The sequence below is a fragment of the Pistacia vera genome, unplaced genomic scaffold (genome assembly GCF_008641045.1).
Source record: "Pistacia vera cultivar Batoury unplaced genomic scaffold, PisVer_v2 Contig110, whole genome shotgun sequence".
NCBI classification, from domain to species: Eukaryota; Viridiplantae; Streptophyta; class Magnoliopsida; order Sapindales; family Anacardiaceae; genus Pistacia; species Pistacia vera.
Window position 1 is genome coordinate 307,706 of NW_022195138.1, and position 72,089 is coordinate 379,794.

Here is a 72,089-nt window from a genome sequence, read left to right on the forward strand (position 1 = left end):
CACTCTCACGGCTACACCACTTCTCTATCTCATACTCATGCCGCTCTCTCAAGTGCGGCGCACATGCGGGAATACTCTACCCATTACTCACGGGTTCCCCATCGCATAACCACTCTCTATCTCGTATCTCTCTCTATTTCTTTCTCATGTTTGCTCATCTTTCTCAAACTAGTAGTCATAATATAGCTTAACTCTTAGCTTGTCGCTCTCTATTCTTTCTCATTCTTATTCATTGGAATGTCCACCCTCATCTGACTGGAGGCACTACTGGGCACTACCACTCTACGTGACTTCCGCTCATCTCGCTACCGATCGGATTTAGTTATGCATGGATTCGGAACCTTTGGCCATGTGAGTGTACAATCTCTCTCTCTTTGAATGTCACGGCCCCATCTGACCGGAGCACGGCTGGAACCTCATGTTCCACTCTGCGTGACGGTCATGGCCTCATCTAACCGGAGGCACGGCTGGAACCTCGTGTTCCACTCTACGTGACTCTACTCGTCACTCACAGTTTCCCCATCGCACAACTTACTCTATTCTCCTCTTTAACTCTTGTGCACAAGATCTCTATTCTTTCTCTGCTACTCTCATATGTAGCTTAACTCTTAGAGTAATTCTCTACACTTTCCCAACTTTTCTCTTTGCTATCAGAGTATTCTCATTCTCTTTACTCTTAAGAGTTGCTATTCTCAACATTTCTACTCTTTCTTACTCAAGCTATTCCTTATAGTATAGCTTATCTTCAAAATTCTTTACTCTTAAGCTAGTACTCACAAGGTAGCTCATACTCAACATTCTATATTCTTTCTCAATACTTCTTAATGCAAAAATTATGCATATGGATGGTTCATACTTATTAATGCACTTTTGAAATGCCAAATGCAAGATTTCCTCAAAACAGTCATTTTGCACAGGCCACACTAAAAAGACCATAACTTGCGTTATACACCTCGGATTACAACGACTTGTCTCGTTTTAAAGCTTAGAAACAGAGCTATAACTTCTATTGTTTCGGTCTCAGCCCGTTCATCCGTAACAGGCCCAAAAATCACTTAGAAAGTTACAGCAGTGACAGGGCAGATTTCACTTAGGCATTTCATCAAACAACTTATGTGCATACAACACTCTATTAAAATTACTACTATACTTCATTCTCTAACCATCCAAAATGGGAGAAAACTCCCTCAAATCCTCATAATCCCTGTCAGAAAACACTCCCAAAAGCTTCACGCAACACTCTCAAACTTCATCTTAAATTCCATTCTCAATACACATTAAAACACTTCTCATACATGGAATCTATCCAAACTACAAAAAGCTACTCATCTCAATTCAATTTCTCATAATCATACTCCATACTGATCATGCATACCTCTGCACAAAAAGCTTGTTTAAAACTCAAGTTGGTTGGATTTACTTACCTCATACTTGAGTGTCTCCACTAAGCTCTCTACTCTGTGTGTATCATAACTTTCCCTTATTTCCTAAGCATAAACTTAGTAAGAACTTAACCCTTACATGAATAAAATTCACTCTAAGTAGGGATTCTACCTCTTCTGATTAGGATCACTTCTTTGTCAAATTCCAACTCAAAACTCTCAAAAATCCCTTAGAAAATTGAGTGAGAATTGGAGAGAAATGGAGATGAAGAGGCGGTGGAAATGGTAAAATGATGGGTTTAGAGAACTCAACCCTTATTAACTCATATAATATCCACTCTTTCCCATTTTGCCCTTACTCTTTCTTGAAATTTCCACCTTTATCCTTAATTCTTTACAAACTCACCTCCATTTTACATTATTCTCCATGAAATTTCCTTACATTTTACTCCCCACTTTTCCTACTAATTAGGGGTAGAATGGTCATTGTGTCCCAAAAAAGAATTATCTAGAAACCTCAAGGAACTTTTCTGCCGTATCGTCGCCGCGGCGAAGAACTTTCTGTCGCCGGGGCGAAATAATCTAGACCGACACCGCCTACATAGAATCGTCGCCGCGGCGAACTTCTCTCCCTCGCCCCGGCGAAGACTGAAACTCCAAAATTTGCTAAGTCTTGATCAATTCCAGGGTACACACTCAACCAACCTAAAACATAAACTCAACCGAAAACCAACCAACAACATGAACAATATATAACTCATTTAGGGCAATTCAATAATTCTTTAGGCCATACCGTAAACAGTGGCTACGTATTTCAAGTGGGGTGTTACAATTCTCCCCCTCTTAAAAGAATTTCGTCCCCGAAATTCTGATACAACTCCGAGTAACGATTCTGGATACCTTACTTTCCCCTCCTACTTTCACTGTAGGAAATTCTTGTTTTGGGAGCTCCTTGATCTCTCTGTCCAATATTAGACTGGACACTCCTCAAACATAGAACTCTCAATCTCCATCCTCAATGCTCAAAACATGGGAGGGTCACTTGTATACTTTCGAAGCATTGAAATATAACCACATTATAACACCGTCCATACTAGTGGGTAGTATCAACACCTTTCCCACTCATTAATATCTCCACATGGACTTTTGTACCTCGATGCAACTTTTCTCTACTATTAACCACGTTACCCGGTCGTAGGGGAAAAAGTCTTAAAATAAGCACTCTAACACTCCCTCTGATTCAATAACTTTTCTCTTCAAATCTGTCAAACGTTTCTATTTCACTTGGGCTTGATCAATTCTACTTCTGATAACTTTATCTCTTCGATCAATTCCTGGTCATTTCTAGCCAAGAATTGTCTTTAACCATCTTTCTTACCCACACATCCCAGTACAGTGAGTTCAACATAGTCTACCATGCCATTCTCGTAAAGAGCCATCTTATTTGTAGACTGACTCTTAACATGGCAAATCCTGGCTGAAATGATCTCAATCTTCATACTTTTGTCTAGCTCTAACCATCTTTTCTGCCTCATACTCAATTCCCTCTAAGTAAGGAGATTCATTAAACTCTTAGGGTTGGTGTAAATCTTACTCTGGGCACCATACAAGTAATGCCTTCAAACTTCAGGGTAAGACTACTACAAACTGACAAGACAATTAAGAAAACCCCTGATGATCCCCCGACCTCCAATCACTCTTGGAAATACTATTGTACTCCTTAACTGTTCTAAGATCATCCATCCATGTAACGGGCATTTATTCTTCATTATCTGTATTCACATTCGTAATGACCCTTCCTTCTTCCCTACAAACAAGATCGGAGTTCCCTAGGGAGAATGCCTCGATCGATAGGACCTTAAGAACTCTTGAAGATGCTTCTTAATTCTTGAAGCTTGGCTGGGCCATTGGATAAGGATTTTAGACATCGGTGCTGTCTCCAGTGCCAGTTCAACACTAAATCAACTACTCTTATCAGAGGTAAGCCCGATAACTCATTCAGAAATACCTCTAAAAATTCTCAGTACGGCACACTCTGCATCTCTGGTTATGGGACATCACTCTCAGCACCACATGAACTATCTGTCGAAATACCCTTTTCTAACGTCTTTCTTACTTTCACACTACTGCTCAACATACTGAACAAATGGCCCGCTGCAATTTTGGAAATGATATTATGAGTGACTCTCATTCTTCCCTCGTAATCAATCCCTACTCCATCTCTACTTTGGGAACTCGTGCTCAAAAACATCCAAGTAGGGCAAAGGACACTATCTAATCAATTGTTAACTCTTTAACTCTCTTTCATGGATCACTACGAACTTTACTGAATAAGTCTTCCCTTCTCTCAACTTCACTCTAAGCTCGAGGGGTTCTATTTCCTCTGATTTTAGCCCACGGACCACTTGTCTTTTCTCACTTCCGAAGTACTCATTACTCCAATACAAACCTTACAAGGGTTAACTCTCACTGTCTACTCTTCACTGTACTCATTCCTTATTAAAACTAATAAACTTTTATACCACCTTATGAACTTTGCCAACTGATCTCCACTTCAACCACTTCTAAACTCTTCTCAAATCTGACCAAACCATCGTGGGTATCCTCCATAATGCCCACAAAACTCGGCATCCCTCTAAGACAAGAGAATGGTATACCGGATCTTCACCCGGTCTATTAACCACTCAACGGCTAAACTATTCTTTTACTACCAACGGGTCTGTTATACTTTTAAACTCTAACGGCTAATATAACTTAGAAACCCATGAATCGACTCAATCCGATTCTATACCATCTAGGTATCGACCTTTCTCTTCTCTTCTAGTAGGTCGCACTTGGATGGTTTTCAATCCTTTCTAATTCAACTCGGGGAAGTAGTTTCCCTACACTCACTGCTTTTTATTCTCAACTCATACTCGGGTCTTGTATCTCATTGACAGACAACCCATTAAACAACTCAAATAGCACTTTAAGCAAGGAAAAACTTAACTGACAGCGGTCGGCTACAGAACGTCACGGCCGAGAATGGCACACTGTCAAATCCCAAAATCTTTGCTCTGATACCAAAAATGTAACAACTCCTCTTTAGTACTATTCTTATAAACGTACTATGTAAAATATAGATATGTATATAATATGAAAGATAGTGGGCTCAAATTTTTCTTTACTCATAAAAATATACTTCTTTACAAATACAAATACCATGTATTAAAAAATTTTTAATTAATACAAAATCATAGCTGGTGGACAGTAGTGCCAATACTCTTCGCTCCTCGACGTCCATCCGATCGCTGCTCCTAAATCCTGCAAACAGAGAAGAATAACGGGGTGAGCACAACAATGCTCAGTAAGTAAATCCTCTACTACCTGTCCCTGCAACTCACTCTTTGGCTCTCTCCTTACTCTACTGTTCTTCTATTTCTATTTCTCCCTGTTCATATTTCTTTCTATACTATTCTTCCCTTTAACTCTGTTCTGCTCTTATTTCTTTCTTTCTCTTTGTTCTTTTTCTGTTATTCTTACTTACCATGAAGAACAATCATGGTTCTCTCTTATTCTCATCATACTTACCATGAAGGAAATCACGGTTCTCGCCTGTATAAGCTCTACATGCAAATAATACAAAACTGCATGTTTCTTTCTTCTAACTCTCTATTCTATTAGCACACTTTGCATTCTTTCTCACTCTCTCTCTTTTTCTATCTCATTCTTTCTCAGCTTTCTCATTCTTAATTCTTTCTATTATATCATTCTCATTTCTGTTTCTCTTTCTCATAACTCTTTTCTGTTAACTCTCTTTAGTAATTACGGCCTCATCTTACCAAGGCACGGCCGGACTCGCTCCCGCTCTACGTGATCTACTCATTCTAACCGATCGAACGTGTTATGCATGGATTCGGAACCCTTGGCCACGTGAGTTTATAATCTCTCTCTCGGGTACTCGGGTACTCGAGTATAGCCCTCATCCCATGCACTCTCACGGCTACACACACTTCTCTATCTCATACTCATGCACTCTCTCAATGCGGCGCACATAGGATACTCTACCCATTACTCACGGGTTCCCCATCGCATAACCTACTCTCTATGCTCGTATCTCTCTCTTATTCTTTCTCATGTTTGCTCATCTCTTTCTCAACTAGTAGTCATAATATAGCTTAACTCTTACTTGTCGCATCTCTATTCTTTCTCATCTTATTCATTGGAATGTCCCGACCTCATCTGACCGAGGCACGGCTGGGCGCTACCACTCTACGTGACTTCCGCTCATCTCGCTACCGATCGGATTTAGTTATGCATGGTTCGGAACCTTTGGCCATGTGAGTGTACAATCTCTCTCTCTTTGAATGTCACGGCCCAATCTGACCGGAGGCACGGCTGGAACCTCATGTTCCACTCTGCGTGACGGTCATGGCCTCATCTAACCAGAGGCATGGCTGGAACCTCGTGTTCCACTCTACGTGACTCTACTCGTCACTCACAGGTTCCCCATCGCACAACTTACTCTATTCTCCTCTTTAACTCTTGTGCACAGATCTCTATTCTTTCTCTAGCTACTCATCATAATGTAGCTTACACCTTAGAGTAATTCTCTACACTTTCCCACTTTTCTCTTTGCTATCAGAGTATTCTCATCCTCTTTACTCTTAAGGTTGCTATTCTCACATTCTCTACTCTTTCTTACTCACTATTACTTATAGTATAGCTTTACTTCAAAATCTTTACTCTTAAGCTAGTACTCCACAGGTAGCTCATACTCAACATTCTATATCTTTCTCAAACTACTTCTAAATGCAAAATTATGCATATGATGTTCATACTTATATTGCACTTTTGAAATGCCAAATGCAAGATTTCCTCAATAGTCATTTTGCACAGGTCCACACTAAAAAGACCATAACTTGCGTTTACACCTCGGATTGCTACGTTTTGGTCTATTTTAAAGCTTAGAAACAGGGCTATAACTTCTATGTTTCGGTCTCAGCCCGTTCAATTCGTAACATGCCAAAAATCACTTAGAAAGTTACGGCATGACAGGCAGATTTCACTTAGGCATTTCATCAAACAACTTATGTGCATACCAACACTCTATAAAATTACTACTATACTTCATTCTCTAACCATCCAAAATGGGAGAAAACTCCCTCAAATACTCATAATCCCTGTCAAGAAAAACACTCCCAAGCTTCACACAACATCTCTCAACTTCATCTCAATTCCATTCTCAATACACATTAAACACCTTCTCATCCATGGAATCTATCCAACACTACAAATATACTCATCTCAATTCAATTTCTCATTAATCATACTACATCTGATCATCCATACAACCTACACAAAAACTTGTTTAAAACTCAAGTTGGTTGGATTTACTTACCTCATACTTGAGTAGTCTCCACTAAAGCTCTCTACTCTTCTTGGATCATAACTTTCCCTTATTTCCTAAGCATAAACTTAGTAGAACTTAACCCTTACATGAATAAAATTCATCTCTAACGTAGGGATTCTTACCTCTTCTTGATTAGGATCACTTCTTTGTCAAATTCCAACTCAAAACTACCAAATCCCTTAGAAATGAGTGAGAAATTGAGAGAAAATGGAGAGTAAAAGCGGTGGAAATGGGTAAAATGAATGGGTTTAGAGAACTCAACCCTTATTAACTCATATAATATCCACTCTTTCCCATTTTGCCCTTACTCTTTCTTGAAATTTCACCTTTATCCTTTATTCTTTACAAACTCACCCCCATTTTACATTATTCTCCATGAAATTTCCTTACATTTTACTCCCCACTTTTCCTACTAATTGGGGTAGAATGGTCATTGTGTCCCAAAGAGAGATTCTCTAGAAACCTCAGAGAACTTTTCTGCCGTATCGTCGCCGCGGCAAAGAACTTTCTGTCGCCCCGGCGAAATAGTCCAGAACCGACACCGCCTACATAGAATCAACGTCGCCGTGGCGAAGCTTCTCCCTCGCCCGGCGAAGACTGAAACTCCAAAATTTGCTAAGTCTTGTCAATTCCAGGGTACACACTCAACCAAACCTAAAACATAAACTCAACCGAAAACCAACCAAACAACATGAACAATAATAACTCATTTAGGGGCAATTCATAATTCTTTAGGCCATACCGTAAACGTGGCTACATATTTCATGGGGTTTACAAGCCTGATGGTACTCACCATGCTCCCCATTGACTATAGCCCCTTGGTCTTGGGTTCAAATGGGGTGGGGGGCGAAAGAAAGAAATCCCTTAAGGGGGGGGGGGGGGAGACAGTATGTAACAACTGCTGAAGCTAGTACAATGCATGCATATTACAATAGAAAATTGGGCCCAAACTTTTCTTTCATTATAATCATATGTCTTTTATACACAAAGAGTATTGTTTACAAAATTCATTTTAAAAGACAAAACAGGGGAAACAGTTACCTATTGCTCCTCGCTTGCCGACCCCCTCCGACTGCATCAACACCTAGATCCTGCATCCACAAAGAAAATAACGGGGTGAGCACAAAACAATGCTCGTGAGTAAAACCCTCTATCTGTCTGTCCCCTATGTATAAGAACTCTTAATTCTTTCCTTATACTATTTCTGTTTCTATTTCTGTTCTCTACTAAACATCATGGCCTCATCTTACGGAGGTATGCCGGATGGCGTTCACACACACCATCTCACTCTCCAATGACTATCAGGTGGAATTCACACAGTCCCAACCCGTTCTTGTGACTACCGAGTGGGATCACAAAGCACCAACTCGGTTTTCCTAACTTCGGTGGAGACCACCTAGCACCTACCCGTTTCTCATGACTTTTGGGTAACGTCACCAAGCATTAACCCGTCTCTAGTCACTGTCGGGTGATGGACACAAAGCATCAACCCACCTCAATAAATGTCGGATGATGACACAAAGCATCAACCCTTTTTCTAATGACTAACCGGTGGGGATCACAAAGCATCCACCCGTTTCTACTACTTATCGGGTGACGATCACAAGCATCGACCCATCTCTAAGGGCTTTTTCGGGTGGTGATCACAAAGCATCAACCCGAATCCGATAACGTGTCGGGTGATGATCACAAAGCATAACCCATCTTACTACTCTTCTAATTCACTCTATTCTAGCATTTTTCATTCTCTCTACCCTTAGAGTATTTGCATCCACCAGCTCTCTCTCATAGGGTAATTGCATACACAGTTTCCCACACTTTCTTAGGTCACTTTTCAATGCACAATTGTGCGTATGGATGGTTCATCTCCACCAATGCACTTATGAATGCCAACATGCAATGTTGCAAGAATTAAGGTTCACTACTCATATCAAACCTCTATTAGGCATTTCATCAAACCTCAAGTGCACTATAAAACTCTACTATAGCAATGATTCTAAAACTTTTTCTAACCATCCAAAATGGGGAGAAACCCCTTCACATAACCCAAAACCTGCCAAAATAAAACACTTCCAAAAAGGGATCCACGTACCCCTTCAATTCCATCTCAAACTACCTTTCCACCCCACAACTCATTTCTTATGTTTGCAAGGTATAACAATCACAAGCATAGAAATCTCTATTTAAGCCTCCATACATGGCATACCACATGTATATCACATACAACATCATTTCTATCAAAACCCTAATCAAGAAAATTCTTAAATCTCAACTGGGTTGGGATTTACTTACCTTGTTATGGAGAGACTTCACCAACTCTTCCTTTCACTTGGTTTGCTTGACTTTTTCTCTACTCTTAACCAAAGAACAAAAACCCTCAAACTTCATATAAGCTAAAACTCACAAAGTTTCACACCCAAGTAAGAATCCTTACCTTAGGAAGCCTTAGGTTGATTTTCTACCACCAAATCACTTCAAAAACCCCTTGGAACTCCTGATCAAAAGAAAGAGAAGTTGAGAGGAACAAGAATGGAGAGTTGCGTTTTTGAGAAGAAAATGAGGGTTTGCTAACTCTTAATTCCTTTTATGAAATTATACCCAAGCATTCCCATTTGCCCTTACTCTTCTTTGGAATTCCATCTATATCCTTTGGTTCATTACAAACAACACCCCCATAACAACATATTCTCCATGAAAAATCCTTACAATTAACTCCCCACTTTTCCTGCTAATTAGGGGTAGAATGGTCAAATTGCCCTTAGGGAAGAAAATATCTAAAACTTAACAAACATTTTAATCGGCCTGTCGCCGCGGCGAAGAAGCTTCTGTCGCCGCGGCGAAACTATCCAGAGAGTTTCCTGTGGTTTCAACACATCTTCGCCGCGGCGAAGATTCTTCTTCGCCCCGGCGAAGCTTGGCACACTAAACTTCTTCTATTTTCAACCAATTTCAGGGCAAGCATTCAACACAACACTTAATCAAACAATATTACCAAAAACCAACTCAAAAGAGAGCGAAAGAAGAAACAATAACTACGTACCTCAGGTGGGGCGTTACACAGTACCTGCCCAGGTGAGCTGGGCCGGACAGTACTGGGTCAGAGCCAAGCGGTCCGTTAAATAAAAAGGTGCCTTTTTATTGTGAGGACCCGGATTCAGCTCATGGGCTATCCCAATCTTGGGCTCTTTCCCTCATGGGCTTTCCCAATCTTGCTCCGACGGCCCCACTCACTAGGACTATCTCCCCCCCCCCCTAAGGGATTTCTTTCGCCTCCCCCACCACTTGAACCCAAGACCAAGGGGCTATAGTCAATTGGGGAGCATGGTGAGTACCATCAGGCCACCAATTGACTATAGCCCCTTGGTCTTGGGTTCGAGTGGTGGGGGAGGCGAAAGAAATCCCTTAAGGGGGGGGAGATAGTCCTAGTGAGTGGGGCCGCCGGGGCAAGATTGGGAAAGCCCATGAGGGAAAGAGCCCAAGATTGGGATAGCCCATGAGCCGAATCTGGGTCCTCACATTTATACAATAATGAATTGTTATTCTTGGAAGTTAATCCCCAAAAATGATGAAACAATTAACTCTAATTTACAGCTGATTGATTATAGTCTCGATGATTACTGCTATCCCTATAATTACTTCCTATGATTACTGTTATCCCTATAATTACTCCCTATGATTACATCTATCCCTATAAATATTGCTAAATACAAGAATCCTAGGATTTCAATTAAATTTGAATTACCAACACTCCTCCTCAAGCTGGGGAGTAGATATTTTCCATCCCTAGCTTGCTTGTAATCCTCTAAAATGCAAAACTTGTCAATCCTTTAGTTAAGACGTCTACTAATTGACCCTCTATAGAAATGTAGGGAGTGCAAATTAATCTGCTCTCAAGCTTCTGCGTTATGAAATGTCTGTCAACTTTCACATGTTTAGTTCTGTCATGCTGAACTGGGTTGTGAGCTATGTTTATTGCAAACATATTGTCACAATAAAGCTTTATTGGGTTCTTCCATTTAATCTTCAAGTCCCCTAGGATAATCTTGAGCCATAATAACTCACAAAGACCTTGTGCCATCAAACAAAACTCTGCCTCTGCACTAGATCTTGCTGCCACCAGTTGTTTCTTACTCCTCTAAGTTACCAAAATTCCACCAAGAAAGATAAAAAACCCAGATGTTGATCTTTTGTCAGTAACAGAGCCAGCATAATCAGCATCTATGTAGGCTTCTAATTCCAGGCTTGTGCTTTTTCTAAAGAGAATCCCTTTTCTTGGACTGCCTTTCAAATATTGCAATATCTGGTATATTGCATAGAGATGGACATCCATAGGGTTTTACATGAACTGACTTACCACACTCACCACATATGCAATGTCAGGCCGTGTGTGTGACAGGTAAATTAACCTCCCAACAAATCGTTGGTACATGCCTTGGTCAGCTGGTTTTCCTTCCAGTGACTCTCATAGTCTATGATTTGGCTCAATAAGCGTGTCTAATTGTCTACAACCGAGTTTACCTATTTCTTCTAGCAAAACAAGAATATATTTCTGCTATGAATAAAGATTCCTTCCTTGGACCAAGCTACTTCTATTCCTAAGGAGTACTTTAACTTCCCAAGATCCTTGATTTTGAATTCTTTTACTAAATATTTCTAAAGAGCTTCCTTTTCATTTGGTCATTTCTAGTCACTATAATATCATCCACATAAACTATCACCACAATGACTCTCATTGAAGCAGAATGCTTGATAAACAATGTATGATCACTCTGACTCTGTTTGTACTTCATATTTAACATTGCTTTAGTAAATCTTTCAAACCATGCCCAAGGAGATTGTTTGAGCCCATACAATGCCTTTTTCAATCTACACACTCTGTTTTTGACTAGATTTATGCCAAATCAAGGCAAAACTTTCATATAAATTTCCTCCTTAAGATCTCCATGTAAAAAGACATTTTTCACATCAAACTGCTGTAAAGTCCAATCATAATTTTTTGCAAGAGATAACAACACCCTTACTGTATTCATCTTCGCCACAATGCAAATGTCTCCTGATAATCCACTCCCTAGGTTTGTGTATACCCCTTGGCTACTAGTCTCACTTTATACCTCTTAATGGATCCATCTAACTTATATTTCACTGTGAAGACCCATTTGCTTCTTATTGGTCTCTTACTAGTTGGTAATTCCACTAATTCCCATGTTTTGTTCTTCTCCAAGGCCTCAATTTCTACTCTCATTGCATGTTTCCATTCCTTTTTACCAAGTGCCTCAGATAAGGTTTGTGGGGTGGCTATAGTGTTTAGATGAGTAAGGAAGCTTTTATGTGGGCTGATAATTTTTTTAAAGGACACAAACTAGGATAAAAGGGTGTTTTGTGAACTTTCTAACACCATTTTATGGCTATGGGCAAATCCAAATCAAGAACAACAGGTTCGATCACAGGCTTTATTCTTCTTGAGTAAACTTGTACTAGTTGTGTGAGTGTAGGGTTTGATGGTTCTTTAGAAGGATTAGGAGATGTATTAATAGATGACTCAATAGGCTAAACTTCAGAAATGGATGCAAATATGTGTTAAGTTTCAGTTTTAGGATTGGGTTCAATTTGCAGTGGAGATGTTTTGACTAACATGGATGGTTCTCTAAAAAACAAATCCTTATCTTCCATAGAAGATGTCTCCTCCTGAAGATAAGGACTAGAAAAATAACTTTCTACTTCAGCAAATGTGACATCAATAGACACATAAGTTTTTCTAATGGTAGGATTGAAGCATTTGTACCCTTTCTGAGTAAGGGAATATCCTATAAAGACACACTAGATGGCTCTAGGATCTAGCTTGTTCTAACCATGAGAGTGAATATGAACAAAACAAACACATTCGAAAACTTTAAGAGATAACTTAGTTGACATATTGAAAACTAGTAATGAGATAACACTTTCGTTGGACTTTTAAAGTCAAGGACTCTAGATAGGATATAATTTATTATTATGAGTTGCAGTGATGGTAGCTTCTCCCCCAAAAAGTTTTTGGAACATTCTTTTGAAACAAAAGAGCACGAACAGAAGCTAAAAGATTACCATTTTTTTCTTTCGGCAACCCCATTTTGTTGGGGTATGTCCACACATGAAGATTCATGAATAATTCCCTCTTTTTGAATATATGGAGATAAAGTTTGATTGAAATAGTCTCCAACATTATCTGTTCTCAACCTTTTTAATTCCAACATTGAATTGAGTTTTGACCATTTTATGAAAAATAGGAAAGATGGTGCTTACATCAGATTTTTTTTTTTGGCAAATAAACCCATGAAACCCGAGTGCAATCATCAATGAATGAGACAAACCAACAAGCCCAAAAGATGTTGGGAACTCGAGATGGACCCCAAATATCATTGTGGATTAAGCAAAATGTATCTTTTTTTTTTTTTTTTTTTTATGTAATTTTTTTTTTTTGTTTTTTTTTAATTTTTTAATTTTTTTTTTAAATTTTTTTTTTTTTTTTTTTTTTAATTATGTTTGTAATTTTATTTTAATTATTTTATTTTTTTTATTCTTTTTTTGTTTTTTTTTGTATTTTTGTTTTTTGTTTATTAATTTTAATGTTGTTTATTCCTATCGTTCACTTGGCTGTAGGGTAACTCAAGATAATAAAGACATTGTCTCACCTTAGCATGTCCAATTATCCTCTTCGTAACTTGGTCTTGAAATATACAAGAAATAAGAAAAAACACCACACTACAGTTTAAATCTGTTATAAGTTGATGAATAGACACAAGATTTGTAGATAAGTTAGGTACATGTAGTACATTTTTAAGAGTTATGGATTGACTTAGAATAATGTCTCCCTAGCTGGCAACAGCAACCAGAGATCCATTAGCGATAGATACTTTTCGGTTGCTAGGACTTGGAATAATGTGTCCCTGCTTTCCTTTTCTATGATCGATTGCAGTGACAAATTATTGGTAGTCATAATGTAAATCTACAAGTACAAATAAAACATAGTTAATAATCTTTGATTAATTAATGAGGCCTTTTATCAATTAATATGCTCCCACTATTTTTATTCAAATTAATAGCCCTCACTATTACACTTAGGAAGGTCTATCATTCTTCCTAATGGGCTGAAATCCCATCATTCCTAATTTGACCTCTCACAGGAGCAAGTAGACCAAAGTAGGATGAGTAGATAGGCCACAAGCTCTAGCTTACACCATTTAATAGCACCAAACTTATTAAATTCAAATGTAAGCATCACAAACAAACCAATTACACAATCCAATGGCAGCAACCATTGGCCTCAAGTGTAAATTTCATATCGGTAAGTTTGGACACTACATGCCCACGTGCATTTTAAATATGCACTACTCTACTAGGCTCTAGTTGTACTTATCAACCCCTTGTAGAGGTGAATCCAGCAAAGTACGCCTACTTAAATAATAACCCATCACCATTAAGGAAAAACTCCAATGACAATTAACCTTCCAAAGGTAGAAGTGGTTCCCTACAGGAGCAAGTGAGATCATGACGAATGATGGCCAAGGGGATTTAGATGAGAAAAGAATTTACATTGAAGAAAGGGAGGTAAGGTAGGACATGTAGGTCTTTTTTAAAACAAACAAATCCAAAAAAATAAAACCTAAGGTCTATGGTCGAGTACCAAACACCATACATAATAGACACTAGTCATACAATGCATAAATTCAAATTTACCATGTTTGAATTGTCGAATAAATTTCACTTTACCCTCTTTAATTTTGTAGAGTTTCAAATTGATCCCTAAACTTCATCAAATTATAGTTTAGTCCCTATCTAGTTTGAAAAATGACTAAACAGTCTAGAAAAGCAACAACTTATTCTTCTATTGACTACTAAGCGTAAAAGTTCAAAACGCTTTTCTCCATTCCCTAAATACCCTTATCCCATGCCAACGGGACAATTCCTTTTCAACCCCTTAATTCCCACATGAAAGATCGTAAGATTTACCCTCATCGACGGCAACAACCATTAAACCCTAGTAGCCCTAAACGGGCCATTCCCACTCGGCCCACACAAGTAATGCGAGGCCCATAAGTCCCAGACGACTAGGCACGCTAATGCCTAGCCTTATCTTGTTGTGGCAAGGCATTGCCGCGAACTCGCATGCGTGGCAAGGGCTGTCACCTTGCACTTGTGCACCTGGCATTGGGGCAACACAGCGTGCAAGCTCACGGCATTGGGGTAGTGTAGCACATGCAATAGGCGCCATGTGCCAAGGGTAATGCACTATGAGGCACATACCCTTTGACTAAGGGCTAACCATGCATGAAGGCACGACCAAGGGCCCTTGGGGCTGCTTGGTGGCGTGTGGCAACGTGCAACAGGAGGGGCTACTACATGCGCCAACACACAGCAAGTTGCAAGGTTGTCATGCACAGTAGCACACAACTCACTCACAGCCCTGTTGGAGTGGCTATGCGCAGCCATGCACAACCATGGTCAAGGTGGTTGTGCGCGCAACCACAATTCAACCACCTAAATTTAGGGTTTTTGTAAACCCTATCAAAATTAAATTTAAAATACAATAGGTTTAATATAATAAAATTAAACCCTAAACATGCCAATATAGCACCCAATCACATATATGCAATTAATAGCCGAATCGAAGCTCTGATACCACTTGTAGGAACCATGTCATAGCACGCATGAAATAACAACAAAAAATTTCTTGCCATGGCACAGTCCTGTTACCCAAGATCACAATTTAGAGTAAATTAATCAACAAAAAACTAACCATACAAGGTTATGTGATTTTACCTCCGTTGGTGGTTCCTCCTCTGGCTCCATAAATTAATCAATGTCAACCCAGCGTAGGATTGAGCCCGTCGGTATCCACATGAACGTAGGCTTAGGATCACCCTAGGATTGACTGCTAGATCAAACGGAGGGCTTAAGAGAGGTGGCGGATTAGAGAAAGAGAATTTCTCTATCTAAGGTTGGCTGCTAGGGTTTTGGGAGAGTTAATTTTTTGCTCTTTAATTCAAAAATTAACTTTATGAATATTGCTCTCTTAAAATAAACCCAATGCCCCTTTATATAGACAATCCCAAATAAGAGTTCAATAAGGATTGTTTATCTGTAATTCATATTTGGATTGGATTACAATCCTTATTTGAATTGGATTGTAATCCTTGATATAAGGGAATATAATATCTCCTAAAGATATTATACTAAATATGAATCCTAATTAAATAAATATTCCTATTTATTTAATTCCTATATAAATACATATTCTAATTAAATAAATGTTACTATTTATTTAATCCATATATATTTATCATATTTACTATATGGGTTTTAATATATATTTAATTTAATTAAATATATATTCTCCATATTAATTAAAATTAATATGATTCCAATTTTGCAAAAATTCTCCCAATAAATTGGATATGGTGTCAACCCTTAGCAAAGTTACCAAAGTGCCATTTTTGCCTATAATGATGAAAATGCCCCTGGAATAGGGTTGTAGTCGAACCGAGCAGCTCATGAGCTACTCGGGCTCGACTCGTCATTAGCTTAGGCTGGATTCGTGAAGAGGCAAGTTGTTCGCGAGTTCGAGCTCGCGAAAGGTGTCGAGCTTTTCTAGGCTCGACTCGAACAGCTCGCGATCTTCAAGTTGCTCATGACATCATTCAAGTAAGTGGAGCTCGTTGGCTCATTCGATCAATTAAGCTCGCATATATTAGATTTTCCCTAAAATCTGCCGTAACTTCACTCAGCCGCAAAATCACTAAAAGCTAAAATAGAGACATTTTCGCTGATTTCATCTCCCCCACCATCCTCTTCACACCGCAAATCTGAGACACCATCGTTGTCTAGCCTTCATCCAAGCTTTACCCAGCTACCACCATCCAGCGACCAACCTTCATTTACCCTTCAGTCGGAATTGTTGCAAGTTTGAATCCGACAAGGAAGCTGCTGCAAACTCATATTCTCACGCCTACCGTCATCCACCATTCATTGAGCTTGGGTTCTTGAATCTTGACACTGCAAACTCAGGTCAGCTTCTGTTTCTTAATTACTTGCTTTGTTTGTGATATTTTGTTTGTTGTAATCAATTCTAGTGCAGATCTAAGTTTTGTTTCTATTGTTATGAGTGCTATAATGTTTTAAGATCTAAACATGAAAATGATTAGTGTAGATTCCATGGTCCAACTCTCTATCTGAGACTTCAAGCACTATATATATTTTATGCACAACTTGGATCCACTACCATAGTCAAACCATTAAATGTATTCTGTATACAGGAAGACGTTCGTCTAACTATAGATCTATGGAGGCATGATTACAATATCGAGCAACATAATACATAGATGAAAATATTATTTAATAAATGTGAAGCAATACAATATACAACACTGAAGGTGAACATTGCAAGCATAAAAAAATATTTAGGTGGTTGCAAAATATGCTTACGAGCAGATATGTTAAGATCAATTATCCCTATATTTTATGCACAACCTGGATCCACTACCATAGTCAAACCATTAAATGTATTATGTATACAGGAAGACGTTTGTCTAACTATAGATCTATGGAGGCAAGATTACAATATTGAGCAACATAATACATACATGAAAATATTATTTAATATATGTGAAGCAATACAATATATAATACTGAAGATGAACATTGCAAGCATAAACAAATATTTAGGTGGTTGCAAAATATGCTTACGAGTAGATATGTTAAGATCAATTATCCCACGACTTAGTGAATCTGCCCAAATTCATGTGAGGTCATTAATACCATAGTATTAATTGATTCTAGTGCAGATCAAGTTTTGTTTCTATTATTATGAGTGCTATACATGTTTTAAGATGCAACCAACTTAGTGAATATGCTTTGGCTTGCTTTTTCTTATAATATCTATATATATAAATGTCCATGTGAGATCATTAATGCCATAGTTTATATTATTTTTGTAGAGGGATTTCTTAATTTACATGGAGCTGTTATCCACCCCCAATCGAACACACCCATCCACCTCAAGAAAGCTTCTAGTAGATGAAATATTTGATACCTGGTCTAATGACGATGCCACACCCACAAACACACCTATTTCTCATACCATAACTGATGCTGATACTCCTACCCCTGGTAATGAAGAGGAGCAAATTAATCCTTTTCAGAGGAAAAAGAGACCAAAGACATTAACAGTTTGGAATGAATTTAAAGAGGCAGTCCTACCAGATGGTTCTACAAAAGGAGAGTGTATTCATTGTAAGGCAAAGCTTGCAATAACGAAGACCAAGAGCACAACTCAGTTTGCAAGACACTTGAAATCTTGTTTGAAAAGAATAGCTAGTCAAAGGCAAACACAATTGTTTTTTCGGCCAGCCAGTTCAACAGATGAAGTCTCAATACAATCTGCACTTGCACTTTCAGATGCCAAGTTTGATATGAGCAAGATGCGAGAACTAGCTACTAATTGGGTGCTTATGCATGAGCATCCATTTACGATTGTGGAGGAAGAGGGTTTAACATGATGCAAAGATGCGGTATGCCACAATGGGAGAAGATAACGCATACTGCATTGAAACAACATTGTGTGACTGTGTATAAGATACAAAAGAAGAAGTTGTTTGATTTTCTTACGAGTATTGAGAAGATTAGTTTGACAACAGATCTATGGAATTCTTCTAATCAGAATCTTGAGTACATGGTTCTCACTAGACATTTTATAGATAATAATTGGAAGTTGCAGAACCGTGTTCTCAATTTTGTTTGTATACCTCCTCCTCGACCTGGTGTTGAGATTACTGCTACTATTCATAAGTGTCTAATAGAATGGGGAATTGAGAACAAGGTGTTTAGTATCTCAGTTAACAATGCTTCAAGTAATGACGTGACAATCAAGATCTTGAGAGAGAATTTATGAAGAAACAAGAAGCTATTGTGCATGGGAAGTTGTTTCATGTGTGGTGTACGACACACATACTAAATCTTATGGTTCAGGATGGGCTTTCCCAAATTAAGCCCATCATTCAAGACATACATCAGTCTATTGCATATGTCAAGCAATCAAAGGTCAAAGCAATTATGTTTTATGAGATCACTTAGATGTTACAGTTGCCACAGCAAAAATTGCAAATTGATTGTAAAACGAGGTGGAATTCTACTTATGAGATGTTGGTGCTTGCAATTAAGTACAAGGAGGTGTTTCCAGTGTTAGTTACAATGGATAATAACTTTACTTGTGCCCCATTAGATGAAGATTGGAGAAACTTGAGAAAGTGTGTGAGATTTTGAAAACCTTCAACTCTACAACTAATGTCATATTAAGGAGTGAGAACCCCATTTCTAACTTATTTTTGCAAGAAGTTTGTGACATAAAAGAGTTGTTAGATGAAAAGTGTTCTGATGATGATGATTTCATTCGATCAATGGAGGGAAAGATAAAAGAAAAATTCGATAAATATTGGGGGGAATGCAATTTCTTAATGGCAATTGTAGTTGTATTGGATCTAAGGATGAAAATAAGGCTACTGGAATTTGCCTACCCACAATTGTTTCCTGATGAAGAAGCACAAGAAAAAATTAATGAAGTGTAGGCAGACGAATATGCAGCGGAAAGTCAATCTTCCAACGATGAACCACTTGTAGAAATCAGTAAGGTTGTGCAAGTGAATGTAGAACACCCTAAACGTACTAGTTCACGGTTCAACCAGTTTGTTAGGACAACTCAAACAGTGCAACGTGAGAAATCTAAGTTAGATTGTTATTTGGAAGAGAGGTGTTTGATATGGGACAAGGATGATAGTTCTTTTGATGCATTAGAGTGGTGGAAATTTAATCAAATGAATTATCATATCTTATCCATCATGGCTCATGAAATACTTGTCATTCCAATCACCACAATCGCTTCAGAGGCAACTTTCAGTGCTGGAAGTCGAGTTATTGACACTTATCGATCATCGTTGTCTCCCCATGCCATGTAAGTGCTACTTTGTGGTGGTAATTGGTGTTGCAGTCTCTGAGTAAAGAAAAGTTACAAAGTAAGTTTCATACTTCCATTATGCAATTTATTAAAATTTTGTATTTATTTGGTCATTTATTAACATTATTCATACTAAAACAATTTGTTTTCCTTGTTGTTGTTTAGAGGGATAAGACAAATGAGCAGTTTCGGCTTCCAATCCTATAAAGTTGCGTGGAATCTTAACAAGTTAGTGATAGTAAATGTTGTACTGTTTATGAGAAATTACTTAGTATTAATATTAATCCATTAGTTAACAAGCATGCAATTGTGTAAATTCTATAGTTTCAGTTTCTAAAAACTAATATCTCTTTGTTTATGGTAATTGTAATTTTGTAGTTTGGTTGTGGCTCAATTAGATGGATGGATGGTAATTATATAACCTTGGCTTTTTGGGAATTATTGGCAGTAAATGCTTCTGATGTTTTCAGATGTAATTATTTCTTTTTTTTATTTGTTAGCCAAATGGAACTGCAATATGTTTAGGTGCTTGCTGCGTGGGTCAAGTGGTTGCGGAAGAAGTTGTTGGTTTTATAGGCTGGATTTTTTGTTTCATATGGACTCAATTCCATATGCACGTTTCCTTGTATTTTGCTTTGAATGTTGTTATTGGGCCCTTTTTTATATTGATTTTAGTGAATGCTTAATGGTTTTGCTTTGAATGATGTTTTTTGGTTTTTTGAGATTGGGTTGATTGTGCCCAAATTGCTTCCTCTTTGGTTTGTTTGCCGCCATGTTTTGTGTGCAGGTAGTTGGAGAGGGACAATAGGCTGGGACGCTAGGTGGGTGCTTGGTGTTGCTTTCTTTGGTTGGAGAGGTGGGTTGTTTGAAAGTCTAGCCTTCAAGTGCCCTAAAATGAAAGTAACAACAAATTTCCTACAATGAACATCTAAATTCTTTGAAAATTAATCTTTGCATGCTATTTTGGAGTTGTGTAGGAAAAGACTACGAGGAGCTTAATACCGAAAAAGTGTAGACTTATATCAAGTTTTTTGTTGGATAGAGATTTTAATTGAATGATTGAATTCTGTATAATTTTTCGTTTTATCATATCATCAGCATTTTTGAATTTCAATTTTGGTTTGTTATGAGAATACCAACTGTTATTTTTAATGGGTTGGTTTTTTTGCACCTAAAGTGTTTGATTTTTTGCTTGAAAAAACAGTAGAACTGTAGAAGACAATAGCAGTTTTCATTTTTTTCAGCAGATTTAACCGAGCTTGGCTCAGCTCGGCTCGGCTTGGTCTTATGTCGAGCCGAGCTGAGCCGAGCTCTAGCCGCCCCATAACACCTACTAGCCGAGCTCAAGCCAACCACTACTCAGCTCAGCTCGGCTCAGCTCGTATGCACCCCTACCCTAGACTCCCAAATTACCGAAAAACCCTTTTCAGCCCAAGGACAAGATTGTCATTGGCGTGCTGTCGCAGGCACCCAGAATTAAAACCTTCCGAACCTAACTACTGAACTGTAAATAGGGTAAGCAAGAGTCGATCCCACGAAGAGTGCCTAGCCGAATTTCTTTGATGTAAAAAGGCTGGGGGTTTGTGTAAAAACAAAAAACAATCTCAGCAAAAACAAAAACAATTTAATTCGAATTCAATCAAATGACGAACTTGGTCTCTGTCAACATCCACCATCGGAATCTTACAACTGATCATTGATGCAAAGATAATCAATTCACACATTGAATATTCCCGTTGGAACTAATTTCCTATCTCTCCTTAATTGTAATTAATCAGAAACAAGCGATCCTAATTAATCTTACCCCTAAACAACCCAGACAAGCGGTCAAGATTAATCTAGTGGCAGCCTTAAAATTAGAGAGATCGATGAAGCTAAACAACACAACACAAGCTGTTGTATTAATATAGTTGAATGTTCTTCGTAAGGTTCTATTCCTGACGCCAGCAAATTACTAACCCTAATTGCTTCACAAGTTGGAGGGATCCAATTACGGATTTGATATCAAACTTAGCAGTAGATTTCACAAATAATACACTAGTAGGCCTCCTAGTAATTAAATGCATCAATCATGAAAATATGCAGAAATACATTCAATACTCAACATGAATTTAACACTAAAACAGAAAGATCTCACAGTTTATTTGATTCCGGGTTTCCGTTTCCTTCGACCAAGTTACAAAAGTTCTAGCCGCTCATGGCCATAACAAAAACTCAAGAGAAAGAAAAATTCCAGAGCAAGAAAAAAGAGACGTGTCCCCCCTCCAAACCCTAATCTGATTCCTTTAGCAAAAATCCAGATTCAAGTGTTGAATCCCACTCATCTCCTAAGAAAATTCTAATATCCTAAATTAACCTAATTTGATTCTAATTAATTAAAAAAAATAGATAAAGTCCAAAATAAAATAGGAAAGTGTGATTCTGAGCTGTACTGTGTGTCACAGTCCTCAAATCTTCCATAATACCTGCCCAATTGATTTGCATGACAAGGCAATGCTCTAGGACGTCCAGTGCAGATGCGTCATTTCAAGCACGATTACAACCTTGATGCAGTGAGTATCTCTCAAAATCAAAACATTAAGAGTGTAGATATATTTCTTAGCCTTACACATCATTTTGAATCATCTCAATCGGAGCTCGGATGAGAGAGTTATTCCCAGATTACAACAACGTCGAAACTGTCCGAATTCACTTATATTTCCGTTTTGCAATTAACGCCTCTATTTGCATCCTAATCAAAAGAATAATAATGAGTATTTAGGCAGCAAATAAGTATAAAAGACTAGACATTAAGGGGTAAATATGACATTTTGCATTCCCATCAAATTCCCCCACACTTAGCTTTGGCACGTCCTCGGGCAAACTAATTCAACAAACATTACACACCAGTCATATCAAGAACACCATCATCTCAAGTCATCTCAAGAACATCAGCATGATGCATAAGCAACAATATTAATCCATGCATATTCATACCTAACTTAGGAAGCAGCAAAATAAAATAAAACAGAGTTAATGACATTCATCTCTCTTTATCATCTTCCACAATTACTCTTAATCAGTCAATGCAAACAGGGCCTATCAACAACCAATTCATGTACAACTCCCCTCTCAACTTTTCTTTTACTGTTTCTCTTACTCTACTAAACTGGGTAGCAAACTAAGGAAACAATTTTTTTTCTCTCTTTTTTTTTTTTTTTTTCTGTTTTGAAAAAGAATGATTGCATTTTATGCTCCATCTCATTTCATGGTTGTGTTTATGAGTGAGTCGTTGAGTGCGTTTTACGCTCCATCTCGACCCACCACATATGTTTCTTTTCTTTTTCCTATTTGCTTAAACCCAATTTAGGACTAGCTTAAGAGAAGCAATTTTTTTTTTTTTTTTAAGGGTTGTATACACTCCTCAATCATGCTTCGTCACCAAGTCTCACAACTTCTCAAGACATATTATTTCAAACTAAAAGATTCAAATATGATTACTTTATTTTATGAAAGATTGCTAACATCCTAAGTCAAGGAATATGCTCAACAACAAAGTCTTACTATTTCATCATCACTAGACGTTCAAAGACATAACTAAAGCATAAACCTTCCTAAAAACAAATGCGGGGGAATTTCGTTTAAGGCGTATGTGGCGTTGTTAAACCAGAGGTTGCCAATTACGCTAGGCAGTTTTTAAGACGGGTTCTGGTTTTCAGCTGGTATACCCTTAAACTAGGCAGAATTCGTTTTTCTTTTTTTCTTTTTTTTTTTTTAACGTAACTTAAAACACAACCTAAACAAAACCTAAATCCCCTCCCCCACACTTAAAAAGCTTACATTGTCCCCAATGTAAGATGAACTGCAAAAGAAAAGGCAAAAATAACCAAAATTTAAAATGCGAGAAAAAAAAAAAAACAAACTCCCTTGGGTTGCCTCCCAGCAGCCGCCTTTGTTTATTGTCGTTGGCTCGACTCAAGGCTTTTCTTCTGCGATGCACTAAGTAACATTCTTCTGTCTCCAAGGAACACATTCTTGAGGTAACTAGGGAGAGGCTTCAATCTGAATGGGGTCCTAGCATGCTTAGGAACGCCATCATCGTTGGGAACGTTACTGTCTACAATGACGTCTTTTCCCAGCTTCCTTCCTTAACCTGCACAAAGTGCTCTCAATTTCTGATCGAATGTTAAATCACCAAGGTGAGAGGACCTGGTCATACAGCAAAGCCTCATAAAAAATTAGATAAATGACAAAAATGAAAACTAACTAGAAAATTAAAAATAAATAAAATAAATGGCTAGAAACACGAAAATGCCAAAAACCCATCAAAACATCGAATTTGGCCTCAAGAGGGTGGGTCAGAAAACTTCTAGTGTTGCTCAGAATTTCGTTTCTTTGAACAGGTACTTGCAACACTCCTACTCAACCAAACTTTTCCTTATGAACAGTACACTGTTCATCCGGAACAGTACCACTGTTCACATTTTTTTTTTTTCTTCTTTCTTCTTTTTCTGCAAAATAAAAAAAATATAACAAAAAATGCAATAAAAAAAATCACAAAAACAAAATAATCAACTAGAATCACTCCCCGGCAACGGCGCCAAAATCTGCGTGCTGTCGTAGGCACCCAGAATTAAAACCTCCAACCTAACTACTGAACTGTAAATAGGGTAAGCAAGAGTCGATCCACGAAGAGTGCCTAGCCGAATTTTCTCTGATGTGAAAAAGGCTGGGGGTTTGTGTAAAAACAGAAAACAATCTCAGCAAAAACAAAACACAATAATTCGAATTCAATCAAAATGACGAACTTGGTCTCTATCAACATCCACCATCGGAATCTTACAATGATCATTGATGCAAAGATAATCATTCACACATTGAATATTCACCGTTGGAACTAATTTCATATCTCTCCTTATTGTATAATCGGAAACAAGCGATCCTAATTAATCTTACCCCTAAACAACTCTAGACAAGCACTCAAGATTTAATCTAGTGGCGCCTTAAGAATTAGAGAGATCGATGAAGCTAAACAACACAAACACAAGCGGTTGTATTTATTTAGTTGAATGTTCTTCGTAAGGTTACAATTCCTGACGCAGCAAATTACTAACCCATTGCTTCACAAGTTAGAGGGATCAAACAATTACGGATTTGATATCAAACTTAGCAGTAGATTTCAACAAATAATACACTATTAGGCCTCCTAGTAATTAAATGCTCAATCATGAAAATATGCACAGAATAACTTCAATACTCAAACATGAATTTAACACTAAAAACAGAAAGATCTCACAGTTTATTTGATTCCGAGGTTTCCGTTTCCTTCGACCGTTACAAAAGTTCTAGCCGCTCATGGCCATAACAAAAACTCAAGAGAAGAAAAAATTCCAGAGCAGAGAACAAAGAGACGTGGTCCCCCCCAAAACCCTAATCTGATCCCTTTAGCAAAAATCCATATTCAAGTGTTTGAATCCCACTCATCTCCTAAAAGAATATCTAATATCCAAATTAATTCCAATTTGATTCTATTAATTAAAAAATAAGATAAAGTCCTAAAATAATGGAAAGTGGTGATTCTGAGCTGTAACTTGTGTGCCACGTGTCCTCAAATCTTCCAATAATAACCCTGCCCAATTGATTTGCATGACGAGGCAGAATGCTCCAGGACGTCCAGTGCAGATGCGTCAACTTCAAGTGCGATTACATCCTTGATGCAGTGAGTATCTCTCAAAACGCAAAACATGAAAGTTGTAGATATTTTCTTAGAGTTACACATAATTTGAATCATCTCAATCGGAGCTCGGATGGAGAGTTTGCCCAGATTATGAAACAAGTCGAAACTGTCCGAATTCACTTAATTAGTTCCGTTTTGCAATTAACGCCTCCATTTGCATCCTAAATCAAAATAGAATAATAATGAGTATTTTTAGGCATCAAATATGTATAAAATACTATACATTAAGGGGGGTAAATATGACATTTTGCATTCCCATCAGTCATTCTATTTCTGTTTCTCACTTAACAACCTTCTATGTGTGTGACCCAAAGGTTCTTCACTTTGCCAGCAGTGTCTCGCTAACTAATTAAGCATCAAGCAATTAGTGTTTTCATACACCAATCAAGATTGGCCTCTAACAAGGCATCATGATTCCCCGGTAAGTAAAGAACCACCAATTTAGGCTTACTTTGTCTTCGGTATGGTAACCATGCAATTCGATTTGTTTCATCATCTTTTATCTCATCAAGGTTTGAGGTACAAAAAAGTGTCTACCTCAAAAGCACACTTGACATATTCTATATTTGGTTCCTAAATCTAACGAGTATTGGACTCTAGCACCGACTCGATTTCACCATGGCGACAGATTTGAGGTCATAGTACTTTAACCAAATATCTCGCCGAGATAAGATCTCCTGTAACTAGGAGTGATGAATCCTTTGTTGATCCACCATAGTCATAGTGTACTTCTCGATGTGACCAATCACCATCGTTTTGGTAATCCCTAAAAAAGGACGACATTAGGCTAGTGTCAAATCACATCGATATTTACACACGATGTTCTAATGATCTCAAGTCAAAGCACCACATGCACCACCATCTGTAAAAGGATATATTCCACAGACACTAGGTTTATCATCTCGTGTGGAATCCTCTGATGGGTCAGTCCAGTGTATGTGCACAATCAAGCACCCATGCATGACACCAAATTTATGCCTACAACTTTGACATGTGAGATCTGTCACTACCTTTCAATAGGGTCGTTCAACACGATGATTGTCTCTCCTTATAATTTATGTCCTTGGTTAGATTTATACTATGACTACAGACGATTTAAGAAGGGTCACCTTGTGCTCATAGGGTTCTCACAATTAAGGTTTATAACACTTAATTCTCTTGTCACTAGTTCCAACCTTTCTAAGGACATATACTATTTTCTTTATGCGCGTAAATAGATGCTACAGTGTATGCTCATAAATAAGCGATGCCTTTTATTCATTAATTTGAAATGAGTTTACAAGAGCTAAATCGTTGGCTCTAGTGCACTTACTCTAACAGTTAATCCCTAGAAATCATGAAACAATTAACTACTAATTTGCAGCTGACTGATTATAATCCCTATGATTACTGGTATCCCTATAATTACTCCTTATGATTACTGTTATCCCTATAATTATTGCTAAATAAAAGATCCTGGGATTTCAATTAAATATGAATTTCCAACAATTCGCACTCATCTTCGCTAATCCCCTGGGATCATGCAACCATCCTACTCGGTTCCTCTCGTAATCAACTGAATATCTCTGGTTGATGCATGTTCATGTCTCAACATTCTAGTCGATACAGAATTTTGCATCAACATTTATAAATGAAATCCTATAGACCTATATTATGTTTGACATAGTTAGTTGTTTCTTGCCTCTATTTCCTTCTTTTTGTACATCTATTTCCAATTCTCAAACTTCTCCAAAGTTTTGCATTATATTACTAAGAAACTAGTGAAAATAATACAAAAAGGCATCAACTTTTTTTTTTTAAAGTAAATAAATTTATAAAAAAAACAAAAAGAGGGGAAAGAATATACATAGGCCTAATAAAAGGCAGCCAGCATATATCGGGACATGCCCTGAGATAGGGATCAAAAGAAAGAAGGCTGATTCATGACCAAAAAAAATCCTCTTGTGGTCCTATCTTAATCTCACCAAGAAAGATAAGGATACAAGATGAGCATACAAAACTTTTTCCAAAGGAACTCAGCCTACCGCAGGACACCCCCTGGGTTAGGTGAACAAACAAAAAATAGTAATAAATGGGAAAAACAAAGAAAATACTGCCAATAAACAAGAACAAGTCTTCACCCATCAAAGAGGAAACCAATCACATCCAAACTTTAAGAAGCATCATTTGTCCTTGTCAAATCACCAATGGGGATAGAATCATGGTAAATGGCTTTGAAAATGGTTCTAGGGAGGCCCCAAGAATCCGCCAATTTCCTATTGCTATAAGACGCTTTGAAGTTCTTGATGTCCATTACTTTATCTCTCACCACACCTTTGATAGTATCGATGATAGTTCGGGCATCCTTACACTCATCTCCAAACATTCTACTATTTCTCTCCCTCCCAACCCAATAGACTATAACCTCTATACAAAGTTTGCCAATCATGTATTTGAGTTTTTTACCTTTCCATCTTGTTGTCAAGTGGTGTATATAATCATGCCAAGTTTTAGTAGAATAACCTACATCAACGAGCTTGATAATACTATACCAAATGGTTTTAGTGAAATAGCAATTAAAGAATAGATGATCAAGATTTCTCATACCCAAATTACAAAAGCAACAATTAGCATTAGAAATAATCTCATACCTTAATAGTTTTTCCTTCGTAGGGAGTCTTCCTTTTATTGTCATCCATAAGATCATAAAGTGTTTAGGAATGGCTTTTTGAAACCACACCAAATCCCACCAATCAACCATTAGTCTTCTCCCTCTAATTTCCTTCAAGGCCAGTTTGATAGAGAACATACCCGAGGGCAAAGGAGTCCAAACCACCATATCATCATCATGGAAGGAGAAAGGTTTATCGAATTCCTCATATCCATAAGATCCCAATAATTTGCAACAAAACACAGCCAATTACAACCATCAATCACAACACTCACCATGGCATCTTTGGAAATCCCTACATCAGACATAATTCTATTTCCATACTTACAAATCAAAGGGCCCTTGGGGTGTCAATTATCTAACCAAAGAGAAGTAGCTTTACCATCCCAATCATCTTTTAATTTTCACCCTAGCAAAGTCCCTAAGATTGAGAATATGTCTCCTTGACCAAGTGCAATCATTGGGTGTTTTGGTTTCCCATAAACTCTTATTCCTTAAGAGATAAACCCGAACCCATTCTGTTGGAGTAAGTGCCCTAGAGCCAATCAATTACTGTAGAATTGACTCTCTGTAATAATGTTCATTAATCAATAAAAGGCATTTTATTCTATATCGCGTAAATCATTATTATTGCAATATGTATTGATATATGTCCTTAGAATGGTAGAACCATGATGAGGGTATCAAGTGTTTCAAATCTTGATAGTGAGAACCCTATGAGCACATATGATGGCCATTCTAGAAACGTCCGTACCCCAGTATTATTCTGAAGTAAGGGCACAGATAATACGGTAAGACTATCACAGTGTTGAACGACCCTGTCGAAAGCCAGTGACTGATCTCACTTGTCAAGGTTGTTTGGTGACAACCTGGTGCAACACATGGGTGCTTGCTGTAGGCGATTACACCGCAGCAAGTTCACTGGACTGACCCACCAGAGGATTGCATGTGGATGGTAACCCTAGTGTCTATGGAACAAATCCTCTAAAGAATGGTGGTGCATGTGATCCTTAGACTTGAGATCACCGGAGTGCCTTGTGCACCGATTGGTGTAGTTTGACACTAGCCTAACGTAGTTCTTTTCAGAGCTGTCAATACAGTGGTGATTGGCTGCATCAAGACTATGGTGGATTGACAGAGGATTCATCACTCCCGGGTATAGGAGAAAGTTATCTCACGGCGTAATTCAGTAAATGGCAATGACACTAAAACTGTGGCCACAATGGGATTGAGTTGTTGCTCTATCCAGTTTATAATACGGGTCATTGGTCCAGAAACTGAATAAATAATATCGAGAGTAACCGAAGGTTGACACTATTTCTATGCCTTCGTCTTGTCGAGATAAAGTATGATGAAAGGATCGAATTGTACAGTAACCATATCGTTGACAGGTAGCTACTTTGCTGAATCCGAATCTATCGGGTGGCCATGATGCCTTGGTAGGGGTCAATCTTGGTCTGTGTATTAGTGAGACGGTTAATTGGTGTTAATCGCGATAATATACACTGCCGATATGATAAGGAGCCTATAGGTCACATACATAGAAGACAATTTAAGATCCAAGAAGAAAGAATGGCGTTTTCATCTTTTAAGGCAAAAGGGTATTTTGGTAATTTCACAGTGCAATTAAATTTGCTGAGGTCGTAGCCTTTATTTAATTTGTTAGAAAAATTAAATAAATGAAATTACATTTAAATGTGTGTTCGCACATATTTAAATATATTATCATTATTGTTAAATGTTAATATATATTTAAATATATATTAATTGATTTTAATTGAGATAATGATGGAAAATAAAATAAATCAAATTGGGAGTGTTTGGCAACATGGGGCGTTTGGGTTGAAGCCCAAGCCTATTCCGTATGGGATTAGGGCAAATTGTTTTTTATTATAAAAAGAAAAGTGTGTTAATTAATTAATGAAAAAAAAAAGATTTTTCTTTGAAAAACAAAAACACACAGCCCCCAATTATACACTCCCACGACAGAAAGGTTTTGGCCTAAAAATCAATTCAATTGATTTTACTTTTTTCTTAATCTTGAAGCCAAAGAGGATCTAGCAAATCCCTCTTTGGTTCTTTTTGAGATTGTCTTCATATGGACTATGCAGGTTCGATCCTACGCTTGGATCGGTAGCAAAACGTTCAAAGACAATCGTGGTGGAGCCTCCAAACGTGCGTATGGTTTCTAAACACAGATTCTTATTATGATAAAATTTTAAAATTATACCCTTGATCTTGGCTCATGTAAACGATCCCTGAGTTATATTATTTTTGTTTCCGCTGCGTATACGGGACCGTTTACTAACAGTGGTATCAGAGCCTAGGGTACTGAATTTTACAATTTTTATGTGTATGGTTGATAACATGTATTTGATGATAATATGTTGCCATATCGAATCTGCGTAAATCTGTCTTAAAATATGTTTTTAAGAAATTGATTTATCAATTAATTTTTAATTTGTTGATGATCTGCTGGTTTGGTTTAATGCATGACGGATTTTTGTTGAGATCAATGTGTTTGATTGATTGCAAAATCCGTTTAGAGTGTTTTTGGTTACTGTATGAATAGATCCGGAGCTACAGATCTATCTATGCTTGCCGCGACGATATAAACCATCACCGCAGCGAGCGTTGTTCACGCTGGCGCTGGTGACGAAACCAGCGCTCGCCGCGGCGATATAAAGAATCACTGCGGCGATCGTCCTCTGGACGAGCGTTGGTGACGAAACCAGCGCTCGTCTTGGCGATATAAATCATCGCCGCTACAATCATCTTCTGGATGAGCGCTGTACGAAAACAGCGCTTGCCGCGGTGATATAACCCATCGCCGCAGCGATCGTCCTTGGGATGGACGCTGTACCAAATTGCTGCGGTAAAAGTACGTTAAGCGTGAACGTCAAGTAATCAACGCACGCCGCATTGATCTAAGTCATCACTGCAGCAAGCGCACTTTTGAGTGTGCAGGGGCCAGAATGTAAAGTTTCAAAACTTTTAAACCAAACAGCAGTTCTGTAAATTATCAGGGGTTAAATTGTAATTAACCCACAAATTTAAAAAATTGATTGTTTTTGAAATGTATGATTTGTACTTGTTTGTATATTGTATGGTGTCCAGTACATGAGCCTTAAACCTAAGGGTGAATGTTTTAAAATATTTTGGGTATGTATGGTTGTATTATTTATTAAATAGGGCCTGCGTGTCCTGCCTTTCTCCTCTTCTCGATGTACATTCTCTTCTCATCTAATTCCTCTCGAATGTAAATCGAGGTTTCTAAATTTATTGATGTAAAGAATTGTATAATTATTTATTGTAAATTTAGAACGATATTTTTTGTAATGTACTTGAAGACGGAGCAAAGGACGAGGCAATCATACCTGAAGACTCAAGTTGTTTATTACAGGACCCTTAGGTGACCCACTGATTCCTCTAGGCTCGAGGAAATCGATTTTAGTTGGGCCATGTACCGACACGTTTTATATTATGTTTAGAATGCATGCTAAGGTTGAATGTTGAAGAACATGCCAAACAATGTCATTCTAACAAAAATAATAATCTGGTGAGACATTAAATAACAAAACCCTCAATTAAAGTATATTAAGTCAAGTAGGCCTTCCATCACCATGGTTTTAATCAAACCACTGTTCGTCGAAACCTTGTTCGCCAAAGCGAAGGGTACACTTCTACCAGTGGGAGGTTAAAATGCATTGAGTTTTCCTTAATGGTGATGGGTCAACTTAAAATGACAGTTTTGCTTGTTTGCCAAAGCGAAGGTTGATAAACGCATGTCATAGGCATAGTAGAGCAGTACACATATTGTGTGTACGTGGGACTGACATTTCGTGTCCACTCACTGAGACTGAGACACACTTGAGAACTGGCATATATGTCCACTTGATTTGTGATTGGCTTGTGGTTTTTTCCAATTTGGATTAAAAGTAGGAGCTATACTGGTGTAGATTAGGTTTGTTGGCCTACCTAATCAACGATTTTGGCTTGTTCGCCAAAGCGAAGGTTTGAAATGCAGGCATGATGGATCTCAGTCCCCTAGAAAGTCAACGTGCTTCCCGAGTTTAATGGTGAGGGTATTGGCTTGAGTAAAATAGGGAGCTCCATTTAATAAAGACCATATAAACATAATAATGAACATGGTAATAATATGTTATTTTTCTACACTTGTAGATTCACTTAATTTGAGCAAAATGATCCCAACATCGTCATCTGCTGACAAATCATCAAACTGGGATAAAGATGGAATGGTGATTATTTCGTTGACTAGTATAGAAGTATAAACAATGTACTTCGCTAATGTAGATTATACACCATTGAGCAAGCTTCTATCACCAGGCCTGCTGTAGTTCTATCCATGAGACTGGGTATTATTGAAGCATACACAGATCAAAAGCGAAAATGACTAAATACATTGTGCTTGCATCAATGGCACCATTACGCGACAGAGTGCCATAACAATGGATTTAGCTTCTATTCTTCTTTTCCCTTCTTCTTGAATGTAGAAGCATATGTGTGTCCTTCCGGTCGTTATTTAGATGTAGATGGAAGAGTGGACCAAAATTGGCGATCATATACTCAAGTGGAGACCGAGATATGACAGCTGAGATTTTTGGATGTGGACTTAAAGAGTTTAGCATTAAACCTAATGTTCAGTCATACCCGATTCTTATTCTCAATTTGTCTATGACTTCATTGAAGAAGAATAAAATAATACCCTTTTTCCGAGCTTCTTGTATTTGTTGAAGACTACTAGAGTTCGGGCAGAAATGTCAGAAACATTGACGGTTGGTTGAAGCCACTCAATTGAAAAAGGAAAGGAGCTTGAATTTGTTGGCCAAGAACACCGTGGAATGAGAGGAAGGCGTTTGTCCCACTAGTGTACATCCAGCCAACTGCTGGAATTACACTTGCAGCTTTCCACAAAAGGAACGAAGAATGTTACTTCTCATCAGTACTTTTAAGAGTTACTTCTCCCCCCTGTAACATCTAGTTGACGACAAGATTTGGTACTCGCCACATTTGATTGATGTGTAGAGAACTATAGTAGCGTAGATTGCTCGTCGAGCGGAGAGTGGACCTACCAAGTTTGGGAAACGAGCTTGCTCGGCATTGGCTATAGGATCTTATCGTCTGATTTAGCCGATTGAGACTTGTTTCTTGGAACTTGTGGATTATTATTTTTTTCTTTTTTTCTTCAGTTTTACTAGAAATATATTTCTGTGTCGCTAGGCAAACGAGAATATTAGTTACATTCTATTGATTGGGCCTTGAGTATAAAGAATATTTTTAATGGAACTGTTTTCATAATAATATGTTTCTTAGAAGACAACAAGGATATCTCAAAATGAACCTACTATTGTGGCCAACTTTGGCAAGTTTGAGCTAAACAACCCTGAAGGAATGTGGGTATAGGTACCAACAACCACCCCTCGTTATACACCCCAACAACAAAGAGTGTCCGAAAAGGAGGAACAAACCTTACTTGAAACATGGTTATCCAATCGAATGATTTTTTTACTGATTTACCCCCCTGCACGTTACCCTAGAAAGAAAGGTTATGCCTAGAGACTGCGACTCACATTTTGAAACCATTGCCGTCAAAGTCATAGATAAGACTCCATATGACTATGGAGTAGACGAAAGAAGCCCAATTGTATTATCTAAGGATTTGGTTTTTGTGAAGCTTGTTATGTAAATTGACTTCGAACAATCTGGGCCAAAATCTGTTAATGTATATTTGTGGGGTATCCAAGAACCAAAGGATACTATTTCTACCACCCAAAAGAGCCAAAAATTTTTGTGTGCGCGATCTAGTGTCGTCCTAGAAAAGGAATATTTTCTAAGGAGTACTAGTGGTGGAAAGTAGAACTCGATGAAGTTCTAGAACCACAAGATCCTAGACGAAGGAAGGGACGATGTGCCACCAAGATTGATTGCCCTACGATGTTGAGCTCATAGGAGGTTACTCCAACCTGTGGATCAAAGGTGAACAACCTCGGGTAGCACAAGACTACTATGATCTGGGAGAGTATGCCATGAGCCCGAGAGAGCACGGTTATCTGTACTCACATGGTGAGTACTGGTCTACCAAACATGAACCCAGAACCTACAAGAGAGCTATATCAGATCCAGATTCCTTAAATGGCTTGAAGCCATGAATCTGAGATGGACTCCATGTACCGTAACAAAGTGTGGTCTCTGGTTGAGCCACCTAAGGGTAAAACCCATAGTGTGTAAAGGGGTCTTCAAAAGAACGACATTTGATGGCAACGTGCATACTTATAAAGCACGCTAGTTGCCAAGGTTTCAACATCAATGGTATTGACTATGAGAACCTTTTCGCCGGTTGCCATGATTAATCCATCCATTATGCTTGCAATTGCTGCATATCTAACTATAGATTTTGGCAAATGGATTGTCAACCTCTTTCCTGAATGAGAAACTTGAGGAGGAGGTGTATATGACACACCTGATGGTTTCGTTTCTGATAGTCAGCTAATAAGATGCAAGTTGCAGAGATCCATTTATGGACTCAGCAATGCTTCAAGGAGCTGGAACTTCATTCGTTTTTGATGAAGTCGTAAAAGAATTTCGTTTATCAGACACAAGATGAGCCTTGGGTTTTACAAGGTGAGTGCGAGCGCAGTACCATTCCTAGTATTGTATGGTGCGATGATCCTTCATGTCGGGAATGATATCCGGACTTGCAGTCAGGTAAATCTGGTTTATCCAATGCTTTCCTCCATGAAGACTTAGGGGAAGCAGCCTCATTCTTGGAATAGATCATCGTGATAGATCGTTGTAGGTGCTCAAACAGTCGAGTACAGACAAGTGCTGAACACATTCAGTATGGAAGAATCTAAGAAGGATTTCTTCTGATGACATATGGTGCTTCTCTGTAAGGATATGTGTCTTTAAACACACATGAAAGAGATAGAATGAAGAGGATCCTACATGCTTAGCAAGTGGATCCATCTATGTACTGAGATTGATATCTAATGTGCATTCAGCACTTGTAGTGGATATCAATCAGCTCAACTGAGCAATATTGTATTACATTATGATTTGATGTCTATTCATCAGCACTAGTAAAGATATCAACTAAATCCAAGTGAATGACGCTGGGTAAGTGTCAGGACACCTTAAGTACTTGAAAAAGGGCTTGAGAATATTATATTCTTGGATTATGGAGGAAATATGAGCTCACTGTAAGAGAATACAGGGACACTATTTCCAACGGGAAACTGATGATTTAGTTCGCAATTGGGATTACACATTTTATCTTATGTACTGCAGTGAGCTGGAAGAGCTCGAACAAGGTACTGCAGTGAATTCTACAATTGATGCTAATTGTAACACATTATTTAATGCAGCCATGTAGGCGGTTTGGTACAAAAATGTCATACTGAACTGATGTGATCAAGCATTGCTAATCCAATATAGTTATACTGCGATAACAATGGAGCCATTATTGTGCTGAAAATCACGGTCTCACCATGATCCAAACCTTACTTAGTTAGATCATCTATCTGAAGGAAGATGGTGCAGATTGCAGAAACCTACTACCCACTATTGAAGTTTCTGTTTCGCAAAGCATGATGGGCACTTGGGTCATTCATGTTGAGTGCATGAATGGCTGCGATATGTGCAGGCACTTGGGTCATTCAGTGTTTGAGTGCATGAATGATTGGCTATATGCAAGTGGGAGATTGTTGGAGTAGGTGCCCTAGAGCCAATCAATTATTATAGAATTGACTCTTTGAATAATATTCATTAATCAATAAAGGCATTTTATCTATATCGCGTAATCATTATTATTGCAATATGTAGGATATATGTCCTTAAATGGTAGAAACCGTGACGAAGTATCAAGTGTTTCAAATCTTGATAGTGAGAACCCTATGAGCCACATTGGTGGCCATTCTAGAAACGTCCACACCCCCTTTTCAGTAAGGGCACACAGATATACTGTAAGGCTATCATAGTGTTGAACGACCCTGTCGAAAGGTAGTGACTGATTCACTTGATAGGTGGTTTGGTGACAACCTGGTGCAACACATGGGTTGCTTGCTGGTGATTATACCGTAGCAAGTTTACTGGACGACCCCAGAGGATTCCATTGGATGGTAACCCCAGTGTCTATGGAACACTTCCTCTAACGAATGGTGGTGCATGTGACCTTAGACTTGAGATCACCGAGCCTTGTGAACGATTGGTGTAGTTTGACACTACCCTAACGCAGTTCTTTTCAGAGCTGTCAATACGGTGGTGATTGGCTGCATCAAGGAGTGTATCAAGACTAGGTGGATGACAGAGGATTCATCACTCCGGTATGGGAGAAAGTTATCTCATGGCCAATTCAGTAAATGGCATGACACTAAAACTGTGGCCAAATGGATTGAGTTGTTGCTTTATCCAATTTATAATACGGGTCATTGGCTAGAAACTGAATAAATAATATCAAGAGTAACCGAGGGGCACTATTTCATGCCTTCGTCTCGTCGAGATAACGTATGAGAAGGATCGAATGCACAGTAACCATATCGTTGACAGGAGCTACTTTGCTGAATCCGAATCTATCAGGTGGCCATGATGCCTTGGTAGGGTCAATCTTGGCTTTATGTATGTGAGACGGTTAATTGGTGTTAATCGCGATAATATACACTGCCGATATGATGAGAGCCTATGGGTCCATACATAGAAGACAATTTAAGATCCAAGAAGGAATGGCGTTTCGTCTTTTAAGGTGAAAAGGGTATTTTGGTAATTTCACAGTGCAATAAATTTTCTGAGGTCATAGCCTTTATTTAATTTGTTAGAAAAATTAAATAAATGAAATTACATTTAAATTTGGTGTTCGCACATATTTAAATATATTATCATTATTGTTAAATGTTAATATATATTTAAATATATATTAATTGATTTTAATTGAGATAATGATGGAAAATAAAATAAATCAAATTGGGAGTGTTTGGCAACATGGGGCGTTTGGGTTGAAGCCCAAGCCTATTCCGTATGGGATTAGGGCAAATTGTTTTTTACTATAAAAAGAAAAGTGTGTTAATTAATTAATGAAAAAAAAAAAGATTTTTCTTTGAAAAACAAAAACACACAGCCCCCAATTATACACTCCCACGGCAGAAAGGTTTTGGCCTAAAAATCAATTCAATTGATTTTACTTTCTTCTTAATCTTGAAGCCAAAGAGGATCTAGCAAATCCCTCTTTGGTCTTTTTGAGATTGTCTTCATATGGACTACGCAGGTTCGATCCTACGCTTGGATCAGTAGCAAAACGTTCAAAGACAATCGTGGTGGAGCCTCCAAACGTGCGTATGGTTTCTAAACACAGATTATTAATTTCTGCAGATTCTTATTATGATAAAATTTTAAAATTATACCCTTGATCTTGGCTCATGTAAACGATCCCTGAGTTATATTATTTTTGTTTCCGCTGCGTATACGAGACCGTTTACTAACACATTCAACCCAAACATCATGTTTTCCATGGTTGCAAAGGTTCCAAATATGCTTTAGAGTAGCCGCAATATTCCATTCCTTAGATTTCACAAAGCCAAGACCACCCTCATTTTTAGGCACACAATTTCATCCCAAGATATTCTAGCATTGTGTCTTTTCAAATCAACCTCGGATTAGAAAAATTCCCTTAAGCTAGCATCAATTTCTTTATGGATTTAGGATGGAAAAACAAAAAGGGAAGCCTAATAGATTTGAATACTCTAAAGAATGAACTTAATAAGGATAGCCTTCCCTGCATAAGATAAAAACCTACTTCTCCAAGAGGAGATTCTTGCCAAAATTGTATCTAAAAGGGGGCAGCATTCCCCATAGGCTAACTTAGAGGTAAGAAGGGGAACTCCTAAATATCTTATATGAAGTTTGCCCTCGGTAAAGCCAACATCTCTCAACAACTCTCTTTCTCATCACAAATCATCTTGACAAGGAAGATATTGCTTTTTCCCAAATTAGCTTTCAAGCCCGACCATAATTCAAAAGTACGTAAAACATTAATGAGGAGGGATAAGGAATTACCATTAGCTTTGCAAAAAAGCATAAGATCGTCCACAAAACAAAGGTGAGTCAGTCCCAATTTTTGCATCTCCAATGGAACTTAAAAGTTGGGTTTACTGCCAAGAAATGACCTTCATCACAATAACAAAAAGATTGGGGGAGAAGGGATCCCCTTTTCTTAGGCCTCTAGAACTTCCAAAGAAACCCACAAGCTCACAATTAATAATCACCGAAAACTTGGGGGAAGTAATACATTGCTCAATCCAATTAAGTAAAGTGCTAGGGAAACCAAAAAGCTTGAGGACTTGGATAAGAAGCTCTGAATTAACTGAATCATAGGCCTTCATCAAATCAATCTTCAAAGTACATCTTTTTTCCTTGGCCGAAAGTCTATTTTAGTGATGAACCAACTCTTGACACAAAAGAATATTATTCCCAATCCTTCTATCACCAACAAAAGCCGCTTGGACCCTGACAATAAAAAGAGGCAAGCAACTTTTAATTCTATTTGCAATGATCTTAGTAATTATTGTAATCCTTTGCATTCTATTTATTCTAATTGCATGTTGTTTTCGAAGTCTTGCATTATTTCAATAGATACTTGCTAATTTCTTTGTTGTTGGATTTCCTTAGTGTTGCATTGTAGTCCTTTCTTATTTCTAATATATTCTACTTAAAAACATGTAGTAACAAGTGTAATTTCCTCAAATTTTTTATTTTCAATTTCAAATTAATTATCAAAAACATGAAAAACAACGTTGAAATATTATCCTTTCATAAGATATGTATATTTAACACAATAGGAAAAAACATACAAAGCTATTTGTATGAAATCTTTATTTAAAAATTATTTGTAATATTTTCTTTGATAAATTATTAGATAAATAAAAATAATATTTTTAAATACGAACCCAACAAATGGTAGAGCCTGAACCTTAGTCAAATATTGTAAAATTAACACAACCGTTTTTAAGGCAAGTTCACTCTGCACAATCAACCAAAATTCCACCGACACATAAAAAACAATTATTTATTAGAAATTATAAAACAAAATAAAAATTAAAAAATAAAATAAAACAAACCATTTTCCATGGAAGATCCACTGATTAAGTAAGAGCTTCTTCTTCGGGGGAGTTTATTAAAAGGTCATCTGAAGTTTGAATTTAATTAAAAGGCTGTCAAGTTTTAAAGTGTTAACTAAATAGCCTTATTATTGATTAAGGGCAATTAAACTTGATTAGTGCTTGATCAGGATTAATGAAGTATTATGTAATATTTAAAAAATTATACTATATTCCCAAAAACCCAAAATTCTGCAAACAAACCCAAACACCTTCTTCTTCCTCCTGCCATTAACGCATCTGTACCTTGGTTGTTGTTCTTCTTAGCTTCGTCTACATCTTCTTCTTCCTGCATCTTCTTCTTCATCTACATCGTCTTCTTCCTCCTTCCTCTACATCTTCTTCTTCCTCATTCCTCTATATCTTCTTGTTCCTCAGCCATTAACACTTTCTTCTTCCTCCACCATTAACATCTTATCCGCCAAAGATCCCTCTCCTCCTCCTCCTGACATTTCGTCTAAGTATATGGATCTCCTTTTTACATTTTATATTTAAATTTACAAAGATTTAATAATGGATGGGGTTTGGGTTATGATTTTGATTTAGTTGTTTAGGTTGTTTGGTTGTGTTTGATGTAACGCAAGTTGAAAGGAGTGAAATTTGTGAAAATTTGTTCTGGGTATGATGGATCGATTGTAGATGGAGATGACTGAAAATGTGTTCTGGGTATGATGGATCGCTTCAGCGTTCTGGTGTATCGCTTAAGAGATCTGATAGGTCTGGTAATGCAGCAGATAGATCGCTTAAGCGATCAGGTATATGGCATAAGATCGCCTAAGCGATCTAGTAAAAATCTGGTGTATAGGAGCAGATCACTTAAGCGATCAGTAAATGGCATAAGATCACTTAAGCGATCATGGTTATTTATACTAGATCGCTTAAACAATACACTGTATCACTTAAGCGATCCAATATAAATAACCATGATCGCTTAAGCGATACAGCAGACCATATAAGCGATTGTGCAGATTCTTTTTAAAATATTTGAACCCTTAGTACAACATTTAAGAATAGTTTTTTTCTTGCATTACAGGTAGTTGGCTATTATTACATATGGGACAAGTTGTTTTGGGTGTTGAATATTTTGGTGAGTGGGTGGAGGAAGATACATTAAATGTGTGTTCGCACATATTTAAATATATTATCATTATTGTTAAATTTTAATATATTTAAATATATATTAATTGATTTTATTAGATAATGATGGAAAATAAAATAAATCAAATTGGGAGTGTTTGGCAACATGGGGCGTTTGGTTGAAGCCCAGCCTATTCCGTATGGGATTAGGGCAAATTGTTTTTATATAAAAAAAAAGTGTTATTTTAATGAGTTTTTCTTTGAAAACAAAAACACAGCCCCAATTATCACTCCCACGGCAGTAAATTTGAGCCTAAAAATCATTCAATTATTTTTTTCTTCTATCTTGAAGCCAAGAGATCTAGCAAATCCCTTTTGGTTCTTTTTGAGATTGTCTCTTGGACTACGCAGTTGATCCTACCTTGGATCGTAGCAAAACTTTCATCGACAACTGGGGAGCCTCCACGTGCGTTATGTTTCTACCGTTATATTTCTGAGATTCTTATTATGATAAAATTTAAAATTATACCCTTGATCTTGGCTCATGTAAACGATCCCTGAGTATATTATTTTTGTTTCCGCTGCTATACGAGACCGTTTACTACACATTCAACCCAAACATCATGTTTTCCATGGTTGCAAAGGTTCCATATGTCTTTAGAGTAGCCGCAATATTCCATTCCTTAGATTTCACAAAGCAAGACCACCCTCATTTTAGGCACACAATTTCATCCCAAGATATTCTAGCATTGTGTCTTTCAAATCAACCTCGGATTAAAAAATTCCTTAAGCTAGCATCAATTTCTTATGGATTTAGGATGAAAAACAAAAGGAAGCCTAATAGATTTGAATCTCTAAGAATGAACTTAATAAGGATAGCCTTGACACAACCTGATGGTTTCGTTCTTGATAGTCAAGCTAATAAGGTATGCAAGTAGCAGAGATCCATTTATGGCCTCAAGCAAGCTTCAAGGAGCTGGAACATTCATTTTGATGAAGCCATAAAAGAATTCGGTTTTATCAAGAACGAAGATGAGCTCTGTGTGTACAAGAAAGTGAGTGGGAGCGCAATAGCATTCCTAGTGTTGTATGTCGATGACATACTTCTGATCGGGAATGATATACCGAACTTGCAGTTGGTAAAGACTTAGTTATCCAAGTGCTACTCCATGAAGGACTTAAGGGAAGCAGCCTACATCCTTGGAATAAAGATCTATCGTGGTAGATCGTGTAGGTTGCTCAAACTAAGTCAAAGTACATAGACAAGGTACTGAACACATTCAGTATAGAAAAATCCAAGAAGGGATTTCTTCTGATGGCATATGGTGTCTATCTCTGTAAGGATATGTGTCTTTAACCACACAATGAGAGAGATAGAATAAAGAGGATCCTACATGCATTAGCAAGTGGATCCATCTTGTATGCTAAGATTGATATCTAATGTGCATTCAGCACTTGTATTGGATATCAATCAGGCTCAAGTGAGCAATATGTTATGTACTTGGATTGATGTCTTATGTGCATTCAGCACTAGTAGAAGATATCAACTAAATCCAAGTCAATGACATTGGGTGAGTGTCAATGCACATTCTTAAGTATTTGAAAAGGGCTTAAGAATATATATTCTTGGATTATGGAGGAAAGATGAGCTCACTGTAAGAGAATACAGTGAAGCTATTTCCAAACGAGAAAAGGATGATTATAGTTCACAATTTGGGATTACACAATTTTGTCTCAATGTAACTGCAGTGAGCTGGAAGAGCTCGAATCAGTGTACTGTTGCGAATTCTACAATTGATGCTAAGGGTAACGCATTATTTAATGCAGCCGTGTAGGCGGTTTGGATCAAGAAGTTCATTATTGAACTGAACTTGATGTGATTTCAAGCATTGCTAATCCAGTATAGTTGTACTGCGATAACAATGGAGCCATTGTTGTGGCTAAGGAATCACGGTCTCACCAGTAATCCAAACACTTACTTAGTTGATTCAATCTGATCTGAAGGATAGATAAGAAAGGGAATGTGCAGATTTGTAAAATACCTACTAACCCACTATTGAAGTTTCTGTTTTAGCAGAAGCATGATGGGCATTTGGGTCATTCAATATTGAGTGCATGAATGATTGGCTATAGTGCAGGCACTTGGGTCATTCAGTGTTGAGTGCATGAATGATTGGCTATAGTGCAAGTGGGAGATTGTTGGAGTAGGTGCCCTAGAGCCAATCAATTATTGTAGAATTGACTCTTTCTAATAATGTTCATTAATCAATAATAAAAGGCATCTTATTCTATATCGTGTAAATCATCATTATTGCAATATGTATTGATATATGTCCTTAGAATGGTAGAACCGTGACGAGGGTATCAAGTGTTTCAAATCTTGATAGTGAGAACCATATGAGCAGATATGGTGGCCATTCTAGAAACGTCCGTAGCCCTAGTATTATTCTGAAGTAAAGGCACAGATAATACGGTAAGGCTATCATAGTGTTGAACGACCCTATCGAAAGGCAGTGACTGATCTCACTTGTCAAGTTTGTTTGGTGACAACCTGGTGCAACACATGGGTGCTTGCTGTAAGCGATTACACTCCAGCAAGTTCACTAGACTGACCCACCAGAAGATCCCATATGGATGTTAACCCCAATGTCTATGGAACAAATCCTCTAACGAATGGTGGTGCATGTGATCCTTAGACTTGAGATCACCGGAGCGCCTTGTGCACCGATTGGTGTAATTTGACACTAGCCTAACGCAGTTCTTTTCAGAGCTGTCAATACGGTGGTGATTGGCTGCATCAAGGAGTGTATCAAGACTATGGTGGATTGACAGAGGATTCATCACTCTCGGGTATGGGAGAAAGTTATCTCACAGTGTAATTCAGTATATGGCAATGACACTAAAACTGTGGCCACAGTGGGATTGAGTTGTTGCTCTATCTAGTTTATAATACGGGTCATTGGTCCAGAAACTGAATAAATAATATCAAGAGTAACCGAAGGTTGACACTATTTCTATGCCTTCGTCTCATCGAGATAACGTATGATGAAAGGATGGAATTGCACGATAGCCATATCGTTGACAGGTAGCTACTTTGCTGAATCTGAATCTATCGGGTGGCCATGATGCCTTGCTAGGGGCCAATCTTGGTCTGTGTATTAGTGAGACGATTAATTGGTGTTAATCGCAATACTGTACACTGCCGATATGATGAGGAGCCTATGGGTCACACACATAGAAGACAATTTAAGATCCAAGAAGAAAGAAGGGCGTTTTTGTCTTTTAAGGCGAAAGGGTATTTTGGTAATTTCAAAGTGCAATTAAATTTGTTGAGGTCGTAGCCTTTATTTAATTTGTTAGAAAAATTAAATAAGTGAAATTACGTTTAAATGTGTGTTCGCACATATTTAAATATATTATCATTATTATTAAATGTTAATACATATTTAAATATATATTAATTGATTTTAATTGAGATAATGATGGAAAATAAAATAAATCAAATTGGGAGTGTTTGGCAACATGGGGCGTTTGGGTTGGAGCCCAAGCCTATTCCGTATGGGATTAGGGCAAATTGTTTTTAATATAAAAAGAAAAGTGTGTGATTTTTAATTGAGGGTTTTTTCTTTGAAAACAAAAACACAGCCCCTTTTAGAAAAGCACTCCCACGGCAGTAACACTTTTGAGCCTGAAATCAATTCAATTAATTTTGTTTTCTTCTGAATCTTGAAGCCAAAGAGGATCTAGCAAATCCCTTTTTGGTTCTTTTTGAGATTGTCTTCGTGTGGACTACGCAAGTTTGATCCTACACTTGGATCGGTAGCAAAACATTCATCGACAAACTTGGAGGAGCCTCCATCGTGCGTTTATTTCTCTTACCTCGTGTTTAATATTTCTGTAGATTCTTATTATGATAAAATTGTAAAATTATACCCTTGATCTTGGCTCATGTAAACGATCCCTGAATTATTTTTTTTTTCCGCTCTATATACGGGACCGTTTACTAACAAATAAGTGTGGCCTTAAGTTAAATTTCAAACAAATGTGGCCTTAAGTTATATTTCAACAATGGGATTGAAGAACAAGTGCAACAATACAAACATATGAGCTTAAACATGGAGGAGGAACCACAATCGAAAAGACTAAATTTTAGGTCTTTTTATGGCCAATCCAACTCTCAACTAAAGCTTTTGTTGTTTTAGATTTTGTAAAAATATTTTGTGTGTAATAAATTCATCAACCATTAGTATGAATTCATAGAATCATTAATTTATTACTGATCACCTGTAATTTTCAACTCTCAAGTTGATTGGTATAACGAATATATGGTAAAAGGCACAGGACTTCTCTGCATAAATACAGGAACAAGGAATCAACACTTCGGATTTTTTAATTTTGTATATTTCGTATTGTATAAGCCTGTACAGTGGCTAATTTATACAAATTTTGTAAATGTAGAAAAGAAAAATAATAAATACAAATAAATGTAATTATTCAATCAATCACATAAATTAGGGATTGATTGAATCCCAAAATCATTCCTTGATCTCAACCAGCAGAGATCAAGGAAAAGCTGTAAAGAATTTGTGCATTCCATATTTTGTCACTTCCCCTCAAGCTTGTGGTTTGTAGATATAAAAAACTCCAAGCTTGCTAAGTAGATATGAATCCTATTAACAGCATAATGGCTTTGTGAAAATGTCTGCTGGTTATTCTGAAGTACGAATGTGCAAGGTCTTGATTACCCTTTCTTGTATTTTGTTTCTAACGAAGTGGCGATCAATTTCTATATGTTTTGTTCTCTCATGAAATACTGGATTCGTTACTATGTCATTTGTAGATTTGTTGTCACAGTATAAAAGGACATGTTTTCTTACTTGTACCTTTAGATCTTCCAATAACCCCAGAATCCAGATGATCTCACATGTCATTTTTGCCATGGCTTTGTATTCGGCTTTTGCTAAAGATAGAGATATTGTTTGTTTCTTAGTCTTCCAATAAATAAAAGCTCCCCTTGGCTTGATGTAGAAGCCTGTAAGTGATTTTCTTGCCATTGGACACGTGGCCCAGTTTGAGTCATAGTAAGCTATGATATCCAACTCTTTATCTTGAGGAAGGAGGAGTCTTAAGCCAGGAAATCCTTTTAAGTATTTTAGAACCTTTATCGCTACATCCATGTGAGATTGTTTTGGTCCCTGCATGAACTAGCTAAGAATGTGGACTGCATAACTAATGTCTAGACGAGTCATGGTGAGATAGATCAATTGCCCAACAAGTCTTTGATACTTTGTAGGGTTATCTAAAGGTGGATCATCTTCGGAGGATGATATTCCACTGTCATATTCCTGAGTAGTTAGCGTTGTATTCTATTCTACTAGAATAATACTTGGCTTGCATCCTAATAGCCCTGAATTAGAAATGAGTTCCAAGACATATTTTCGTTGGTTAAGAGATTTTCCCGTCGAGGATCTTGTAATTTCAATGCCTAGGAAATACTTTGGCTCTCCTAGATCCTTTATTCGGAAATGTATATTGAGATGCTCTTTTAAGGATTTGATGTTTGTTTCATCATTTCCTATAATACGAATGTCATCAACATAGATGATGAGAGCAATGAAAGTTTTACTTTTGTGCCAAGTAAATAATGCATAGTCATGTTTGGACTGAACAAATCCCATGCCAGTGAGAGCTTTATTGAATTTCTCATTCCATTATCGAGATGCTTGTTTTAGCCCATAAAGGGATTTTTGCTGATGACATACTTGTTCTCCCCCTATCTGTGAAATCCTAGAGGAAGATCCATATAAATTTCCTCATGAAGATCACCATGAAGAAAGGAATTATGAACATCGATTTGATGAGAGGCTAGTCATGAACATAAGCTACTATAAGAAAAGCATGAATAGTGACATGTTTGGCTGCTGGTGAAAAACTGTCTTGATAATTGTCACGATGAGTGTATCCCTTGGCCACTAATCAAGCTTTGTATCGTTCAATGGAGCCATCAGCACAATGCTTAATTTTGTAGACCCATTTTTAGCCAATGGGTTTTCTATGAGAGGGGCGAGACACTGGATCCCAGGTATGATTCTGAGACAGAGTAGTAAGCTCGGTAGCCATGGCTTGACACCAGTGAGAGTGTTGAATAGCATTTGAGTAACTAATAGGTTTTCATTCGGTGGAGATGTGATTGATGCAAGTTTTATGTATAGGAGAAAGACAATCATAACTCACATAATTAGAGGTAAGATACATTGTACCTAAAGGATATGAAATGGTGGGACACACATAATCTACTACCTAGATTGGTGGTCAAGTCTGGCAAGTACTACAGCGTGTAGGAACAATTGGAGCCAGAATAGGGGATCTTGGTAGAGAAATAGGGGTAGGGATTTGTACAGGTGAATCTGCTATAGTATTATCAGTGGTTGTTGTGTCAGAGTCAATAGTAGGAGTGTTGGGCTGAGAAATCGGTGGATTAGGTATCATAGTGAACAAAGGATCTTGAAGAGTATCAATGTCAAGGAACAACCTAGGTGATGGTGGTGGAACAGTATCCTTTATGGCAAATGGAAAGACGTCTTCATGAAACACAACATCTCTGGAGATCAAAAACATGTTTGCAATTGGATCATATAGCCTATAACCTTTTTGAAGCATAGGGTATCCCATAAAAATATAGCGGGTGGCTCGGGTACCAAACTTATCATGTGATCCAAGAGTGGCACACATAAGTGGGACACACATAATCTGCTACCCATATTGGTAGTCGAGTCTGGCGAGTATTGCAGCATTTAGGAATAATTGGAGCCGGAACATGGGATCTTGGTGTAGAAACAGGAGTAGGGATCTAAATAGGTGAATCTGATGTTGTATTATCAATGGTTGCTATGTCAATGTAATATCTCACTAGGCAAATATTCACTGAGTATCCTATAGAGAGAATCCAGAGATTTGTTGGCTTAAAAAGGGTGTTCGTCTAAAATTTTTATCCTTATTCCAATTATAACATGCTATTACACAAAGACTATTTCTGACATATATAAATACACATTAAAATTTTTCACTGAAACAGTGTGTGCAATCCTTTTGCCAGCTTGACATCTCCCGACCACTATAATCTAATACCTGCAAAATAAAGAAAGCAACGGGGTTAGTTATAAATGCTCAGTAAGTAAACCAAATCTAACTATGGTCTTCCTCTGCTATCCCCGTTTTCGCTGCACTGCTTCTGAATTTCTACTTGCTTTCTTTCTTTATTCTCAGGCATACTACTTAGCAGTCTTCTATTTTTCTCAAATCTTTCTAAATCCTTCTTGTGTTATGCTATTTTTTATTATTTTATTTCTCTTCTCTACTAGAGTATAACTTTCTGTTTCTTTCTCTACTCAACAAATCGCTAAGTTTCCTTGCTATTTGTCATGTATCTAATTTCTGTTCTTTTCTAGCATGTATCTAATTTATGTTCTTTTCTTGTACATCTCTAATTTCTCTTCTATTCTCGTAGGCTTCTATTTTCTTTTCTTCTCTATTCTCATGGGTTTCTATTTTCTTTTCTTCTCTATTCTCATGAGTTTCTATTTTCTTTTCTTGGCTATTATAGTGGGCTTCTATTTTCTTTTCTTGGCTAGTCAAAGACGTAATAATAAAATAAACTCTTTAATCTATGCATAAATGCATAAGATGCAATGCACGTAAAATGTCTAATGCATATGTAAATGGTCATGTTTGTATTCTTTCTGAAAATTCTTTTCCTTTCTTTTTGAAATTCTTTCTGTTTTCTATTTCTTATTCTATTTTTTATTTCTTTCTGAAATTCTTTCTATATTCTATTTCTTATTCTAGTTTTCTTTCTTTCTGAAATTCTTTTTGTATTCTGTTCTGGTTTGCCGATCGGACTAGGCTGAGGCATGGATTTGGAACCCTAGCTGTGTGAGCGTATTCTGAAATTCTTTCCGGGTACAGTCCTCATCTACATGCACTTCTAGCGGACTGTACAATTCTGTTTTCTATTCTAAGGCCACTCACTGATGGCGACGTGCATGTGGGAAACTTTTGCATCTCTGTCGCCACTAACTAACGCAACGAATGCTCACAGGTTCGCCATCGCAACAGCCCTCTGAAAACATGCTCTATAAATCTGCAAAATAACTAGCTAGACATTTTCCAATAATTTTAAAATTTCTGAAATATCTATGTCATGCATTTATATGCTGTCTATGCATGATCCCAAAATACATGTCTGACTCTGGCATGTATTCTATCAATTCTAAGGCTTTTATTTCTATACTTTTCTAGAAAGCCCAAAGTTCTATTCTAATAACATGCTTAACTTAAACATTTTCTATTTTGTTCTTTATTTTTGAATTCTATGCATCGTGTGTACGTACGCATTTCTATAATTTCTACATAATTCTTTAATTCTTTAATTCTATCATGCTATGTAAAATGTACACGTACACAAGTACATTACCTCTCACAAATTCTACTCTTCTATAATTCTATAAGTGACATATTAAAACAGCACAATTCAACCAGGGAATGAGTTCTATATTTTGGGCAATCTAATTTCTTCTATAAAAAGCTATGCCACAACATAGGTATTAAGTTTACTAACTTACCCAATTATGCTACTAGATTTTCTCAAACTTATATGTCACTTATGCTACTAGATTTTCTCAAACTTATATGTCACATAACCACGTCATTAAACAACTCTCTAATATTTTTCTAATGTAATAAACATGCCTTGTACAACTTTCTAAATACAAATCTTAATGCCATAAATTTACATTCTCTTACATGACCATCAACTTCAATTGTTATACATGCCTTTCTTTCTTCTTTTCTTTTAGCTACATTCTATACATTAATCTATATTGCCATATTAATCATTGTAAATTCAATCTAACATATGGCACTACATATATACTTTGGCTAAATTCTAATTTCTTTCTAGCATTCTTAACTAAACTTTTGGCCAATACAACATATTCTTGAGATCTTCTAGCACAATTCTATAGCTTGTAATATATAATAAGGCATGAAAACTATACTCATACCAATCAATTTCTAAAATGGTCATGTATTTAATACATAAACTAAACTTCTATTTCTTTGATGTTTCTTTGATATTTATACTTGGGAAAGCTTTTCTATTCTTTATACAATAAAATCACTTATTACATATTGTTTATAACTAATCTCAAAACAAGAAACAACAATATACTCATTTGGCCAAGCCATTCTTTGAATGATCTTTCTAATTTCAAGCATACAAGCTTGACAATTTATTGCGGCATATTGTAATATTATAATATAATCACCTATCTTTTACTATCATCAATACTACACCATTGCAACAATTCAATATGCAATTCTTGCCATCACTTTTCTAAAGTCATAAGTTTCAAAACCCATAATTCAATGACTAAATACAATATGTCATTCAAACTAATGCTAAAAGTTCAAGCAACTTGAACCATGCACTAAAGGCCATTCATTTCATTGAACTAACATGACCAAGTGATATTCTAAATTTTGGCATAACAAAATGCACTCTTGAATACTAAAACTTACACTTGGTTAAGCCTAACATAACCTTTCAACTCCAATTCTTTCCTTTCTCAAACAATTTCTTCAACAAGATTTAACAAACTCATGCATGCATTTCTCTTTGAATTTTCATCAAACAATTCACATGCACGTGCAAATACTTGGTTGGCCACACTTCCACATCTCTCCAAATCCACTAAAATTGGAGCAAAAACTCGCCATACTTAACTTCAAATCTGGCCGGATTCAACACTTCCAAATTCCAAAATCAACTCATCAAAATTTCATCCAAAGTTCAATAAACACATCACATCTAAATAACTACTCATCCTAGCTGAATTTCTACACATTATTCTCAATCAAACAAGCATCTAAACAGCCAATACTTCTTATCATACATCATACACAAACACTCAAGAATCAACTTACACATATACTACTCAAATTAAAGCTTAGATTGGGTTTACTTACCTTTTTCTTGCAAGAATCATTTTCTTTGCTTCCTTTGCTCAATTTCTCCATTGATTCATGCTAAAAGACATAAATTCATGAGAACTCATACTTATAAAACACAAATCACGAACTTTTGCTAAAATTCTTACCTTGGAAAGCCATAAAATGAACATATATTCACTTAGGCATGAATTCTCATGTAATTCCCTTGGAAGACTTTGAAGAAATGGAAGAGAAATGGGGGAGGAAGGTGGCGTGCTCAAGGGATGAGAATGGCTAGGGTTTGTCAATTGAAGCCTTATAACTAATAATATATATATATATATTCCCATTTTGCCCTTGTACTTTTATGATAATTCCAATTATGCCATATGTGCATTTACCGATATACCCTCACTTTCAATGGATTTAACACATGTTCTTGGTCATTTTCACTCCCCACTCTTTCATCTAATTGTGAGTGAAAAGACCATTTTACCCTTACTCTTTAGTTTCTTTCTATTACTTTATAAACACGTATTTATTTCAGCATCACACCACGTGTATTTTCCATAATCTTTCTACCACTCTATTCTCATGGCTAGCACACTTAATACATTATATTTATCATGCTCACTTTTCACTTGAACATGTGATTTTGTGTGAAATAACCATTTTGCCCCTATTGAAACTTTTATGGAATTCCTCTATAAAACTAGTTAAATATATTCACTATGATTACAAAATAATCCCTACCATATTTATGAATATGGGCATTATAGTCAGAGTCAATAGTAGGAGTGCTGCGCTGAGAAATCGGTGGATTAGGTATCATAGTGAACAAAGGATCTTGAAGAGTATCAATGTTAGGGAACAACCTGGGTGATGGTGGTGGAACAGTATCCTTTGTGGCAAATGGAAAGATGTCATCATGAAACACAACATCTCCGAAGATCGAAAACTTGTTTGCAATTAGATCGTATAGCCTGTAACCTTTCTGAAGCATATAGTACCCATAAAAATACAACGGGTGGCCCGGGTACCAAACTTATCATGTGATCCAAGAGTGGCAGCATAATAAAGATAGCCAAAGACTCAAAGATGATCTAGAGGTGGTTGTTTCTTGAATAATACCTCATAAGGGGTCTTTCCATGCAGAACTCTGCTTGGCATACGGTTGATCAGATAGGTGGCAGTGATCACACATTCACCCCAAAAAGAGATGGGTAGGTAGGCTTGGTGTTTGAGGGCACAGGCTACTTCTAGGAGATGACAGTGTTTTCTTTTGACAACCCCATTTTGTTGTGGAGTATATGTGCAAGAGCTTTCATGCGGGATGCCAAGTGATGAAAAGAGAGATGAACAATTATGATTAAAGAAATCTCTAGCATTGTCGATTCTAACCCTTTGGACAGAAGTATGAAATTGTGTGGTGACCATGGTCAGGAAGTGTGTGATGTAGGTAAGTTTTTGGGTTTTGGATTTCATGAGGAATTTCCATGTACCCCATGAAAAGTCATCAACAATGGTGAGGAAAAATTTAAATCCATCATGATTTGGAGTGTGATAGGGGCCCTAAAAATCAAGATGAATTAGAGCAAAAGGTTGGGTTGTAGTTGAAGTGCTATGTGGAAAAGTAATGCAGGCCTGCTTAGCTAACGGACATATGGGACAATGAGGTTGAGGAATAGTTGCACCATGACCTAATCTTTGACGAAGAGTAAAAGAGTTTTTATTAATCATTGCATTACAATTGGTAATTTTATTGGTTTTAATACAAGGATGAAAAATTATAGAAGACTCAGCAGGTACATAGTAGTATAGACCTCTATGGACCTTACCCAAGCCCATTAGTTTCCTAGTCGAAGGGTCATAAAATTCAAATATGTTAGGACAAAATTTTATAGTGCAACTATTGTCTTACCAGAGTTTGGAGACTAAGATGAGGTTAAAATGAAAATCAGGGACATATTACATTTTTAAGGAATAAAGTTTTAGATAATTGGATGGTCCTTATGTGAGTGGCTGGTGTTATGTTCCCATTCGGCATGCGAACAAATGTAGATGAGGTATTAGAAATGGTGTTGAAAAATTTAGGGTGACAAATGATTTGATCACTAGCCCCTGAATCAATAATCCACATTTCAACATTAATTAAATTGAAGCAGTAAGAAGTACCTGCATAAGATGTTATGGGTGCGGTGGGAGCATTATACAGAAGTTGGAGTAATTGATTGTATTGATCTAGATTAAGAGCAGGTGCTTGCTGATTTCCAAAAGGAAGAGAGTCAACCTGGAAAGAAGAAGAATTACTATTTTTGTCCTTGTTGTTGGAATCAAGACGACCATGTAATTTCTAGTAATGGTCCCGATCATGGTTTCTTCTCTTGTAATAGTCACAATATAACTGCCTCTGATTAGATTGTGAATTTCCAGATGCATTAGACCCGTTTCTGGATTCATTTGACCAAGAGTTGGCCTATTTGACCAGCCTATTGACCGGTTTGACCCTTGTTGTGATGTGGCTTAATTTAAGCCGTTAGATGCGCTTAAAAATGCAATGAGTTTTTGGCCGTTAGATCGTGAGATTGAATCTAGGCTGTTCATCTCTGCATATAAATTAGCCCCTTTCTCTTTTTCAGTTTGCCCTAGCTGCGAGCTCTCACCACCATTGTCTTTGATACCTATAAAAGCAACTGGGTCAGTGGATGGCCGATTGGAATTCAACTAGCATTGGCTCTCATCTTTCACCTCTAATTGAAAACTCTGGCAAGAAGTGGGTGGTGTAGACGTGGCCAGGATTTGCGTCCGAAAAGTATGAAAGCTTTCATTCAAACTAAGCAAAAAGTTTGACAATCGATTGCGATCTTGGATCCTCTACTATTGGTGGAGAGTTTCCGGAAGCCCTTCAAGTGTTTCCTCAGCAGCGTCCAACTCATTCCAAACAGTAGAGAGCAGATTGAAATAGGTTGTCACCAAAGTATTCCTCTGCTTTAGTTCGATGAGTCGCTGCTGGAGAGTGTATGTTTTGGTGAGATCAAGCTTCCAATACATCTCCTTGATGTTTGCCTAGATCTCAGTAACCATTTCTGTCGGAGGGAGCCTTGCCGATACTTCTATAGAGAGGCAATTGCTGATCCATGACTAGACTAGCATATTGCACTAACTCTAGTGGCATTGAAGGTGTGGTTGTGGTGGTTATTGGAAGGATCTATCGAGGAAAGGCATTTTGTCTTTTGTGATGAGGGCTTGTAAAAAATCGTGAGCCTAGGAGTCATAATTATCAGAACCCGTAAAGGTTTGTTTTATTATTATTTCTGGTCTATCAGAAACCGGTCAGAAGAGGACATCGCTTGGTTTAGGGTGACTATTTCTAGTGGCTGGGATGATGCGAAAAGGGTACGGGTAAGGATTCACATTTGGATCCGAACCCATTTGAGGAAAAGAGTCCAAGTTGTGACCGAGTATTCCAAAAAAGGCTAGGTTAGGCCTAGTGTGGGTAATAGAATTCGGGTCATAACCCGACATTCCATATGGGTAACAGACTGGGTCAGGCTTCGTTTGAGTTGTGTGGGCTTGAGTTGTTTGGGTTGGAGCAGGCTTGGATTAAGTGTTTGGGCTTGAGTTGTGTGGGCTGTTTGTATTGGTTACCCTGTCTGAATTTTATATGTTGGTTGGATTGATCTCCATTCTAGATTTCTAATGAAGTTTTTGTTGTTTGTGTTTCAAGGATAAAGGAGAGATAGAGATGAGTGACTCTAACCTTATCTATCTAGGTTAAGGAACATAAAGAGAGGCTAGGTTGAATGCGGAAGCTTTGAGTAGTGCTCTGATACCATGCAAGGAATCGAGATGGAGAGACAAAGAGTAGTAGTTTAAGATAATGATATGCCAAAGTATGCCAAAGAGAAGAAAGAAGAGAGAAGAATTTATGTATATTGATGTGTGATTTCATAAACATGCAAATTAGCAAGTGCACTAGTCGCACAAAGTAATAAAGTGATGAGTGAGTATCGTTCCCACGAGGATAGTGTTACTAAGTACCGAATTCTCTAGTTTAAGTCCTAATTGAAGCAACAATAAATTGGATTGATGGAAAATTAACAAACTAATTACAAATTAACAAAATATAAATGAATGATAATGAAATTAAAGCAAAACCCAACAACTTAACTAATTAAACAATGCTAAAAAAATGCTAGGGTGTTGATTTCACCTAGATACGCTAACCCAAATCATAGAATCTATTACCCAAGTTCTAATTCCTTGATTGAAAATCGAATTCCCTAAGTTGTAAAACATACCTTCTCAGGCTACATTTCCCTACTTATCCCTATTAAGCTTCCGCACCCAACAAAATGAAGATTAATAGTTCAAAGTCTTTTAAGCTTTATGGAATTCTATCTAGATTTCATAGATCGCTGAACCTATCTCTAGCATTTGCTTAACCTGCGGTATTTATCCCAAGAGGCACAATTACAAATCACTTCTCAGTCTCATTGTGAACAACACACATTTGAATGGTGATCAAGCAACGACCAGAAATACGCTAACTCAAAGTAAATCAATTCATATAAAATTGAATCATTGTATCAAGGTTACATCAAACCCTAGCTAAACAACTCAGTTCATGCTAAAAAACGAAATAAAATAACTAAAACAAACTGAATCAAGATTCATCATTGAAAAACAAGCAAAAGATGGAGAAATCTTCTCTAATTTGAAGCCCAAATCTTTAATAATCTTCTCCTTCCAAGAGCTGCCTTCCAAATGACGAACCAAGACCCTTTTCTCTTTCTTTTCACTCTAATTTATACCTCTCTCACTTAAGGATGAAACCCTAGCAAGCTAAAACGCGTCGTTTTATTTTTACATTTGATGCAGGTTTCGCCGTGGCGAACCTTTTTCCTTGCCGCGGCAAAGACTTTCGGGCCAAATTTGAGCATGATTAAATCTGAATCTGGAAACGTGTTAAACATATGAATTGTAGCCCTTTCAATTATATTTCTGGTTGTTCAAGAATCAGTACAATCCGATGTCTACAACTCAAGTTATGGAAGAAATACTGAAGCACGTCCAAAGACGTTTTTCTTCAGTTCCCAGCATACTTTTCACGACTTCAAGCCACGTTTTCACCCTTGTCCAGTAAGAATTAGGAAAAACCCAAAACATGAAAGTTGTATCTCTTCTTCTTATCTTTCCAAAGCTTCTAAATTCAGATTATTCCGAGTTTCCAAGCTCAAGTTACACAATTTACGCTCAAAACTGTCATTTATGCTAAAAATCATCGTTTAGACCTGCAAAGACAAATTAATAGAATTAGGTAGCAATTATGGCCCAAATTGTATGAAAAGTATCCTAAATCCTATCAAAATTCAATGCAAAATCATAGTGTAAAATATGATTATCATATATTTCGTATTGTATAAGCTTGTACAATGGCTAATTTTTACAAATTTTGTAAATGTAGAAAAGGAAAATAATAAATACAAATAAATGTAATTATTCAATCAATAACATAAACTAGGGATTGATTGAATCCCAAAATCATTCCTTGATCTCAGCTAGCGAAGATCAAGGAAAAGTTGTAAAGAATATATATATATATATATATACACATGCAAGAGAGTTCATTGAAGATTCAAGGATCCCAAGTGGACAACGTTCGGCCCAAGCACTCAAGGAAGCTCACAAACTTGTCCAAGAGGTGTTAAGGGCCCAAGACATGGCATAAACCCTTTTTTGTAGCCCAAGCCGTGGAGATCAAGTGGGAAGAAGCTTCATAGGTCCAAGCCCAAGTTGTGGATGCTATTTGGTTCAAATGTTGAAGGAAAATCAAGAAAATTGTGATTAGGGACATAGATCCTTAATTTAAGGAAAGTTTGTCCATGACATTAAATGGGTATGGCTTGCACTTTTGATATTGTATTGTGGGGAATTATCCCTTAATATTTTGTTGTAATATTTGTTAGGGTAATTCCCTTGTTTTGTAAAGCCCATTGAAGGCCACTCTATCATTATATGAAGTTAGACATTGAATATTCCATGAATAGTATTTTGCCTTGGAGAATTGTTTTCTCTTGAGTTTCTTTACCCAAGTTCGGCCAAACTTGGTGGTGGATTGATCCTTCAAACTGGTGGAGTTCTTTTAGGCTTGATTGATCATTGGTCATCTATTTTGTAAGTTAATCTTACTTGGTTACCATTCATCTCACTTTTCGAGTTGGCTTATTTTGTTGTGTCCCAAGTTTGTGTTGTGCATATCAAAGTGGAATGAGTTTGTGTTGATTGAGGCTTGATAAAAGGTGTTGTTTTAAAGTGTTATAATGGTTGTGTGTGATTGTAGAGTGTTAGCCGAATTGTGTTAGGGTGTTGCAAGTCAAGTCTAGCTTAGGTTGACTTGAAATTAGTTGAAATAAAGAGACATATGAATTAGGTTGATAAATTCATATCAATATATATATATTTGAAATCGCTATTCTTTATTTGTTTTCTGAAACCCCATGTTAATTTATTAAATTTTGTTGTGCTTGTGACCCCATTTCTTTTAAGTTACAAATTTGTACTCGTTTTCTATTTATGATAAAGTGTTTTGAGTTAGAGTTTATTTATTATAGAGTTTATTTATTAAATTCATTTGTTACCAAATTTTAATCATATACATCAAGTGGTTAATGTATATCCAAATTATTTAAGCCTGACTATCATAATTTCCATTGCATGAGATGCTAATTATATGTCTAACAATTGGGTTGATAATGTAATTAATACTTGTCAAACTTTGAATTAAAAAAAATAATAATAATCAATTTTCCAATTAAATTGGATATGCATCTGAATACATATGGTCTATTCCAAGTATATTATTAAGTGAAGTACAACTAATTGGAGACAATCTCACTAAATGAGACTACTATCTAATGCAATAATACCGTGTGTGGTATGTTATATCTGATAGTACCACGTAAAAGTGATAACATAATAAAATCAATCTAATTAGAGGAGAAAATATCAATGACAATCACACAATAATATTTGTAGCACTATCAAAATCCGTGCAAATTAATTAATAGAAGAAGAGATACATAGTCCTGCACTTGGAGACGTTTAAGTAAACAAAAGTGTCCTTCAATTATTAAACCATATTTACCTTCAATTAATAACCGACTCTAAATTGTAATAAAACTTTCATTAGTTAATTATAGGACACTATCACACTTAAAATAAGAATTAGTTTTCTTTTTCAATTTAATTTAGTTTGTTCATTTTTGATAAATTTTTTATTTTAAGCTAATCCCCTCTCCCTAAACGTATTAATAGAACTTGGTTCTATAATTTTAGAGGTGAATATATTAAAACAAATTAATTTGCTCTGTGGTCTGATGATAAAAGAGTAAAGGATGGGTCTAACATGGTCTCTTAAGTTCATAGTCCCCTTGATAGTAAAAGAGCAAGAGGGGGACATAACATGGTTGAACTAAAATGGTTTTACAGGTTCGAGTCTCCTTGATGGTAAAAGAGCAAGAGGAGAATCTAACATAGTCCCTCGAGTTTGAGTCCCATGACCCCTAATAAGGGTGGCCACTAGAACTTTTACTCAACTGGTAGTTCTTGGGGGATCAGTTCAGATGCATGCAAACTGCCTTGGACACCATCGATCATCTACATATATATATATAATGATTATAAGGCAAGAGAGGTGGTCCTTCCTTTCAAGTCAAAAAGAAAAAATATTAAAGTGTCAATGAATTACTTAATCAGCTTTTCATGTTCAGTGAAGGACTTCTCTACATAAACAGAGGAACAAGAAATCATATTTTCTTTTCATGAGAGATAAGTTACAAATTATTAAAATCTATAAAATAGTCATTTTAATTTAAAACTAATATATAATTGCTATACTTATGTTTATTAATTATAAAAAGCAATCTTAATTCCTTCCTCACTCAATTGGAGAAAATGGAACACTTCAGTTTGTGATAAATACTTCGTAAAGAAAACACTTCACCGATCTATTGTCAAAACTTTTATTATTATTGTTAAAAGATGTCCAAATTGATTATCTTGTAATTTATGCAATCTTCTATAATATTTTTTTAAATAATTTTTTTCCTCTTAAAAAAAAAAAAGTATTTGTGCTCTAAACGATGTAATAGCTTATTTGATTATTTATTTATTTTCTAATATGAATTGTATGGGCCAAAAATCGTGTTGTGCCTGACGAGGCCCAATAGAAAAGGTAATCATATTACAACCCAAGGCTTTAGCCCAATTCTGATTGGGCCTACGCTTAAATCCACCTTGTGAACTGCCCTCTCTATGAGTTGTGTTATCCTACAAGTTAAGCTAAGTTGGGTCTTGCCCCGTAGTAGTGCATGAATAGGAATCAGAATCCTATTATGTTTGCACTTCTGTCAAGATGTCGAATCATACTGAAAGTGTTAAGCTTAATCTAACAAAGGCATGAGATCATATCTTCTTCCTAATTGGGATTTCTCTAATAAGTAGGATTCAGAGTCCTACTAGGACTCCAACCCCTTGGGTTCACTATATAAGCAAGGACAAACTCTCTCATTATTCATTTAGAAAATCACCCACAACAGTTAGCTCTCAAAGCTCTTACTCCCAAGGACCATCGCGTTATTCTGGTAATCCTTCCCGTCCTCAGCCCTTACTAAATACCTTCAGCCTTGCTAGCTTGAGCGTCAGAGTGTCTACGGTAGACACCACACCGATGTTTATCTAGACATCACGTTCTATTTTCTTCTTTGTGCAGGTCCATTAGTTTGTTAGTGGCTCTACTTTCACAAGATCCGTACCTTCCGAATTGTAGTATATTTTACTGTCTACAGTTTGGCGCTCACCGTGGGGCCTTGACAACTATTTGACTTAAACGATCTGTTGCTTCTACTCGTCTTTCCCGATTCAACCATCATGACTAGAAACACCGAAACCCCCACTCCTAACGTTGCAGCTCAGATTACAGGCCTTACTACACTAGTGCAAGAAGGCAACAACAAATACCAGGCCTTGGAAGCTCAAAACGCTACCATCCGCAGGGAGAATTAAGCCCTCCGAGGTAAGGTAAGCCAATTCTATTCATTAGATTGGAATTTGGGACAGTAGCATGCCTCATTTTCTCAATTCCTTGTTTACCCTACTGCAAACACATCCCATACACTAAATTGTAGAAGCCACCTGCCAAACAATCTCATTTGGCTCGGCCATACATATCAATTCCAATGTATTTCCCCACTTCCTAAACAACCTATACGCTCTCATGGCAACACCCCTTGAAAAATCCTTGGCCAAAAGATTATTCAAGATGGAAGCCATGATCCAGCACATTCCTGGTATGCCCACACCTCTCAAGAAAAAGCCAACCCTAAAGCTACACCAAATTACCATTCGTGGATGTCATAGCCCTCATAGAGATGCCCCGCAAGTTCACCCATCTCAATATGAAACTCTATTATGGGACTATCAACCTTGATGACCACATAACATCTTACAAACAAAGGATGTTTACCGCTGCCATTCCACGTGATCTTCGCAAAGCATGCATGTACAAGAGCTTCGACTCCAACCTCATGGGACAGTGCATCCAATGGTATACAAACTTACCCAACAACTCTACTGACTCCTTCACTCAACTCATAGATACCTTCGTTGAGCAGTTCTGTAACGCCCCACTTAAGGTACGTAGTAAATTATGTTGTATGTTTGAATGTTTATTGCTTTGTTCTCATTTGAGCTTGTATGTTGTTATTTTCAGTTGGTTGGCCCTTAGTTGGTTTGGTTGAGTGTTTGCCTTGATTTTGGTTGAGTTTTGGTGAAGTTTGAAATTTCGGTCTTCGCTAGGGCGAAGAATAGTCTTCGCCGCAGCAACATTGGCTTTGTAATTGCAGTGTCAGCTCTGTAACTTTTCGTCGAGGTGATGGAACTTTCTTCGCCACGGCGACGGGATGGCAGAAAAGTTTATTGAGGTTTCTAGAGAATTCTCCATAGGGGTAAAATGACCTTTCTACCCTTAATTAGCAGGAAGAGTGGGGAGTGAATTGTAAGGAAATTTTATGGAGAATATGTTAGAGTGGGGGTGTGCTTGTAATGATTTAAAGGACAAGGATGGAATTTCCAAGGAAGAACAAGGGCAATATGGGAATGAATGAAGAAAGTTTGAGCTAAAAAGGGGATAAGCTTCATAAACCCTTCATTCATTCTTCTTCCACCGCCATACTCTTTCACCATTTCCTCTCAACTCTTCCTTCAAGCTTTCAAGGATCTTTGAGGGCTTTTAGTTGGATCTTGGTAGAGAATTAATCTAAGGCATCATAAGGTAAGGATTCTTGCTTTAGATGTGAAGTTTTGCATATATTTGTATATTTAATTCTTATGGTGTTATTGTTTAAAGGGTAGAGAAGAGACAAGCATTGTAAAGGAAAGGAAAGTGCTAGTGAGATCTCTCCATTACAAGGTAAGTAAATCCCAATCCAAGTTGATATTTGAGAACTCTTTGAGTAGAGATTTAGTAGAAATTGTAGAGATTTAGTAAGAATTGTGTATGCATGTTAGATGATATATTATTGAGAATTGAGATGGAGATGAATAATTGCTTTATGGTTGGTAAATACACTTCAATCATAAGAATTGTGATATGTGATGAGTATGTAGTTTGAGATGAAATTAGAGGAGATTGAGAAATCTCTTTGGAAGTGTTATGTTGTGACAGGAATTATAGCTTGGTGAGGGAGTTTCCTCCCATTTTGGATGGTTCAAGAGATGGATAGAACCATAGATAAAGTAGAGTTTATGTATGCATACTAGTTGCTTGATGAAATGCCTAAGAGAATCATGAGTAGTAAACCTTAATTCTTGCAACATTGCATGTTGGCATTTCATGAGTACATTAATGGAGAAGATTAATTGTGCATTGAAAAGTGGCTTGAGAAAGAGTAGGGAACTTTGTGTATGAACTACTCTAAGAGTAGAGAGAATGAGAAAAATACTGAAAACGGGTTCGTGCTTTGTGATCTCCACCCGGTAGTTACTCAAAATGGGTTAGTGCTTTGTGATCTCCACCCGAACGTCACGAAGAGTGGGTTGGTACTATGTGAACTCCACCCAGCCATGCCTCTGATAAGATGAGGCCGTGACATATAGCAGAAATTAAGTAAGAGAGCTGTCTGAAAGAGAAAATAAATGAGATGAGAAAAGTGTAAGGAAAGAATTAAGAGAAAGAGTTACGGGGACAGTCGAGTAGAGGATTTACTTACTGAGCATTATTTTGTGATCACCCCATTGTTTTCTTTGTGATTGTAGGATCTAGGTGAGAACGCGGTTGGATGGGCGTTAGCAAGCGAGGAGCAATGGCTACACTGTCCGCTGTTTTAGTGGCATTTTGTAAATGATAGTGTTATTTTGTATAAAGAATGTTTATATGTAATAAAAGAAAATTTTAGGCCCATTTACTTTTACTAATATAAATGTATTTTACTTATTATATCGCTATGAGTATCCTAGTATAAAGCAGTCATTACAGGTTCGCCAGTAGCAAGAGACTTGGGAAAATCTTTGCCAAAAACTTGTTGGACATATAAAGTTTAATCCTTCGCAATCGCAGCATAGTGCATAAGTAAGGGTTGATCCCACAGAGACTGGAGATAGTCTTACGATCCTAGTAACTATGCCTTGATGAATAAAAACGAGAATGAAATAAAGAAAACATATAAACGACATTGAAGTAAATCTAAATCTAACTCTAACTGTCTACAAAGAATCCTAGGGTTCTAACTCCATCATAATTACCATACTACATGTTCAACATCAAACTATTGTTCTCCCCACTCCATTGTAGGATTTGTACCTCATCGGGTTCAACCCAGTACTTTCATCATTTAAACTAGCTAGTAGCGTATAGCCTAGCCTTAATAATGAAGGAACCAATTCGCATAGACACAAATCATCCATTCACAGAGCTAATCAAGATAAGTATGACGTCTGTCATTTCTAAGGTATTACCGCAACCATTTGGAATAACCTAGTGTTTCCATCAACTAAACTAGCTAGTGGCGTATAGCCTAGTCTAATCACGAAAACCCATTAAGCGGAAGACGATCATAAAGACAAAAATCAATCTATAATTGGGTAGGGCTACAAATTAGTCATTCCATACACAATCTTGTCTCATACAATCAATTAACTAACATCAAGGTTGATCAAGCCCTAATATCAACTAAAGATTGAATTAAGTGCAATGAATGAATCTAGAACATAATCAAATGGATAAAACAAATAAAATAACTATAAAACAAAAGCCTTCAATTAGATTATATCAAATCCTTAGAAAACAAACTACAACATAAAGGAAAAGAAATGATTACACCTGGAACCATAATCGTGAAGAACAAATGAGGAGGAGAGGAAGAAAACCTCCTCTCCTCTCTAAGCTCCACCTTTCCAAGGAGACCCAAATGTATTCTCTAAAAAATGTGTATATCCTCAAAATATGAAATACACTGCCCTTTATATAGTTTTTACAATGAGTGGCAATTTAGTAAATACTGGTAACTTAAATTAGGGTTGAAAATGCTATATTTTTGCATCCTAGATGACTTGCACTACGATGCGGTTGTCGTGGCGCGCTTCTAGGCAATTTCTTCTTTGACAAAACCTGTATCACACCGGACTCAGTTTAATTATGTCGCGACGCTGTTTGGATTTCACTAACATTGTGCTCCGATGCCATATTTCTTCGTTGTGGTGCAATTTGGATTGCATCATTTTCTCGCCATGGCTTAGGAAATCGTGCTACAGTACAAAGGCCGAATTCGATTCTTTTTCCTCTCACCATGAATTATCTGTACTCTATGGGTCTAAGATGTCTGAACACCAACACAAGCACGAATAATCCATCTTTTTACACCTGAAAACACACACAACACCCGTGATTCCGAAAGATAACAAAACATGCAAGAATTCACATCATAAATCATGCATTAAACCTTACATTCCTTACAGTTTCACCCCCAAATCACTAAATAAATCCGCATTTCCAACACTCATCAACGACCTCTATAGAGGACGTCAACACCGCAGAGAAACATTGCGAGACTACGTGGGTTGCTTCAACAAGGAAAAAATCTCCATTCCGTATTGTAATTAGGAGATAGCCATTGACGCCTTCAGGAAGGGGCTCTTCCTTGACAGTGAGTTGTACAAGGTGTAGGAACTGTGTCATGGAAAGTGGGGAATAACAAAAACAATTTCTTGCCATGGCACGATTCCCTTACCCAAGATCATGATTTCAACATATTAATCTACATAAAATTTAACCCATACAAGGATAGGATTATACCTCCCGTTGGCAGCTCCTTCTCTGGATTAGAACTTTCAGTACTGTTCATCGGCACTGTTCACCAGCATTGTTCACATGGTACTGTTTCAACACTATTCACAGGACTATTGTTCATAGGTACTTCGCTATCAATCCAACGTAGGATTGAGTCTAACGGTATCCATATGAAAGCAAGCTTGGGATCACTCTAGGATTAACTGCTTGATCAATCGGAGGGCTTAAGTGATGGTGTTGGAAATTGAGAGAGAGAACTCTCTTGGTGGCTAGGGTTTTGGGCACGTATTTTGGGAGAGAGAGAGAAAGAAAATAGTTCAATTTTTCCAAACTATTTTTGCCAAAAAGAATTCTTCCTCAAACTAAAAACCCTCTTTTTATACTGTAATTCCAAATAAGAATTCAATAAGGATTACAATCCTTGAATTCCTATCTTGGAAGGATTCCACTAATCCTAAAAGGAAAGGAGATATTATCCTATTTAAATATTAAATACTAAATCAAATAAATAAAACTATTTATTTAATTCCATATGCTAAATCCTCTTCCAATAAATTGGATAATGACGGCAACCCTTTAGCAAAATTACTAGAGTGCCCTTTTCGCCCATAATGACGAAAATGTCCCTGGACTCTCAGATTACTGAAATACTCTTTTTAGCCCAAGGACAAGATTGTCCTTCCATTTCCATTTTTTACTCAACTACTTTCTATTTGTGTGACCCGAAAGCTCTTTACTTTGCTGGCAGTGTCCCAATAACAAATTAAGCATCAAGCAATTAGTGTTTTTGTACACCAATCAAGATTGGCTTCTAGCAAGACATCATGATTCCCCGGTAAGTAAAGATCAGCGATTTGGGCTTACCTTTTCTACAGTATGGTTACCGTACAATTCGATCCATTTCATCGTCTCATATCTCATTAAGGTTTAAGGTACAGAAGTAGTGTCTACCTCAAAATGCTACCTTGACATGTTCTATATTTGGTTCTTAAATCTGACGACAATAAAATTGGATTTGAGCACCAACTTAATTCCACCATGGCCACAGATTTGAGGTCGTAGTTCTTAATCAAATGTCTTGCCAAGATAAGATCTCCTATAACCAAGAGTGATAATCCTTTGTTGATCCACAATAGCCATAGTGTACTTCTCGATGTACTAATCACCACCGTTCTGGTGCTCAGTAAGAGAGACGACATTAGGTTGGTGTCAAATCACATCAATATTTATACATAGCACTCTGGTGCTCTCAAGTTAGAGGAGCACATGCATTACCATCCGTAAGAGGAAATATTCCACAAACACTGGGTTTACCATCTTGTGTGGAATCCTCTGATAGGTAAGAAAAATTGTCTTTTCACTCAAAATTAGTTGAAATTATAGGGAGTGAAAAGAGATAGAATTTCATGGAGAATGCAAGAAAAATGAGGGCATTATGGTAATTGACTAAGGGACATAGATGGAATTTTAAAGAAAGTGCAAGGGCAAAATGGGAAACTACATATAATTTTTTATGTTATATCAAGGATTGAAGAGTGAAACCCTAGCCACTCTTCAACCCATTTTCACGCCACCTTCTCTTCCAAATCCTCTCAATTTCTTCACTTCTTCTTCAAAAGAAATTCATAGATTTTGGGTATTTTTGAATGGATTTTCAATCCCAAGCATCTTTAGGTAAGATCCTTACACTAAGAAGTGATTTTTTATTTTTAAAGTGTTGAATTTTGATGGTTTGTGCTCATAGGATTTAAGAGGAAGAGAGTTTGATCAAAGAAGATTTTTAAAGGGTTGGATTGCTCAAATCAAAGGTAAGTAGATCCTACCCTAAGTATGATTTAAGTTATGTTGTGTAGAGAATTTTCTTTATGCATATATATGTGTTATATGTAGAATTGTTGATGGATTTGTGTTGAATGATGATTAGAACCTATCCATGAGAAGTTGTGTTGGTGTATTTGATACTTGATGAATGTTTTGTTGAAATTTGGAAGAATTGAAGTGGAAATTTTGGAGTGTGTTTTTTGGGCAGATTTGGCGTTAATTATGGAGGATGTTATTCCAAATTTTTGGTGGCTTAGAATAGAGATAGAAGTGTAGCCACATTAGTGATGATTTGTGCACATGAATTATTTGATGAAATGCCAAAGAGAAGTGCATGTATGAGTATGATTATGTGTTACTTTGGGATGAGTTTGTAGATGGTAGAGAATGACATGTTTGGATTCCATAATGCATAATCGCATTTAAACATGTGAATTTAGAAAGAATTATAAGCATGAAACCATCTACATGCATACATATTCATAAAGGCATGAAAAAGAACTAAAATATGTTAAAGAGAAAATAGAAAGAAATGAGAATTCAAATCTGAATTTTTATTTAAAGAAGTGTAAAAGATAAAAAAGAAGAGAAGGTTGTTGCGATGGGGAGCCCGTGAGTGACATAGTCCTACATGCACGCCGCCTTTAGTGAGCGGCCTCAGAATTCAGAAAGAAGAATTGTACAGTCTGTTAGAAGTGCGTGTGGATGAGGACTGTACCCAGAATTAGAGAATTCACTCACATGGCCAAGGCTCCAAATCCATGCCTCAACTGAGTCCGATCGGCAAGAAAAGAAAGAATAGAAAGAATGAATAGAAAAGTAAGAAAGAATAGAAACGAATAGAAAGAAAGAAAAGAAATAATAGAAAGAAAGAAAAGAAATAATAGAAAGAAATACTAGAAAAGAAATAAAGAAATAAAGAAACAGAATAAGAAAAACAGAATAAGAAAAATAGAAAAGAAAATGCATAATCTATGCATTTGTGCATTTGCATCATGAATATGCATAATACCATGCTCATTATCATGAGTAGTGAAAAATTAGAAAATTGAGAGAAAAACATAGAGCAAAACAGAGAAAGAATGAGAAAGATTAGAGAAAGAATACAGAATAATCGGGAAATGAGATGTAAGGAAAGAAAATTCAGAACTTAAGCAATGGAGAGAGAAGGGTAGCATAGCAGGTTTACTTAATAAGCAATTAGTACTCACTCAGTTGTTTTCAATGTTTTTCCAGGTAATAGGTGAGTTGCGGTCGCTCGGAACATTATGCAGTGAAAGGATTGGGCTACACTGTCAAGTTGCTAGTTTGAGTATCTTTTGTGCATATTTGTATATAAAGAAAAATTAAATATGGGCCCATACTTTATTACTCGTTTATATGTGTATTTTCTTATATATATATTTTTAATGAGTTTTACTAATCATTTTACGAGTATACTAGCTAGAAAGAAAGTATTATGCAGAAATACTTTGAAAAATAAACACATGAAAAGAAGCCAAGTGGAGTCATGTCCCTATATAATAGGTTGCAAAAACAAAGATTAAAAACATCATCCAGTGCACTCGGCACTTTAAAGTACAAAGTCAAAAAAAGGAAAAAGTACAAAAGCTCAAAATTAACTAAGGTAGAGGATCTTCAGTAGCCTTGTCGCTCGGCTCGAGTGTATCCCCTGGCAGCTGAGTCTCAGGCACGATCCACTCCTCGCATTAGAAATTGGGATCCTGCAACCCATCTCCCTACTCCTCTAGATGAACCTTAGAAATAACAAGCATAGCATTACTACCTCCTAGCTCAGACCCAATCCCCTATTCAGCAAGGAAGGCTTTGTACTCGGCTATGTCTTCATTTTGGCCTAGAAGTAAGTGGATCTCAGAATTTGGGAGAGTTTTGAAGTAGAGTGAAGCACTATGAAGCTTGTTCCCATGGGAGAGCATCGAAGATCGAAGATTTAAGCAAAGAAGCAAGCAGAGGGCAATTCTATAATTTTAGAATTCTCATAAAGGTTCGCCGCGACGACTTCCCATGGGAACAAGCTTCAGAGTGCTTCACTCTGCTTCAGAACTCTCCCAAATTTTGAGATCCGCTTACTTCTAGGTCCAGAAACTCCAATTTGCTCATTATTTGCTCAAAATGTCCATTTTGGCCTTTAACACAAAATGTATAGAATTAAGTAGCAATTCAGGCATAAATGAACTAAAAAGTATCTAAAATATGGCCAAAAAGCCTAATTAAAACAGTATAATTCTCGGATTATCAAGCATCACTTGGCTCTAACAAATAGAGTCTATACGACTTAACCTTTCCCCTAGCAAGCAAGCCCATATTCACCTTCATTCGGCTTAGCCAAATAGTCCTTGCCTTGTTAATGAAAACTTAAGAACTTCACCTTGTTTCTTCCCCAAGACACTAAGAACCACCAAAACCCAAAAAACCACCTTTTTACAAAAACCACTGAGAAAAATGCTTTTTAGCAAAACTATCAGTCTCTTTTTCAAAACAAACCCAAACTCCTCCAAAAGTAGTCCTAAACACCCAGGCTTTGTTGAAGAACACGAATAGAACAAAGAGCAAGTAAAAATGTTGAGAAAAATAAAGATTTTACAATGATTTGTCACAAGTAATGCCGGAAAATAGCTCTCTCTCCATTGCTCCCAAACTTTGTTTTTGAAAGGAAATGATGATGCATTTCAAAAATAAAAGGACGCCTAAGGTAAGTATGTCCTCTCTCATCTTTAATGAACGCCTTGCCACCAATGCCACGTGGCAGCAGTTTAGTGGAACTTGAAAAATGGGTGCACAATTCTCCCGCCCAATATCTTCAGCACCCTAGTCATACATGTAATGACTGCTTTATACTCAGATATTCATAAAAATATCATGTAGAATATATAAGTAAATGGGCCCAAAAAATCTCTTTTTATTACATATAAACATTATTTATACAAAACAGAGTATCATGTACAAAATGATATTAAAACAGTGGACAGTGTAGCTATTGCTCCTCGCTTGCCCACGCCCGTCCAACCGCGTTCTCACCTAGAACCTGCAACCACAAAGAACATAACGGGGTGAGCACAAAACAATGCTCAGTAAGTAAATCCTCTACTCGACTGTCCTCATAACTTTTTCTCTTAATTCTTCCCTTACTCTTTTCTCATCTCATTTATTTTCTCTTTCACACAGCTTTCTTTCTTAACTCCCGCTATATACCATGGCCTCATCTTATCGAAGGCACGACCGGGTGGAGTTCACACAGCACCAACCCACTCTTCGTGATTTTCGGGTGGAGATCACAAAGCACCAACCCCTTACTGTTTCTACTATCGGATGGAGATCACAAAGCACCAACCCGTTCTCATACCTATCGGGTGGAGATCACAAAGCACCAACCCGTTCTCATACCTATCGGGTGGAGATCACAAAGCACCAACCCGTTTCTCATGTTCTTCTCACTCACTCTACTCTAGCACTTCTCATCCTCTCTACTCTTAGAGTAGTTCATTCACAAAGTTCTCTACTCTTAGAGTAAGTGCATTCACAAGGTTATCTACTCTTTCTTAAGTCACTTCTTAATGCACAATTAATGCATATGGATGGTTTTTCTCCACTAATGCACTTATGAAATGCCAATATGTCATGTTGCAAGAATTAAGTTTTACTACTCATACTCAAACCTCTCTTAGGCATTTCATCAAACAACTAAAGTGCATAAAAAAGACTCTACTATAACAATAGCTCTATGGCTTTCTCTAACCATCCAAAATGGGAGAAACTCTGTCACATAGCTATACTCCCTGTCATAAGATAACACTTCCAAAAAGGATTTCTCAATATCCTTCAATTTCATCTCAAACTCATCACATATTACCACTCTTTATAAAGGAAGCATATCCAACAACACAACATGGATATTCATCTCAACTCAATTTCTCAACACATAAACATATATCTCTACTCAATTTCTCATCAAGTATCATGTATACATGTATAAAGAAATCTCTACTCAAGGATTTCTTAACCTTTAATTTGAATTGGATTTACTTACCTTGAAATTGAGGGATCTCACTAGCACTTCCTTTCCTTTGGATTGCTTGACTTTTCTCTACCCTTTAAACAATAAAACCATGAGACTTTAATATAAAAATATATCCAAAACCTCACAAAATCTTACATCCAAAGCAAGAATCCTTACCTTAGGATGCCTTAGCTTGATTTCTACCCTAAAAACTTCTAATTTCAACCAATTTCAAGGCAATTACTCAACATATCAATACAACCAAAGGCCAACCAACCAATATTAATAATAAACCGACTCAAATAAGAGCACAATAAGAAACATTAGCTATGTACTTCAAGTGGGGCGTTACAATACATGTGTAATCCGAAATGATTTTGAAATGCAAGAGCAACACTGTTTCGCTCTGCCATATGATATAAAGCAGAACCGAGTCAATATCTGCAAGCTAATAGTCACTAGCTCAAGCCTTGGTGAACGATAATCAACATTGGTCTATCCATCCGATGACTCGCTTAACTCGACAGGCCAAATGGTATCATGCGAATACTCACCAACCAGACGGCTCAACTACCTTTGTCCCTAAAGAAACAGTCCATTGCTTTGCGTTTGTTCTATCGAGGAGCTTCGCTAAAACTTCGCTCGCTACACTTGACCGAACAGGTGTAGGAAACTCCTTCATAAGGCAGTCACTTGATTTGTTAGGCTCGACCAAAATTATCTTTGCCCTGCAATGATTGTCCCAAGGCTGTCTAGTTCAGCCACGCTTTGCCATGCAAAGATGTCCCTAAACCCATTCGGCTTGGCAAAGTCTCACCTTACAAGTACTCTTAAAGTTGTTAGATCCCATCAAACTTGTCCGTCTTGCAAATTCTCCTGACCTTGTCCAACTCTGCTAAAACCGTATTTGCCTTGCCTAGACTCTCCTCAAGATGTTCAACTTTGTTAAACCTATCTTCACATTGAGAAGATTCTCCTAACCTCATTTGGCTCAGTCACCCCGAACGAAAGCTAAAAGATCATGACATATTGATTTTCATCCTCATGACAAATGGAAACTACTCTCCAAAGCTAAGTACCCCTTAACTTGGAGAGTGGGGGACAAACTGTATGGGCCAAAAATCGTGTTAAGCCTAACGAGGCCCAATAGACAAGGTAAACAGATTACGGCCTAAGGTCTTAGCCCAATTCCGGTTGGACCTATGCTTAAATCCACCTTGTGAACTGCTCTCTCTACGAGTTGGGCTATCCTACAAGTTAAGCTAGCTGGGTCTAGCCCATTAGCCCACAACAGTCCATGAATAGGAATCAGAATCCTAATCTGTTTCCACTTCTATCAAGATCCCGAGTCTTACTCAAAAATGCTAAGTTTAATCTAATCAAGGCAAGAAATCATATCTTCTTCCTAATTGGGACTCTTCTAATAAGTAGAACTTAGAGTCCTACTAGGACTCCAACCCCTTTGGTTCACTATATAAGCAGGGGCAGACCCTCTCATTATTCATTTAGAAAATCACCCACAGCACTTAGCTCTCAAGTTCTTACTCCCAAGAACCACCGTATTATTCCGGTAATCCTTCCCATCCTTAACCCTCACTAAATAGCTTCAGCCTCACTGACTTGAGCATCGGAGTGTCTACAGCAGATACCAACAAAAGATATTCAAACTAAATTTGGCCATAAAAAAAATAATATTCCTCACCCCCAACATTAGAGATGGACATTGTCCTCACTGTACAAAGAGAATAACTACAATACCCTTCCTAGTCAACATTTATGTGGAGATAATCGCGTGAAGGCATGCATAATGTTTGTCGTGTCTAATAGTCATCCGAAATCTAGTCAAAAGAAAACAAACTATGCGACTTTCTTGGCCAATTTAGTATGCATAAATGAAATTATGGGTGAAATGTAAACAACTAACATATCAAATCAAACCAAAGTTATCACAACTTAACACATTAAACAAAATCTAAAATAAATTCAGAACAAAAATCAAAATTAAAGTAAAGAGCTTGGGTTGCCTCCCAAGAAGCACTTTATTACAGTCATAAGCTCGACATTTTTTTTCTTTTTGACTCCTGCAATCCAGATCATCTAGGAAAACCCAAGCCCTCATATCTTAATGCCACCATCTACATAAAGCTTCAATTGCTCTCTTTCCCTCTATTTCTCAATTTCCTTGTCCAAAGTCCTAAAATTGACAACACATGTTTCTAGGGGTAAACGAGGGTATTTTTCTTCTAAGGTCTAAGCTACTTTATCATCAAGGATGCTAATCTCAAACCATGGGTGGACTTTTCATAGTATCAAAAACATTAAATTCAACTTGTTCATCCTTTACCATCAAGATTAGTTTTCCTTGATGAACATCTATCAACGTTCTACTCATAGCTAGAAAAAGTCTTCCTAAAATTAGAGGCACCTCCCAATCTTCTTCCATATCTAATACAATAAAATCTACCGGGAAAATTAGTTTATCTACTTTTATTAAGACATCCTCTACTACTCCCGTAGGATATTTTAAGACCTATCTGTTAATTAAAGATGA